This window comes from Cervus elaphus, chromosome 11 (assembly GCF_910594005.1).
Source record: "Cervus elaphus chromosome 11, mCerEla1.1, whole genome shotgun sequence".
NCBI lineage: Eukaryota > Metazoa > Chordata > Mammalia > Artiodactyla > Cervidae > Cervus > Cervus elaphus.
Window position 1 is genome coordinate 95,602,853 of NC_057825.1, and position 72,089 is coordinate 95,674,941.

Here is a 72,089-nt window from a genome sequence, read left to right on the forward strand (position 1 = left end):
GTTCTCTTTATCATCTTGCTCTTGGGAAAGGGAAAGAAAAAAAAAACTCATTCTTTAAAAAAAAAATATTTTCCTTTTCGCTGCAACAGCCTGACCGCTTCCCTCCCCACTCCCCACCCCAAGGAACAACCACCCCAAGCCTGAAGAGACTCCACGGGCCACCTCTGTTAAGAGTGTTTGGTTCATGGAAAGAGCCTATTCCTTCTCCACTCTCCTGGGGGTGGCGGGGGAAGCCCGAGAGAGTTGTCCCTGAGTAAACACACACAACTGAGCAACAGGAACAGGAGATTCTCATTGCTTTGGGTCAAATCAACATTTCAACTCTTCACAGAAACCCTTTGAAATTGAATTTTTAAAAATGCCAGGGCTCCCCCTGCAGGACACTTGGAGCAACCGCAGATGCCTCGAGGGCCGCCTGCATCAACGCCAGGTTTGGCGTGTGGGGGTATTCTCGCAGCTTGTGTGTCGGCTGTTCTGTGCTTAATCACTTCAGGAGTGTCTGACTCTTCAGTCGTGGGACCCCCACGGACTGTAGCCCACCAGGCTCCTCTGTCCATGGGATTCTCCAGGCAAGAACACTGGAGTGGGTTGCCATGTCCTCCTCCAGCGGATCTTCCCCACCCAGGATTCGAACTGGGATCTCCAGCATGGCAGGCAGATTCTTTACCAGCTGAGCTACCAGGAAAGCCCTTGTCTGTCTGCAGGGGTTTTTTAAGTCTGTTCTGGTCCTTGGGGGCAGACAGGCAGCTACCTCCCAAGGGAGGTTCACGGAGAGGCTGTGCCCCAGTGGCCTGCCAACCGTGATTGGGGGCGGGGCAGGGGGCTGGGGGTTGCCCTGGGATGGGGCCAGCAGCCCTGAGGACAAGCCATTCCTTTCCAGATTCTCTGCCATCAGCAAAGCGGAACCTTCCCCGATCAGGGGCCACCACCTCCCTGAATGAGATGGACAGAGCCTGCCTCTCCTCCATTCAGTCGTTTGTGGGGATTTTCCCAGCTGACTGATGTTATTCCAAATGGAAAAGATGGAAACCTCAGAAGGGAATGGTTTTCAAACACGGAGGCCTGGAGTACATGTCCTGCTATTTTCCACCCACCCCAGTAAAGGATTTTGCACTGTTGATTTATTCGAACAAGCAAGTTTTTTAAAATTAATTTTTATTGGAGTAGACTCGCTTTACGACGTTGTATGAGTTTCTACCGTACAGCGAAATGAATCCGTCGCACATATACATCTATGGCCTCCCGTCTGCACTTTCCCATTCAGGCCACCACAGGGCATCAGACAGAGCTTCCTGCGTGGTACAGCATGTTCCTACTAGTCACTCTGTAGGCGCCAAGTCACTTCAGTCGTGTCCGGCTCTGTGTGACCCTCTGGACTGCGGCTCGCCAGGCTTCTCTGTCCGTGGGATTCTCCAGGCAAGAATACTGGAGTGGGTTGCCATGCCCTCTTCCAGGTGATCTTCCAGACCCAGGGATCGAACTCACATCTCCTGAGGCTTCTGCACTGGCAGGCAGATTTTTTTGTTTTTTCTTTTTCTTCACCGCTGAGCCACCTGGGAAGCCCTGTCTATTGTATACACAGTATCAATAGTGAATATGCGTCAGTCCCAATCTCCCAGTTCCTTCTACCCTCTCTTTCCCACTTGGTGTTCATACATTTGCTCTCTACATCTGTGTGTCTATTTCTGCTTTGCAAATAGGATCATCTGCACCATTTGTCTAGATTCCACATCAGTGCGTTAACATACGATTTTTTCTTTCTCTTTCTGACTTCCTTCATTCTGTATGACAGTCTCTAGGTCCAGCCACATTTCTACGAATGACCCAGTTCCCCGACAAGCTGACGTCAATACCTACTCACAAGACCTATAGCCTCCCCAAGCGTCTCTTCTCAGGACTATCCGTGCCTGTCACCTGTGCTATGCACAATTAACTCAGAATCAGTGACTTCGGAGCAGGGCAGGGACATCCTCCAATTGCAAGCCTCCTCTTAATTTTAGGGGCTCACACTCCTCACAGGGGAGCAGCTCTCCACGGCGGCCCATCTGACTCATCTTTGTCCTCTCCTCTTAAAACCAAAGACCTCGGCCTCTTTCAGCTGGGGTGGGGAGGGAAAGGAGAAAACACAACAGAGTTGTGACATCGCTGTTGTGTAAGTAACTTACTCTACCGGAGTGGGAAGCAGGCAGACGCAATGCCTTGATGCCTCTCCGCTTCATTTGTTTGGAGCCCTGTACCTCTCCTCATCCCTATACTGTGGGTTATCAAGGTTTTAGGATGCAACTGGATGCGGCAGCAAGAGAGCCCAGACCTGAGGAGCGGCCCCGCCACCAAGTCAAGGTACTGCTGGAGACCGCGCCCCCCCAGGGCCACCAGCATCATAGCGCACACGGTCTCACCCATGCACACCCCAGGGAGACAGGCCTGGGAATTACACAGCTGCACCCCAGCCCCCAGAAGTGTGTAACCTGGTCCTTCAAGACTCCAAATATCCCACCCCATCTTGTCCATCATCTCTTTTGAAGCATACAAAAATGCATGAAACAAGAAATTTTCCATTGTGATGACCAAAACAACAATTCAAACATGAGCCTGAAATTCTTTATCTATGAATAAATATTTCACTCGCTGGTATCTTCAACCAGTATGGTATGAGTCACAACCACAAGTTTTCTTAAGGGGAATTTGGAAGGATGTTTCAGACGTCTTAACTTGGAAATTCTATTTCCAGTCACCTATCCAAGGCAAATCATCAGATGAATGCACCACATTTGCAAAAGCAACAAATTGGAAAAAACCTAAAGACCCTTTTTTTCCTAATATTTTTTAAAGATTTTTTTATGGACCATTTTTTTAAAGTCTTTCTTGAATGTGTTACAATATTGCTTTGGTTTTATGTTTTGGAATTTTAGCCATGAAGCATGTAGGATCTTAGCTCTCTGAGCAGGGATCGAACCCCCATCCCCTGCACTAGGAGGTTAAGTCTTAACTGCAGGACCACCAGGGAAGTCCCAAGAGATCCTAAAATCAAGGATTAGTTTGAAAATTATAATACTTCTATCCAATGGGATGTTAATGTTAGTTGCTCAGTTGTGTCCAACTGTTTGCAACCCCATGGACTGTATCCCTCCAGGCTCCTCTGTCCATGGTATTCTCAGGCAAGAATACTGGAGTGGGTTGTCATTTCCTTCTCCAGGGGATCTTCCTGACCCAGGGATCGAACCCAGGTCTCCTGAATTGCAGGTAGATTCTTTACTCTCTGAGCAATGAGGGGATTTCCATAGGATGCTGCTGCTGCTAAGTCACTTCAGTCATGTCTGACTCTGTGCGACGCCATAGACAGCAGCCCACCAGGCTCCCCCGTCCCTGGGATTCTCCAGGCAAGAACACTGGAGTGGGGTGCCATTTCCTTCTCCAATAGGATGCTAGGCAGCCATTAAAAATGGTGGGTGGGGAATACACTGGAGTGGGTTGCCATGTCCCTCTCCAATGCATGAAAGTGAAAAGTGAAGGTGAAGTCACCCAGTCATGTCTGACTCTCAGCGACCCCATGGACTGCAGCCTGCCAGGCTCCTCCATCCATGGGATTTTCCAGGCAAGAGTACTGGAGTGGGGTGCCACTGCCTTCTCTGATAGGAAGCTAGGCAACCATTAAAAATGGTGGGTGGGGGATATAGTTAATAATCCTGTGTTGTATGTTTGAAAGGGGCCAAGAAAGGAGATCTTGAACATTCTCATTACAGGAAGAAAAATGGTAACTATGTATGATGAGGGATATCAACCAGACTTATTGTGGGGACCATTTCACAGGACATACAAATATCAAATCATTATGTCATACACCTGAAACTAGTTTAGTTATATGTCAATTATATCTCAACACAAAACATGTAGTTCTATCTTATTGGATTGTAATTATGTCCACGATATGCTGGAATGCTGATATGTTAGTCTGTTATTGGGGAACAATTAGATACAGATTGTGAGATCAGGTCTATGTAAATATTCATATATATACCAAAAGATTAATAAATATTTTAAATAATTTCATGTCTTTACAAATATTGCCAGTGGGCAAATAATCAGGAAAAGGAAAAGCTGTTTATATTTCTGAAAATAAAGAAAACCACATGCCTTTTCCCTTAGCTAGAAAAACAAATCTTTTTCTTTTTTCATAGACAAATTTGCTCAAATGTCTGAGAGTTAGTTGGTTTTTTTTTTTTTTAATCTCCTTTTAACCTACTGGAATGTTCCAACTTATTTTGGAGAAAAGTTTATATATATACAAAAATAGATAAAATAATACCATGGGCCCCCATGAGCATCATTCACAGTCATCTTCTTTCACCCATTCTATAGAGGGTTCCTCCTCTCTCTATGCTGAATTATTTTGAGGCTAATCTCTGACATCCTAGTATTTCATCCATAAATGCTTCATTATATCCCATCCAAAATGCAAAGACTCTTTTGGAAACGTAACAGTGCTATTGTTATCACATCAAGACATTTAAGGGCAAAGCTACAGTACCATTAAACACTTAGTGATGCATTTCCCTGGGGCCATTTCTTGCAACTGCTTACTCCTGGGTGACCTCTTATATCCTTAACGTCTTCATTTTTAAAGCAGAGAAAATATAAGGTCACTGACAGTACTAGATGAGAGAATATATTAAAGAGGTTAGATAGGAGTCCAGCACCTTGTACGTGTCCTAAACTGGCAGGGACAGGCGACTTGCCGTTGTTTTCCACTTCCTCTTCTACTAGGCATTTGTAGGAATTTGCCCTTATTTTATGAATTTCCTATTCATATCTTCTGGCCCCTTTTCTAGTGGGCATTAAGAATAGCAACGCTTATCTTTCTTATGCTTGCTCACATTTTTTTTTCCAGTTTATTCTATGCTTTTCTATTTTACTTACAATTATGTGAGAAAATACATCCTTCCTTTCCTTTGTTTGGACCCAATATAATATATAATCTATATTTTTTCAGTGTTTTGTGTTTTTCTGTTTTTTATTCAGTTCATATAAACTTTGGGAATCACTCACTAAATGAGCCCCACAATCTATTTTCACTAAAAAAGCAAAAATATTGGGTTGGTCAAAAGTTCACTCATGTTTTTCTGTAAGATGTTATGGAAAACATCAAACAAATGTCTTGGCCAACCCAATATAATCACTCTCTGAGCTCAAGAGCTTATTTCATATATGCAAAATCAGGTTTTTCCTAAGATGAAACTACTCTGTAAGCTCAGTTATATACAGTAGTCTTGGGTAAACCATATTCACAGCAATACCGATTAGCAGCTGTGTGTAGGGCTTCCAGTCCTTTCCACATATCACACTTAATATACCACTCCCGATCAAGAAAGTATCACTGTCACCTGGATTCTAGAGACAGCTCACTGGGCTAATGGAACAGAGAGATTAGCCACCTGGAACCCAGGTTCTCTGCTTCCCAAGCCCCTCTAACACCAGACCAAGCTTCCTTCCTCACTTGCAAAGTGGAAATCCTTAGGGTGCCACCTCACAGAGCTGATGATGAACCATTATATACAAAGCATGTAGAAAAATGTCTGAAAAGTTGTGAGTACTCCTTGAACGCTACTTATTGCTGTTATCATTAGTGTGGCAACAAAATTAATAAGTGCAAAATAATAACTATAGTAAAAATGACAGTACAGTAAAAAATAATATGAATTATTATTGTTGTTGTTTAGTCATGGAGTCATGTCCGACTCTCTTGTGACCCCACGGACTGTAGTCCAATAGGCTTCTCTGTCCAGGGGATTTCCAGGCAAGAATACTGGAGTGGGTTGCCATTCCCTCTCCAGGGGATCTTTCTGACCCAGAGATGGAACCTGCGCCTTATGCATTGGCAGGCGGATTCTTTACCGGCTGAGCTACCAGGGAAGCCCATGAATTATTGTAACAATATAAGAATAATAAAAGCCAGTGTTCACTGAGGTCTCACTAGGCACCAAGAAGTATTTTACTGGCTGGTTGTCCTGCAATATTGGTACTTGTATTTTTTTTTTTTTTTTTTTTTTTACAGAGGAAGAAACTAAAACAGAGAATATGTGACTTGCCTTGAGGGGCTAAGAAGTCACAGATTTAGCAAATGCACTCAATTAGTAGGTGGTGGAGTCGCGGTTGGACCCCAGGCAGCACGGCGGCGGGGCAATCTTTTAGGAACCACCGCCTACACCCCTGCCTCGAGGGCATAAAAGTACAGTCTCCTGGTCCCCGTCACAACTCGTGGACAGGCGGCTCAGGCTTGGAAGCCCAAGGGTTAGAAACTCAGTGACAGGCTTAGAAAATGGCGCTCTCTCAACCTTTCCCACAGCCTGAGAAGGAGGAGGCTCTTGGCCTTAAGGTGGAGACCCGGACAGGCTGCGCAGGCCGCTGCGAGGGGAAGGATGCTGCCTTCTCAGTCCGGGATGCTCCAGGCTCCCACACAAGGGGCGCGTTCACTCGGATTCGCCAGCAGAGGGCGCAGTGGCGCCGCGGGGAGACCTTTGATGTCTCCAAGTTGGGGCGTTAACCTCGGTTCCCCCTGTCTCAAGAGAGGAAATGCTTTTCTCTTTCACAAGATCCTTCACCCGCGGGGCTGCTTTCTTTCCTTCTTGATGTCATCCTGTTACACAGGCAGGAAGTTCTGTTGGCTCAAGACTTGGCTGTAGGGAAGACTTCTGCTGCCCTGCGGTCACAGAATAACAAACAAAGCCCTTTGACCCAGAAGTTATGCAACCCAAGAGGAGCCGGAATCACTTGATACAGCCTGTTGATGGGGGCGAAAGAGGAGAGTGAAAAAGCTGCCTTCAAACTCAACATTCAAAGAACGAAGATCATGGCATCCAGTCCCATCACTTCATGGCAAATAGGGGGGAAAGGTGGAAACAGCGACAGATTTTACTTTTTTAGTCCCCAGAATCACTGCGGACAGTGACTGAAAAGTGAATGTTAGTTGCTCCGTCCTGTCTGACTCTTTGTGGCCCCATGAACTGCAGCCTTGCCAGGCTCCTCTGTCCGTAGGATTCCCCAGGCAAGAATACTGGAGTGGGTTGCCATGCCCTGACCCAGGGATCAAACCCGCACCTCCTGCATTGGCAGGCAAATTCTTTACTGTCTGAGCCAGCAGAAAAGCCCTGCGGATGGTGGCTGCAGCCATGAAATTAAAAGTCACTTGCTCCTTGGAAGAAAAGCTATGATAAACCTTGACAGCATATTAGAAAGCAGAGATGTGACTTTGCCAACAAAGGTCCGTATGGTCAAAGCTATGGTGCTTCCGGTAGTCATGTATAGATGTGAGAGTTAGATCATAAAGAAGGCTGAGCACCGAAGAATTGACGCTTTAGAACTGTGATGCTGGAGAAGACTCTTGAGAGTACAGCAAGATCAAACCAGTCCATCCTAAAGGAAATCAACCCTGAATATTCTTTGGAAGGACTGATGTGGAAGCTGAAGCTCCAGTACTTTGGCCACCTGATGCAAAGAGCTAACTCACTGGAAAGGACCCTGATGTTGGGAAGGATTGAGGGCAGGTAGAGAAGGGGATGACAGAGGATGAGATGGTTGGATGGTATCACCGACTCAATGGACATGAGTTTGAGTAAACTCTGGGAGATAGTGAAGGACAGGGAAGCCTGGCATGCTGCCATCCATGGGTTCACAAAGAGTCAGACACAACTGAGTGACCAAACAACAACAACACAGTATTTCATTCTGGACAGAGAGGGGGCAGGGGTACACAGTCTTCAGGCACAGGCTTTGAGTCTGCTAGGACCACTGGCTGTCACCCCATCCAGCTCTCCTCTGTGGCAGAGCTCAGGTGGGTCTAAGAATCCCACCCCTAGCCCTTCCTGCAGTAGGAAAGTGGAGGCAGGCAGAGAAGAGGAGACAGAGCAGAACACAGCATAAGCCATCCCGTGAGACATTTTAGTGCCACCTGTTTCAGCTGACGTGAGTGCACCCCTGTCCCCCAAGGCCCCTTACTGGACCTGCATTCAGAAAAGAAGTGCTTTCTCCCCTTCCCAGGGGCTGGGAGGTGGGGGCTGGGCAGCCTCCTGATAAAGACAAGAAAACCGCCTGAGGTCCAGTCCTCTGATGACATCTCCCCGTGGATTCCATTCTCCTGCTCTCTCTTCTCCTTCAGTAAAGTCGCTGAGGTCCTTGCAGATCGGCATCTGCTGTGCTCCTAGGAACAGTCAGATCAGGGCATCAGAGGTGGGGCATGGCAGTTGTTGTTAATAAGAGAGCCTCTGATCAAGACAGCTTAAACTGCAAACCCTCCCAAAGCAGTCGAGAAAGGCAGGAAAAATCAAACAACCACTTGCCATATTAAAGCAGCTTGTTTATATCCTGCCAAAGTAGCAAAAAAACTAATTTTTGTGTTTTGTCAGACGGTTACTGGAAGGCGTGGGGTGGGTCTGACTGCTCGATGCCCAAAAGCCAATAAACAGGCCAGGTTGGTGGAAAGGAAAGTTTGCTTTATTTCAGATGCCAGCAACTTGGGGGTCAGGGCAGACATCTGTCCAAAAGCCAACTCCCCCCACAGAACTTTTATAGTCCGGGGTTGGGGGAGGGGGGCGGGCTGCATGCAGAACAGCACAGTCAGCGTGATAGTCGTCATCAGATTGGTCACTGGTGGCCTGACCAGTGTCATCTTGATTCTTTTAGGTACAGTTAATCTTCATCTCCAGGGTCCTTTGTTCCCATTTCTTTGAGGCCACTTCTTGGATTTGTGGCAGCTTCTGTCCTCTGTACAATCTTTTCATCATGTAGTTAACTTCTCCCATCTGGTGTGTTAGTATCTATAAGACAGCTCACAGGATACAGCTGAGAATATTATCTATAGCCCTTGACAAGAAACTAAAGGTCCTTGACTGTGCTTAACGACTGCATCATGATTATGTGGTCTCCTTTGACTGTTTTCCTTTGTTTCTGCATTTCTCATTTCTCTGATGAAACTTATTCTTTGACTAAAGTTTTCCACAGACAAAGGGGAGGCAGAGGACCTGCTGGGGGAGGGACCACAGGGTCCTGCTCTGTTTCAGGAGTTTGAGTCAATGGTAGACCAGAACCAACAGATTATTTAAGGAAAAGCAGACACATTCCTGAAAAACCTACCTAAACAGGTTGGCAAATGTGCAGGTTTTGGAATCTACATTTCCCTTTGCAACTCACAGGCAGGAACTGTACTGGCTTTCTTGATTTTGTGGATTTGATTTAAAAAAGAAGAAGAAGAAAAGAGCCTCTGGGGAGAGGTGACTCTTGAGGGCAAGAGCCAGGGCTCAAGGTCTGATTGCCCCTTCCTCTAGGAGGAAGAAGAGGAGGGTGAGGTTTCAGTTTCGCTGCAACAAACATCAGCGTCCCTTAGGAGCTGCCTGGGTTTGGCAGGGGAAGAGGGATAGCTGCACACACTTTCCATCCTCCGTTGCTCAAGGGCCCCAGAAGAATTCCAATTGAGACGTGTGGCCTCCAGGGCTTCGTCCCAACGTCCTACAACTCTGAGCGCTCCCCAACCACCATCATTTATTCCAGATGTTGTGGACTCATCATCTGTAGAGAAGTCTCTAAGAAGGAAACCAAGGAGGAATTTTCCACTTTCTGAACTTGGCACACACACACACCCCTGGATACTGGATAAATGAACCACACACGCGAGCGTGGAAGGAAAGTTTATGACTGTGAAGTGGGATGGAGTGCTGGGAAAAGGTCAGCTGCCTGGGGCCAGCAGGAAGCCTCTGAGTCACTGTGGGGGCAGGGGGATGCAGGGGGTGCCGGGAGGCACTGAGGGACCGGCCCCACCACCCACTCCCTGTTGGTCAGACAGCTCCTCATCCGACCTGGGAGTGTGCCAAGCACTCTCACGCGTGTATCTGCATCTCAGTCTTTTGGGGAAAGACCAGCCCTCTCTGGACCCTTTGTTTGACATGACTCAGCCTTGAGGCTGCCCTTTCTCAGGGACAGATGCATGGTGTTTGAGGGGAGGGACCAAAGGAAGTGGGTTTTGTGGGCAACTCAGTCATTATAGGAATGAAACAGAAGTTAGAGGGGCGTAGCACCTGCATGTCACCTTGACTCTGACCTCTTCACCTCTCACTGTAAGGGAGCAGGACCCCCTGGGGCCTTCCCGTGTCCTCTGCTTGACTTCCCTGCTGAAGCACCTGGATGACAGTATTGAGTGCACATTTCCTGAGGTTTTCTGGTAGATAAAATAAAAACCTCCCTCTTCAACAAATGGAAAATGTTAACTACTTGACAACCGTGAGCACACAGCCCCAGGCCTCTTGGAGCCTAAGGACTGATAACGTTTTGTTTTTAAATATTTATTTTTCTGCTCCAGGTTTTAAGTTGCAGTGGCACATGGAATCCAGTTCCCTGACCATGGATTGAACCCTGGGCCCCCAGCCCTGGGACTGATGATGTTAGTCCCTATGACATCACCTGCTGCCTCAGCATCAGCCAACCAGAGTCATGCTCGAGCTTATCACACGTCTGCGACCCTCCTTTCTCCTCAGGCTTTTAAAAGGGTTTTGTTGAAACCCTCAGGGAGTTCGGGGCTCCTTAGGGCACGAGGCACCCATTCTCCTTGCATGGCCCTGAAATAAACCTTTCTCCGGCCCAACCTCCGAAGTTTCCGTTTGTTTGACCCCACTGTGCACCAGGGACCTGAACTTGTGTTAACATCACCCCTACCTCCAGGCCAGCTTCTGTCCCCCAAGGTTCGCCCAGGCGACATGGGACCCACCCCCAAGGACGGGGCCACAGCTCCCTGCACCTCACCAAGCCCAGCTGCTGAAATGAGCAAACGAACCAGCGGTGGCCTTCAGCTCTCCTACACCCTGCCTTTCCGTCCACTTCCTGGAGACTTAAGCCTTCTGCTCTGTGCACACTGAGCGACACTTAAGCCTTCTGCTCTATGCACACTGAGCGAGAGCCCCTGTCAGCCGAGTTGCTTCTCTGGTGGCTCAGTGTTAAAGAATCCATCTGCAATGCAGGGTTCAATCCCCGAGTCAGGGAGAACCCCTAGAGCAGGAAATGAAAACCCGCTCCAGTATCTTACCAGGGAAATCCCATGGACAGAGGTGCTTGGAGGCTACAGTCCATGGAGTTGCAAAGAGTCGACACGACTGAGCGACTATATACAGCCGCACACACGCCTTGTCAGCTGACAAATGAACGTTCTCAGCCCTTACCGGCCAGCCTACGTTTCAGTGACAAAGCCAGTCTAACTCAATTATTTGTCTTTTCACCTTATTGCTTTCCTACTATTTCATTTAAAAATGAGTGGAAATTAAAAATGAAGGTGCTGCAACTGCTAGTAATAAAATCACGAATGATCTGAGAATTCTTGGGTATTCACAATGGCAAATATGTCACTTGAGGTTTACACTTTGTGATCTTTAGCAGCTTAGAGATGTGTTCAGTTGCTGAGATAAAATAGTAAAGGATGCCCCCAAACCAGTGAAAACACACATGTTAAGGACCGGCCACAGGCCGACCCCCTCCAGCCTCTATGATGCTTCATTAGGGCCACACTCTAGTCTGCTTGGCTGCCGTAAAAAATACTATAGACTGGGAGGCTTAGGAACAACAGACATTCATTTCTCAGTGTTCCAGAGGCTGGGAGTCTGAGACCCAGGGGCCAGCATGGCCAGGTGGGGGTCCCCTTTCCAGATGGCAGATTTCTCACATGGCAGAAGGGGCAAGGGAGCTGTCTGGGGTCTCTTTTATAAGAGCACTGATTCTACCCACCAAGGCTCCTTCCTCAGGACCCAGTCACCTCTCAAAGGCCCCACCTCCTAAAAGTATGATGCCAGGAGTTGTTGCTACTTATCAATCGCTCAGTCGTGTCCGAGTCTTTGCAAGCCCATGGACTGCAACATGCCAGGCTTCCCTGTCCTTCACTATCTCCTAGGGTTTGCTCAAACTCATGTCCATTGAGTCGGTGATGCCATCCAACCATCTCATCCTCTGTCGTCCCCTTCTCCTCCTGCCCTCAGTCTTTCCCAGCATCAGGGTCTTTTCCAAAGAGTCGGCTCTTCACATCAGGTGGCCAAAGTGTCGGAGCTTCAGCTTCAGCATCAGTCCTTCCAATGAATATTCAGGGTTGGTTTCCTTGAGGACTGACTGCTTTGATCTCTTTGCAGTCCAAGGGACTCTCAAGTCTTCTCCAGCACCACAGTTCAAGTGTTAGCATCCAAATATGTGACTTTGGGGGACAGGAACTCTCTGAGCACTGCAGCCACTTTTGAAGGCTGCTGTTGTCAACCACAGAATAAGGGCTGGACTGTATCTAGGCTCCTCCATGTCAGGGTTTGACTGATAAGACTTTATAGCTGATTTTAATGTCAATGATCCCTTCTGAGTTGTTCAGTCATGAATTGACCTGTGAAGAAGGCACACTGGCTGGATGACTCTGTCCGCTCAGAATAGAACTCCGTCATCTTGGTGGGGTGACTGTGTCTACCACGGGTGGCTCAGAATTCTGGCTGCCAGAGGCCAGCTGGGAAAAATAAGGGCGTTATGACTTGTTTTTTGGTTGGACAGGCAAAGCAGGAGGCCCACCAGCAGGGGGGGCTCGTGGGCAACCAGAGTTGGTCCCCATAGGTCTAGGTGACTTCCAAGTTGCTTCCCGTGTCAAGGGGCCCAGACTGCAGTGTCACAAAACTGTTTATTTGCACGAGAGGAGTAAGAGGGGCTGAGAGACAGTCAGTGCTCCCTGAGGACAGGGCCTTTGGCACGCTGGTCAGGCGTGACCTCTGCCAGCCCTTCCCAAGCCCACAGGGCCCTCCCGTGGATCCGACCCCCCACGCTCTTGTCTCCAGCCCCACGGGGGTCACACCATGTGCCAAATGTCCTGACAGCTGAATCATGACTCCCAAACCCTCCATGGCTCCTCCCCAGGGGCTCAGAGGCTAATACTCCACGTTCACAAGTCTTCATGAGTGTTCCGAGCCAGTCAGTTAATGAGGGCCTCTTGAGAGGTGCTGTCTTCCCCTAAAGAAGTAGCTCTGAGCAAAGGCAGCAGATAAACCCAGGTCTTTCCATAAGGACACAACAAGAAACAGTAAGCTTTCAAGCAAGCAGCCCAGATGCAATGCTTCCTTGTCTAACTGTGCACAACGCTCGGGAAGATATTCTTTCCATCAGGGGAGATGAATCCCGCCCGGGCCTCCCACTTGCCAGCTGTGAGGTCAAAGGGCGTGTGCTTCAGCAGCTGGACAGGAGGAGAAGGTGGCCACCTCTTGGGAGGCATGCGATATCTCACTTTTTTCCAGAACTGGGTCTTTGCACACTGGGACTGTTCTGTGAAGTCCCCACTCCACCGGACAGCCCCGTGCTTCTGTTTGATATACTGAATGGACTCCGGCAAGGCCGTGTAGTCGTTGACCTTGCCCAGTTCAATCAGGATGACCTTTATCCCATCCTGGATGAGGGCACTGTAGACTGCAATCTGTTCTTCTGACAGATTCTTTAATAGGTCAAAGCTCAGCTCGTCGGGATCAATAACGATGATCAATCTTCTGCACAGCCTAATATTTTCATCGATGACATTGACCACAGCTGGAAGTTAAGAAAGAAGATGTAAAACAGCTCACAATAAAAACAGCCCCACAGGGACTTCCCTGGTGGCCCTGTGATTAAGAATCTGCTTTGCAATGCAGCAGACACGGGTTCAATCCCTGGTCGGGGAACTAAGATCCCAAATGCCTGGAGCAACTAGGCCCATGAGCCACAACTAGGGAGTCCATGCGCTTTAACAGAAGATCCCACGTGACCAAATGCAGCAAAATAAATAAAATTTTAAAATAATAATAAAATAATAAATGAAAAATAAAACAGCCACTGGTTATGAACTACTCAGAACAAGAATCTTATCATGTCTAACCTTTTTTTTCTTTAAGGTTTCCGTCTTTTTTATTTTCCCAAAACAGCATTCCTATGGGAAGTACAGGACTTCTAGAATTTTCTCCACATGAATAAATAAATTTTTAGTAAAAAGTTTTCTTTATTGACTAAGATCCATAATATCTAGAGTCCACTGTCTGAATTAACTATTCTGGTGAAAAAGTCTATTATTATCTGTTTTATAGTAAACAATTGGGATCTTTAAAATTTTCTGGATTAATGCAAAACTTGTTAAGCTCATAGTATATAATTTACTTGCATATGTAATATTCAGTATTTGTTATAATTCCCATTTTTATCATGTGTAACTTTGTATATCAAAACTTAGCTGAAGGTCTGGTATATATTAGAGGATAAATGCTTTTCATTTTTTAAATAACAGACTTTTAAAGGATAGGACACATGTACTCAGTTCAAATGTACTAATCTTATTTGTGTTTTCCTCTTGTGCTTCATGGGTATTTAAATGACCAGGACTTACAGGACTAACTTGAAACCAAATAATATATTCTGCTGACTTGGGGAAGGGAGATAAACTTGGTGTCTTTTAGAAATAAAGACCAAGTTTTATATCATCCTTATCCTTAGGATATAAGAACAGACTGTAACCTCCCCAAGAGCATGTCCTTCTTCTCTTTGGTTTATTTTAATATTTTAATATTTCTAGTGCCTACAACATTGCCTGGCACATGGCAGGGGCTCAATAAATATTTGTTGAATAAGTGAATGAATGAACTGTTATTGAAACAAGAGCTCTTCTGCATGTTTGTAACAAGCCCTGGATCACACTTTCATTTCTTCATGAAGAAGGATTTCATAACGTGAAAAGACGTGATAAGCTATGGATAGGAGCAGCCTACAAAACCAAGGGTACTTAGAAACCTTTTATTTACTTACTTAAGTTTTATTTGTATATTTTTGGCTGTGCTGGGTCTTTGCTGCTGCACGGGTTTTTCTCTAGCTGCAGCAAGTGGGGGCTACTGTCTGGTTGCAGGGTATGGGCTTCTCTTTTCGGGGCTTCTCATTTCGGGGGCTTCTCTTATTGCGGAGCACGGGCGCCAGGACACAGGCTCCGTGGTTGTGGCACATGGGCATAGTTGCTCAGTGGCACGGGGGTTCTTCCCAGACCAGGGATCCAACTATGTCTCCTACATTGGCAGGTGGGTTCTTTTGCCACTCAGCCAACAGGGCAGCCCTATTAATTTTTTATCAAGTTACTTATTTATTTGGCTCTGCCAGGTCTAAGTTGTGGCACATCGGATATTTGATATTTGTTCTCACGTGCAGGACTTTTAGTTGAGACAAACTATTTGATCCTAGAGGAAATCAACCCTGAATATTCATTGAAAAGACTGTTGCTGAAGCTGAAGCTCCAATACTCTGGCCACCTGATGCGAAGAGCCATCTCACTAGAAAAGACGCTGATGCTGGGAAAGATTGAAGGCAAAAGAAGGGGACAGCAGAGGATGAGAGGGTTAGACAGCATCACCAACTCAATGGACATGAATTTGAGCAAACTCCAAAAGATGGTGGGGACAGAGGAGCCTGGTGTGATGCAGCCCATGGGGTCACAGAGTTGAACACAACCTATTGACTAAATGACAACAAGGGGAAGATTGGAGGTGATTGAAGCTCATAAAAACCAGCTTTAAACATGAATTAATTTACATATTTAAACCAACAGAAAACACTCAGTGATTGGTCTCAAGGATTCCACAGCCAATGACCAGTTGTCTGTTTTGGGTCTCTTGGTCAAGGCTAGGTTTCTGTTCGACCGGCTGGTCATACAAATGGGTCAACCATATCCATACCCAGCCAGGAATCACAGTTATCCTGTTATAGGAATGAACCTAAAGAGAGAAAAGAGATTAATCCTAACCTCCTCAGCCTGGGGGCTGTGGGCAGAGGAGGTGAAGGGCTTCTTGTGGTTCCATGCAGAAGGCAAGCATACTTCCCACCATTTGTGAAGTGAAGGGAAGAAAGAGATCCCTTTCCATTTTCTTTTTTTTTTTTTTTTGATTGAGTCTCAGCATGAGGGATCTTAGTTCCTGGACCGGGGATCGAACCCATGCCCCCTTGCAGTGGAAGTGAGGGATTCTAACCACTGGACCACCATGGAATTCTGGTTCCTTTTCATGTTCTTCATTTCTTATTTTTATACCTCACTGAAAACATACCTCACTGAAGAAAGAGATTGCTTTCCATTTTCTTTTTTTTTTTTTTGATTGAGTCTCAGCATGAGGGATCTTAGTTCCTGGACCAGGGATCGAACCCATGCCCCCTTGCAGTGGAAGTGAGGGATTCTAACCACTGGACCACCAGGGAATTCTGGTTCCTTTTCATTTTCTTCATTTCTTATTTTTATACCTCACTGAAAACATACCTTGTCCAGGAAACTCATCCCTGCCAAATATAAATAACTTGTATCCACACTGCTTCTCCAGCACCTCAGGAAGAATTTTCAACACCAGTGTGTCCACATCATGACTCTGGCTTTCTCTCTGAGGCTTGGGATATAAAACATAAGCATCATACAGCTTCCCATCTGAAAAGGAAATGGGGCAAGCTCGTGAAATTATTCCTACCAAACTGTGTGTGTGTGAGTCACTTGGTTCTGTCCAACTCTTTGCGATCCCATGGACTATAGCCCTCAAGCCTCCTCTGTCCATGGAATTCTCCAGGCAAGAATGCTGGAGTGGGTTGCCATTTCCTCCTCCAGGGGATCTTCCTGACCCAGGGATAAAACTCCTGTCTCCTGCGTCGGCAGGCAGGTTCTTTACCATTGAGCCAGCTGGGACGCCCCCCTAATGCAAGCAGCTCCTCGAAGACATAAAATATTGACAGATAACTAATGAGAGCCTATTGTATGACACAGAGAACTAAACTCATTGCTCTGTGGTGACTTCAACGGGAAGGAAATCCAAAAATCTCCTTTCAGGAGGCCCTTTTGTCCTGTTACTCAGCAAAGCTATATTTCAATTTAACCTTTACATCAGGTGCCTCCAGCCTTAACTCATCTCTGTCTGAAGCACACCTTTCAAATCTTTTGATCACATAATACCTTGCCTAACCTATTGACTCCTTTCTTAGATTAAAGAAGCTAAAATGAAGAATAAGTAATTCAAGATGACCAGATCTCTTCCCCAGCTTCCCCTTCAGTCAGCTCACAAGCTGACTGTGTGAACAAGAGAGCTTCTAAAGAAAGACTCCAAGGAATCAAGGAGCTTGCCTGCAGTGGGAGATGGTAACCAGCCTGGCCCCCATCTCATAATTAACTAAAATTACTTCTCCTTTTCCCTTTAAAAACGTTCATGGCCAAGCAGAATCTTAGGAGGTAGTTCTGGGACCCTGGTCCACCCTCTCCCAGGTTGCCAGCCTCCTGAATAAAGTAGCCTTTTGTTTTCCAACCAATCCCGGTCTCTCGAGTGGTGGCTTTTGAGAGGTGAGCAGTTGGACCTGAGTTTGGTAACATGCATGTTACTAGGGCTTCTCTGGTGGCTGAGACAGTAAAGAATCTGTCTGCAATGCGGGAGACCCAGGTTCAATCCCTGGATTGGGAAGATCCCCTGGAGAAGGGAATGGCTACCCACTCCAGTATTCTTGCTTGGAGAATTCCATGGATAGAAGAGGCTGGCAGGCTATAGTTCATGGGGTCACAAAGAGTCGGACATGACTGAGCAATTAATACAACACAATAACACGCTACCAATCACAAGTCCAGGGTGTCACCTTTGCTCCTGACCACCAAGCTACAAACTGGAGGTTCCCCTGACCCCTGCCTTGGGTTCAGTTATTTGCTAGAATAACTCACAGACTCAGAGAAACATGTTACCATTAATAACTAGATCACTGACTTATTATAAAAGGATTTTTAAAGGATATGAATCAAAAGGCAGATGAGAAGATGCACGGGGCAAAGGATGGGGAAGGATGCAGAGGCTCAATGCCTTCTCCAGGGCCCTGTTCTCCCCAGGAACTACCTGGTCCCAGAAGCTCTCCAAGCCCCATCCTGTAGGGTTTGTATGGAGGCTTTGTTACACAGTCTTGTTTGATGAAATTAAGAAAAGGAAGCTTCACAAAGTTCATCCCTGAGTCACTATGGGCAACTGGGTCAGATCGTATTTTCCAAAAATAGCCCCAGAAATATTTCCAGTCCCACAGGCTCTTTTCAGACTTTGCCACACCCATAAAGAGGAGGATTCTATTTCCCCTCCCTTAGCATTGGGTAAGACTCTGCAGCCGCCTTGATGCATGAACGTGGTAGAACCGACACTAGCAATCCAAGGTCTGAGTCATTTTAAAAAACTATGGGGTGAGAGGGGAGGACTTCCCTGGTGGTCCAGTGGTTGAGAATCCGCCTGCCAATGCAGGAGACACGGGTTCAATCCCTGGTCCGGGAATGTTCCACATGCTGCAGGGCATCTCCACCTGTGTGCCTGTGCCCCACAACTGCTGAGCCCCTGCTCCACAACAAGAGAAGCCGCTGCAGTGAGAAGCCTGTGCACTTCAGTGCCCACTCCAGTATCTTGCTGGGAAAATCCCATGGACAGAGGAGCCTGGTGGGCTAGAGCCCACGGGGTTGCAAAGAATTGGACACAACTGAAGCGATGGAGCAGCATGCATAAAATATTGATCAGTAACTAACAAGAACCTACTGTATAGTATGGGGACCTCTACTCAATGCTCTGTGGTGACCTAATGGGAATGAAATCCAAAATAGCAAGGATGTGTGTATACATAGAGCTGATTCACTTTGCTGTGCAGTAGAAATTAACACAACATTGTTGAGCAACTATACGCCAAAAAAATATTTTTTTTAAACAGACAATACATAGGACGTACGGACTTTAGCCAAGGCCAGCCAGGACTCCTAATAACTGTGAATTAGACACACCTCACTATGAATCACTTCTGCAGCTTGACTAATCTGGTTGGAGTAAACTTATCAGGAGAAGGACACACTTTCTCTTCTTCACTGGTATTTGCTGCCGCTGACTCCGCATGTTCCCAAATAACCAGAGAACGTCCTCAAAGGGCCCAAAGCTGGGTTCACCTCAAGAGTCTCATCACTCACTGACTGTTGAAGTCACGCTCAGAGGGGGATCGGAGACTGGGCTAGAGGGAATGTAGTCACAAAGGACGCATGCACGTTGCTGACTTAAAGAAGAAGGAGAGAAGCCCTGGCTGACTGTCAGTTCCCATCTCAAGTCCTCAGCCCACTGGTTCCGATCGTGGTCAGCAGCCCAGTCTGAGCAGAGGGCAGGGCTCCCTGACTCGCTCGTCTGTCCAGCTTCCACCGCGAGGGATGAGACACCACACAATGCCTTTTCCTCTTCCTGCTACATCTGACTTCACCCGCGGCAGCCTCAGCACACACTCTGCACTCACAGTCCCTGGAATCCCAGTGAGTCAGAGAGACGGAGCTCCGGGGACACCCCAACAGGCCCCTGTCCATCAACGCATGAAGCATCTCTGTGTCAGAAAAGACAAACGGCTTTGCTGCCCTGAAGCCTCTTCTCAAACGGCTGCAGGAGGATCACGGGCAGAGATGGGCTGACACGGAACAGGATCTACAGGGACCACAGCCCAGCTCAGCCCAGCCCACTTCACAGCGCTAAACGAGTTTCAGGGCAGACACAGAGAACAGACTTGTGGACAGAGCCGGGGAAGGAGAGTGTGGGATGAACATGGAAACATACACGTCACCATGTGTAAAGCGGATGGCCAGTGGGAAACTGCGTGTGACACAGGAGGTTCAACGCGTGCTCTGTGACAACCTCGAGGGGTGGGCTGGAGTAAGAGGTGGGAGGGAGGTTTGAGAGGGCGGGGATACATGTCTCCCTATGGCTGAGTCATGCTAACGTATGGCAGAAAACAACACAATACTGTAAAGCAGTTAACCTCAATGAAAAATAAATTTTTAAAGAAATCTTAAGAAAAAAGAGCTTCAGGTTGCACTGGTCACACACAGCCGATTTCCACAAGTGAATTTTGCTATCGAAAAAGAATTCGTTGTTTCCCAGGTTGCTCAATGGCTGCTGATTTTGAATTCTGAAATTTCATTTAAGCCCCAAGTTAGGACACCTGTGCTTTATCAAACCTGTGCACAAGCATGTGTTTTTTTTCTATGCAAAGCAGGCACTTGGTGTGAATATCGCCCTTCTGTGCAACAAGGATTCTTAATAGGTGCTTGGACCCCCGACTCCCCTGAGTTCCCATCAGCATGCAAGTCTGTGGGCCTGACAGTGTGCCTCCGTGGATCTCCGCACAGAAAGTTGCAGACAGACCTCTCTCAGCCATGTATGCCTTTTTCTATCCAATTAAGAGAGATTAAAGCAGATTTAATGATGATGAAGCTGGAGCTCCAATACTTTGGCCACCTGATGGCCCTGATGCTGGGAAAGATTGAAGGCAAAAGGAGAAGCGGGCGGTAGAGGATGAGACGGTTGGATGGCATCACCAACTCAATGGACATGAGTTTGAGCAAACTCTGGGAGATAGTGAAGGACAGGAAGCCTGGCATGCTGCAGTCCATGGGACTGCAAAGAATCAAACTTGACTTGGTGACTGAACAACAGCAAGTACACTCACCTTCTATGGGCCCTGCAGAATGGAAGGAACTTCGATACCAAAGTACAATGTCGATCTTAAAAATGTTGTAGATAAACATGGCAGACACCACTGCACCAGTCAAGATGAGAAGCCCTCCTATCAAGTAAGCTCGAAAATCTGGAACTACAAATGACAGCAAAAATAAATAAATAATAATGCTACAAAGAGTTATACACTTTACTTATATGGATCCCATTACATATGCCAAATAGAAATGTATTAAATGTTAATGAGAATAACACAAAGATTTCTTTACAGTTAAATAATAGGTTTTAGTTGTTGCTGTTTAGTCACTCAGTCATGTCTGACTCTCTGCAACCCATGGGCTTGACTGTAACCCACCAGGCTCCTCTGTCCATGGCATTTCCCAGGCAAGAACACTGGAGTGAGTTGCCATTTCCTCCTCCAGGGGATCTTCCCAAGCGAGGGATCAAGCCCACGTCTCCTGCATTGGCAGAAGGATTCTTTACCACTGAGCCTCCTGGGAAGCCCCAAAATCTCTTCACAGTTAAATAATAGGTGTGGGGAGTAGATTAACTTGGTCTTGGCCATGAATCTGAGGAAGAAGTGTGCTCTTGGGAACTTGGAGAGGGAGACTCTGTAGACCCCTAGCTCCAGATGATAGATGCGATACGGCTCTGACTACAGAAGACTGCTCACCTGTCAAAGCACACCTGGCCAGGTAACTCCTTACTCATCACTAGACTCTCCAGAGGCAGAGCCTGAGCACATTTATTGGCAACGTTCTCTGGGTGATTCTGTTGCACAAATTTTTTTAAAAAAGAAAATGATTTTTTTTTTAATGTGAACTATCTTTAAAGTTGTTATTGAATTTGTTACAGTATTGCTTCTGCTTTATGTGTTGGTTCTTTGGCTGCAAAGCAAGTGAGATTTTAGCTCCCCGACTGGGGTAGAACCCCCACCTCCTGTGTTGGAAGGTGAAGTCTTAACCACTGGACCGATCCGGACATTCCCTGTTGCACATTCTTGATTATTATTATTTTATTATTTTTTTTCTTTCAGTTGCTATTGACAATCTTTACTTACTGTTTTCTAATTTAACTTTTTATTTTATATTGGAGCGTAGTTGATGATTGGGCTTCCCAGGTGAAGAACAGAGAAACTAGGCGTGCTGCTGTTCATGGGGTCAGAAAGAGTCAGACACCGCTTAGCGGCTGAATCACAACAGGTGGCACTAGGGGGAAAGGATCTGCCTGCCAATGCAGGAGACACAGAGACACGGGTTCGATCCTGGCTGGGAAAAATGCCCTGGAGCAGGAAATGGCAGCCCACTCTAGTAACCTTGCCTGGAAAATTCCATGGACAGAAAAGCCTGGTCATCTACAGTCCGTGAGGCAGCAGAGAGTCAGACAGCACTGAGATAATCTACAGCTGATTAACAATGTTGTATTAGCTTCAGGTACACAGCAAAAGGATTCAGTTACACATACACATGTATCTATTCTTCAAATTCTTTTCCCATTTAGGTTGCTACGTAATACTGAGCACAATCTTGATACTGTTATATTACTGTTAAATCACCTTCCCAGTGACTCAGAATTGAGAGCAGGACCCCCATCACGGGGCTTCCCAGGTGGCACTAGTGGTAAAGAACTTGCCCACAATGCAGGAGGCATAAGAGATGCGGGTTCAACCCCTGGGTCGGGAAGATCCCCTGTAGAAGGAAATGGCAATCCACTCCAGTATTCTTGCCTGGAGAATCCCACGGACAGAGGAGCCTGGTCGGCTACGGTCCACAGAGTAGCACAGAGTCGGACATGACTGAAGTGACTTAGCATGCATGCACATGCCCCCATCACAGATAAAGAACCACCAGTTGCCACCCTTGGCAACCATCCCCATGGCTGCACAAGACTGGCCGAGGACCAAACTCCAGCCTCATCCCCTGTTGGCCAGCAGCAGCTGGGGTGGCACCTGTCTGCAAGACACCAGCTCAGGAAGGGCGTTTACACTTGTGAGCACCTTGCTGAGCAATTAAGGCAAAAAGCAATGGGCAGATATCCAAGGAGCAGAACCAGTTTCTCTGGAACTCCAAGTCCCTGAAAACATGCTTCTACATATCTGAGAAGAGGAACAGCCCACAGCTTTCTGCCTTACCGTGGCCCAAAGTTGTGCTGCCAAAGAAGGAGGCTCCAGGAGGGAGAGAATCAGAAAAGAGGAACCAGGAGAGGGGAAGAGAAATTCTCTCCATTCTTAGAATCCACCACATGTCTACCACTTCCTTCATCCTCCCTGGTCCTCTGGTCCCCACTGGAAAGTGTGCGTGTGTAGGGAGTTGGGGAGGGGGCGCGGGGGAGGGGAGCGTATTAAAGAGCCAATCACAAGCTGCCCCAGGCCACACCATGTTGCAAACATTTTGCAAAGAAATCCTTATGCACACTTGTATGTCTTCAAATACACAGCGCAATAAAGCATGATAAATAAAAACACCTTCTGTACCCCTGAAATCAATCCACTGATGAAGTCCCAGCCCTGCCAAGTGGAGCTGCTCTGCACGCTAGTGCCCTTGGTCCTGACCTCTTGTCTGAGCCTCTAGCTCCTAACTATTCAATGGATCCTCCCCCTCCTCCCTCCCACCAACCCCGATTTCTTCACCCTTTACCAGCTCTTGGACCAACTGTACCACCTGTCTTTTTGGGAACACTGTGTCTGGGGACCTTCACTATACACGTCAGGGATATTGGCATTATAAACGATCATGATAAAGAGATCATGCCCACAATATTTATAAGATTCAAAAAGCCCCCAGTAAAGTAGACAGGAGTGATGGCCTGAAATTCTTGGGTTGATCATTCACTGCATTCAGGAGTGTCGATTCCCTCTGCTCTATAAATGAGCTAAAAGACAATGACATTCAAAACAGGAAACTAATGAATAAGTTCAAAGGGAGTATTGGCTTTGAAACTGAAATAAGTGGGAAACTCTCTGTTGAGACATCAGGTATCTGAGTGAAAACTCTATTCAAAGTGGGATTTATCATTTGGGTCCACATGGCCACCACCAGCCTCAAGCTGAGATGGTAAGCTGAGAACAAGCAATTAAAAGAAATTTATAGAAGGGCATACCCAATCCAAACAACTCTCTAGAGATCCTACTTCTGATAAACGAAATCAGATTCACACCTATAGGTGTCTTCAAGAAAAATCAGGAAGTCTAATGGAGAAGCTATGATCTTAGCCCTGGTTTCAAGTAAACCAAGATGAGGCTTGAATTTAAGTTCCTAAGAATTTAGGGGAAACAAAAAACAGGGTGCACCTGTCCAGAAATACATTGCATGTGAGATAAGAAATCAGCGTTAACAGGAACAGTGATGAATTCACTAAGTATAGGTCTCTTAACTAACCTAAAACAAAGCAGCCAAAGGACCCTTTCCCTCTCCTGTATGATCAAGCAGGTGTTCACTGCTAGCACCACTCATTTTGAGCCTCAGAATCCTTCTGAACACAGTGCTTCCATGCAGTCAGGATCTATCAGTCAGCATTGACACAGAAATCTCACTGCTCATCCTCAGGCTAGTTGAGGCAGATTTCAGCCATAGCCATTTCAGGTCTTGTGCGAGCTCCAAGGTTTCCCACAGTCAGATTCCCCTCTTTCCTCTGGGCTGGACTCTGCGGTACTCTGCCAGCAATTCTACTCCTGATGATGAACCACAGAGAAATGCTTCTACAGGAGTACTGCTGGCAAATCAAAGCCTTCTCTCTTGGGTGAAGCGATCCAAAAACTAAAGAGTTGATATGAATAGAATTATTTTTTTAAAAAGCTGTTTGGTAAACCACAGGCCAGTCTGCTACAGGGTACTTTAAACACTTCCTCTGATTTTTCTCCTGACGATTTCACCCTTCACTATCTACTCTCTGGTCCCATTGCCTCCATTAGATAATGAACACACTCTGCACAGAGCTAACTGCACCATCTGCACACACACGTGGAGGCAAAGTCCAGGCTCCAGCAACTAATGATGTTAGCGATTCACCCCTGCTGATGACACAAGAGAAGAGAAGGGTCCTTCCTGCTCGAATACCTGAATTGAGCCGCTATTGATAATATTACAAAGCTACATGACAACAACATACATTGGCATTTTATATCACATGACTTCTAATAAACAATCGAAAAGCTGAAAATCACAAGCACATGATTACAGAAGTTGAGCAAACCAGGCATAATAAAGGGATACCTCTGCTTCCTGGAGTGTCGATGCATAAAATCTCAATATGTTCAGAAGGAGCTTTCTAAGGACACTGCAGCCTGACCCCGAGAGCATATTCAGACAGGGTACCGGTTCTTAATTAGATTTCATGTTGAGTTTCCTTACTCGAAACCACCCTGCTGTCTCACAGCAAGCATTTAGTGCTCCTTGCTGCATGCTTCCTTGCCATCATCTGGAACTCTCTGAGCAGTGCACACCCCAGTAGGACCTTACCTGGGAGCTTCAGGATAAAGTAAGCAGCAGACACTCCAGCATGACACACGAAAGGGCGACCATAATCTTCCATTTTCACTTCTAAGAAGGTTATGTTCACTGTGTAAAAAATATGCTCTGGAAAAATAGTGTAGTTTCTATAAAAGAAAAGAGTCCATCATTAATACGTACATGAGCTGTCTTTACCCAGCAGATTTTTATGAACTTTTGTCTGGAGAATAAAGTTCTTTCTTGGAGTACACTTGGAACCACTATTTTACCCTGAGAATACCCCGCTGGCTCAATGAAGCAATGGATTATGTAGCTCCAGATGTAATGTGCATTTTCTTTGAGACAGTGACACAAAAGTGTGCTCCTTCTCGTTAGAGACCCCGTCCACAGCCCTAAGGGGTCCTCCCCTGTTCCTCTCCACCCATTCTAACTTATTTACACTGCAACATCCGACACACAATCATCTGTCCTCTGACCTCATTCGCCTTGTTTTCTACCACTCAACTTGAACCATCATCAGTTGGGTTTATACCACTCCATTAGCTAATGATCACGCACCATCTCCCCCAAGAATCCCCGTGTCACTGTCCACTTCACTGTTTAAGCCTTGAAGGCCCATGGCTCGTGATATAACTAAGTAGGAATGAGATTGATTCCTAGGCCTAGCTGAGAAGAACTGACTGTGATGCTTGAAGCCATACCTGATTATTTTGCCTCCTTTCTCTAAGATGGAAGCAGCATTGGTAGCATGAGCCGAGAAAAAAAAAAAAACAAACTATTTTTACTACTGATTGAGTGATTGGCAGCACTGCGGGACATGAGGGATCTTAGTTCCCTGAGCAGGGATGGAACCCGTGCCCCCTTCAGTGGAAGCTTGGAGTCTTAACCACTGGACCACCAGCAAAGTCTCTGAGCATCTTCTCTGACCCAGATGCTTGGCTCTCTGAAACATACCACCAAAAAGAGTGAGGGAGAGGCTGTGAGTCACCTAATAAGCAGTACCAGCACCAATGTCATTTAGATGGAGAAACTCTTGCTAGGTTTTAGAGAAGCCAGGAAAGCAAGACACCCACTCAATTCCTTCCTGGATGCGCTTGGAGTCACCGTAGTAGTCATCCACCAGGGTATTGTTTACCCTCCAGCAGCGTGGGTTTGTGTTGTCCCGCGTGTCTGTTATGTTGCAGTTGACGATGAGCATGGAGCCTGTGCAAACAAGTTCAGAAACACTCAGTGAGACCCCAACCAAGGTGACCTGCTTCACAAAGGCACCTTGCTTCTGAACCTTGAATAGCTGTCAATTACCAAAAATATCCTCCCTGAGGTCAACATCCGTCTACTTTATTCTCTCCCTGGACAGAGATGAGGAGGACATGAGACCGTGTAGTATGTGCACTGCAGAGACAAGAATAAGCGGCCAAACATCACCAGGTTGGGGCCAGTGTTTGTCACAACATCAGGGGCACAGACGCTACCTCTGCTCTTAGCAAAGTGAGCAAAGAACATTACAATTTAAAAAGTATTTCACCACCTGCCTTAATAAAAAAAAAAAAGTATTTCACACGTTTTGGTCTTCATATCTAAGACACTCCTACAGAGCAGAAAAGGAGTAGTGCTATTATCCCCGTCTTACAGATGAGAACATTGAGGTCCAGATAGATCAAGTGACTTGCTCAAGGTCACACATCAGAGGAAGGAGCGAGACATGAACTCTGGTTTTCTAATTCCAAATCCAGTCAGATTAAGCACATTCCATTTCATTTCTAATTTTAAAAGATTTTTATTTTTAAATAATGAATTCCTAGTTCAAGTTTTCTAAATGACTTTTTGGTATCTATGCAGTAAGTGTATCATATTTTTTTCTTCTTAAGCTTGTTTATGCAAAAGATGAATTATCTAATATTAAACAAGCTTGCATTGCTTCATGTAACCCCAGTTTTGCCCTTTACGTACATTGTTAAAGTAAATTTACTAGCAATTTGCTTTACATTTTTCATCTGTGTTTATGAATGATTTGGTCTGAAATTTTCCTTTGTAATAATGTCCTTGTTGGGTTTGGGTGTCAAGGTTTTCCTGACCTTATGAAATGAGATAAGGATTATTTCCTCTTTTTCTTCGCTCTTAAACAATTTGTTGAAAATTGGTGTTAATTCTTTATTAAATGTTTTTTAGAATTCACCAGGAAAGCCAAATAAACCCAGATTTCTGTTTGTGGGAAGATTTTAAATTAATTTATATGACTATCTTGCTTTTCCAAGGGCTTATCTTTTCTCTCTTAATTATCTAAGCACAATGACTAGAATTTTCAAAGACAGGAGAGGGGAACAAAGTTAATTGAGAGTTAATAACAGGTATACTTACCTTGTGTAGGTGTTTATGAAATCCACAAGAGTATTCACATGGTGAGTGATTTGTAAACAAATATCCTAATTGTTATTATTATTATTGAACTTCCCTTGAAAAGTCAAAAGAACTAAAGAACTCTCCTTAAAACATGTGGGTCCAGAGACTTTTAAGCAGATGGGCTTCCCTGGTGACTCAGATGGTAAAGAATGTGCCTGCCGTGCCAGAGACCTCGGTTTGACTCCTGGGTCGGGAAGATCCCCTGGAGAAGGGAATGGCAGTATTCTTGCCTGGAGAATCCCATGGACAGAGGAACCTGGTGGGCTATAGTCCATGGGGTCACAAGGAGTCGGACATGACTGAGAGCACACACACATCTGATTTCCTATTTTGCTGTATAAGCTTTCTCATGTCTATCTTTAATGTTTGAGTTTCTCTGAATTTGAGAGACTCAGTTTGCTGGAGCTTCCTCTCCCTTTTTTATTCTGCCCCATTCCTGCCCCAACCCTTCGGCCCTTAGCAACTTCAGAGGCTCCGATAAGTTTACTCACCAGGTTTTACTTCAATTGAATTGTTTTTTGGATAAATGATCTTAGGGATTCTTCCTCCATTTCCCACTTTTTCTGCTAAAAAATCATAACCACATGAGATTGTGTTAGAAACATACTCAGCTACTTGAATGCAATCATACCATAAAACATGGTACCGAGCAGACCTTCAATAAACATTGGTCAAGAAAAAACAAAACTCATGGTGTGACAAAATATCACTCCATAAATGAATATTTTTCAACCAGGTTGTAATTGAATTGCTAAGGGGAAAATCTGAAGGCTGGGATACCAAGAGAAGTCATGTCACTGTTTTACACATATGACATAAATATAAACGGATGAGATCGTGTGATAAATTCTCACTGCCTGGTCATCCAATATGCCACTTCCTAAGCAGTGGCAATAAGTGAAGCTCTGACCCGAGTCCTAGACAGAGAGAAATAGTAACCCTAACGGTCTATCACCAATTCCATTCTTCCATTCTCCAAGTCTGCCCTTCTGTATTCTTCACGCCCTTCGTCTCTTGCTGTCCTTCACCTTTTTCATCCCTCTCCCTCACGTTATAACTGTCTTCCTTGTGTTGACTCCCCAACCCTTTGACTTTCTCCATGTCTTCCCTTCTCCATTTGTCTACCAATATTTAGCAGTTGGGCATCCCAGGTGGCTCGGTGGTAAAGAATTCACCTGCTGAGGCAGGGGATATGGGTTCGGTCCCAGGTCCAGGAAAATCCCACACGCCGTGGAGCAACTAAGGCGGTGCGCCACGACTGCTGAGCCTGTGCCCTAGCGGCCGTAACTACCAAAGCCTGGACGTCCTAGAGCCTGCGCTCCACAACAAGAGAAGCCACTGCAATGAGAAGCCTGCACACCACAACTAGAGAGTGGTCCCTCTCCCCACAGCTGGAGAAAAGCCCACGCAGCAACGAAGCCCCAGCACAGCCAAAATTAGATAAGCGAAAAAATTACCCATCTCATTCGTGAATCACCTGATTCATCTCTGCCTCTTTTCTGCTCAGACTTCAGGGCTCCATCAGAGCAGCGGTCAAGGCTCTTCTCATCATCATGATCTCCCTGCCCAGCACAGGGCCTGACCTTGATGACCTTACGGACCCCAGTAAAGGGTCCATACATGACTGTCTGAAGAACCGTCTCCTCCCACTTGCAGACAAGTGCAGATGATCACACCCAGATGATGCTATGGCAGCTTCCCAAGTGGTCTCTAGATCTCAAGACCCTCTTCAACTCCTCCTCAAACCATCTGAGAATTGATCTCGTCCATCACGAGTGCAGCCTTGGGGCTCTGCCCTTGCATGCATTCAAGGACTCCTCGGTGGCAACTTGGTAAAGCCAGTGTATAATCGGCCCCCTTGACCTTGCCCCTCTTTAACTCCACAACCTCAACTCCCATCACTCCTCAGCTCACGATTCTATATGCCCTAACAAGATTACTCTTAAAGCCAACATGAACTATGATGGTACACATTTCTTTGCATTGTCTGAGGCTCTTATTTCTGCCTTTCCTCCCTCTTCTTTACTTCTGTAAATCCTGCTCATCCTTCAAACTTCAGTTGAGAAGATACGTCCTCTTAGAAGCCTTCCAAGACCATTTATATTTGCCACCCTTGCATCTACTTTTGGTTTTTTCCTGCTCCCCCAGACCCTGTCTATAACTCTCTCTTTGCCACATAATGTTAAGACAATCCATTGATATCTCTAGCTCCACTACAACTGGGCTGATAGCTCCTCAGTAGAAGAAAGAATTTTTAAATTTTTCTTATTATCACATTTTAACAAGTTTTGGCACCATAACAGATTACAAGTAAGCGTTTATTGCAAAGATGTGACATATAGATGATTGGACTCAATGATTCCTTAAGGTATTCTTCATTTTGCCTTTGAAATTTCACCTTATAAAGAATTCCCAATGTAAGACTAAAGCATAAGAGTAGTCAGTCATTCAGTTCATCAACTATCTCTCTGAGTTTGCTCAAACTCATGTTCATTGAGTTGGTGATGCCATCCAACCATCTGATCCTCTGCTGCCCCCTTCTCCTCTTGCCTTCAATCTTTCCTAGCAAGAGGGTCTTTTCTAATGAGTTGGTTCTTCGCATCAGGTGGCCAAAGTATTGGAGCTTCAGCATCAGTCCTTACAATGAATATTTAGGGTTAATTTCCTTAAGGATTGATTGGTTTGATCTTGTTGTCCAAGAGACTCTCATGAGCCTTCTCTAGCACCACAGCTCGAAAGCATCAAATCTTTGGCACTCTGCCTTCTTTACAGTCCAGCTCTCATCTTTACTGAATATCTGTACTTTTTCAGGCACCCCCATGAGCTTCTCTATAGACACAATCTCATTTAATTTTCACACATAAACCAGGAGTTTTGAGTCTTCTATTTTTTCAGATGAGAAAATTAAACTGCTCATGCCCTTTTACCCCACTATTCCTAACCTCTGATCCTAATAAAGACATATTTGAGAGCCTGTTAATCCTCAGGAAAAGCAGGATGGGGAAACCCTTCTGCCCAAAACCACTCATCTCGAGCAAACCCAAGAGCAGTCAAGGTGAAGGGTAAGTGCATACTTACTGACAGTCACAGAGATGCTATTGAAAACAGTGTGCTGTTTCTTTGCATGTGTGAGGCTGGCTTGACATTCATAGTTCCCTCTGTCCTCCAACGAGACATTCTTCACTAAAAGCTTTTTTCCCCGAGAAATAAACCGTTCTCCTTCTATCTCTATACAGTCCTAAGGAAAAAAAAAACCACTTTTTTTCAATTCAAAGAGTATCTTAGGGTATCAGTTACATTCCTAGTTAGCACCAGTCCATGAACCACAGAGAGACAAGAAATCTATGTGATCTCTAGACCATAGGTAATTCATAATCTAATTGAAGACATATATATTTATATAGTGAAGCAGCTCAGTCATGTCCGACTCATTGTGACCCCACGGACTATAGCCCACCAGGATCCTCCATCCATGGGATTTTCCAGGCAAGAGTGCTGGAGTGGGTTGCCATTTCCTTCTCCAGGGGATCTTCCCAACCCAAGGATCGAACCTGGGTCTCCTGCCTTGCAGGCAGACAGAAATTTTATTGTCTGAGCCACCAGAGAAGCATATATTTATATAAGATATATATATATTATCTCCTGAAGAAGGAAATGGCAACCCACTCCAGTATCCTTGCCTGAAAACTTCCATGGACAGAGGAGCCTGGTGGGTTACAGTCCATGAGGTCGCAAAGAGTCAGCCATGACTGAGCACATCAGTATATATATAAATATATAATATATATCCCCAGAAAATTTGACAAAGAGTATTCTACAGGCTAGAGTGGGTGCTATAAATATGAGTTGAGAGAAGAGAAGCCTGTGTAGACAGGAAGGAAGACTTCATGGGGAAGGATTACACCTGCTCCATAAAGGAGTTTGGTAGGAGGATGTGGTCAAGCAAGAATGTCCTCCAACCACAAGAGCCCAAGTCCCCCAATGCACTGCCATCCAATGGCACCAGGTAAGGCTGCAAGCCCAGGTGAATAAGGAATGCCCATTCCATTCATTCTACCTCACATGCTGTCTTGATGATCCCTACCTCCTAACTCAATTTCTCAAATAGCCTAAAGATCAATGTGGCACTGTACTAAAGTCCTTCTGATTGATTCACCAAGTGAGGACTTGACTGAAAAAATGGGTATCAACAAATGAATGGATAAAGGAGATCTGAGGTATGTATCTGCAACTATCTATCTATATTTCAATATTATTCAGTCATAAAAAAGAATGGAATAATGCCATCTGAAGCAACATGGATGGACTTAGAGATTATCATACTGAATGAAGTAAGTCAGACAGAGAAAGACAAATATCATATGATATGACTTATATATGGAATCTAAAACATGATACAACTACTTATTTACAAAAACAGACTCCAGATATATGGTTGTCAAAGGAAGGGATGCAGGAATAAATTAGTAGTTTGGGAGTAGCAGATATAAACTACCATATATAAAACAAACAACAAAGACCTACTATACAGCATTGGGAACTATAGCCAACATTTTGTAAGAAATAATAACGGAAAAGAAAAAATATACATATAAAAGGAAGGGGAAAGGACATTCATTGCCACATTCCTGTGAGAGAAGAAAACAGAAACAAACTAAATGAATGTGAAATATATCACAGAGATGATCAACAAAGGCAAAGATTGGTTCTTTGAAAGGAGTAACATAACTGACAAATCTCTTATGAGACTAATTGAGTGAGAGAGAGATAGAGTGTGTGTGTGAGACAGACACAGATACAGAAAAACACATTGTAGTTGGGATTAAAGGTAAACCTTACTATAGAAGGAGACATTAAAAGCAGATCATTGAAATTGTTTGGCAATTTCGTGCCAGATCATCTGTAACATTTAATGAGAAGAACAATTTCCTAGAAAACAAAATCTTACCAAAACCCATTCAAGAATAAGCAAGAAATTTGTATAATTCTATGACTGTTAAATAAATTGAGTCAGTAGATGAAAACATTCCCACAAAGAGAACTTATGACCCAGATGGTTGTACTGGCAAGTGCTAACAGGCAAAGCTGGGGGAAAACTAGTTCAAATATTAAATACTATACTAGCTTGTGCTCCTGCTTGCCAAGGATTATGCCTTATACATTATTATCTACTGATACAGTCAAGAAAGCAGAAAGTTTGAAGGTAAAAACACAAGGTGTAGAAGGGTGAGTATATGATGCCCCATTTCCATAAAAAAGGAAGGACTAGGACATAGGGCAACCTTCTCCAAAAGGACTTATGCCAGCATGCTGAGCCTCTCAGGACGGCTGCTACCAGTATGCTTGTATGGAATTACACAAGGATGATGCAAAGCCTGCAAGGAATTGATGATAGCAGCCAATGGGCCCAGGAAATATGGATCAGAACTACTGAGCCCACACACCCCAGAGTCCATGCTCTGCAACAAGAGAAGCCACCGCAGTGAGAAGCCTGAGGACCACACTGAGAATGTATACCCCTGTAGCCACAACTAGAGAAAAGCCCACGCAGCAGCAAAGACACAGTACAGCCAACAAATAAAGTTGTTTTTTTTTTTTTTAAAAAAAAGGTAACTTTAACTAAAAAAAGCAAAAACAAAAAATGAGGTTTTAAAGAACAGGAAGGAAAATATCATTAGGAATTTTTTTTTTTTTACCTTATACCACTTTACTGAATCCAAATAAAAATTGTTTGGGAAGTTGAGATGACATATAAGGATGTCATCTCTTCCAACCTGCAGGATCTGCTTGTACTCGTGAGGCATGTTCAGTTGACTGTTTCCGGAAGCACCACACCAAAGTTTTTCAAACACAGTAAGGTTGACTTGCATTCTGGGACAGATGTCTGTATCACTGTAAGAAAACAACAGATTGTAACTTCAGGAACTCAAACAGTCACAGAACCAAATGATTCCGTCCATCTCCAAAAATTTCCCAATCCTCTTCCAGGCTCTGTGCCCAACCCTTTACCTCAACAAGACAACATCCATCTCACAAGTCATTCATTACAAAAGGAAAAAAAAGTATTTGGATTGTGGAAACATGGGAGGACATCTTATCCAAATAATCAAAACGAACATCCCCAAGAACAAGCATGTGAACAAGAGGTACTGTCTGTCTGAAAAGAATGCAAACCACTTCCATAGCGTTCCAGCCAAGGAGGCTCAGCCTGAACCGACTGAGGAAGAAATATCTGGCAAACCCAAATTAAGAGATACAATACAAAATAATTGCCTATACGCCTTAAGAATGTCAATGTCACACACACACACACACACACACACACACACACACACACAAAACAGGCTGAAGATCTGTTCTCAATGAAAAGAGACTAAAAATAAACAAGTCCATTCTATTCATCTGAGTCTCTATTGCTGCTAAGTTGCTGCTAAGTCGCTTCAGTCGAGTCTGACTCTGTGCGACCCCATAGATGGCAGCCCACCAGGCTTCCCCGTCCCTGTGATTCTCCAGGCAAGAACACTGGAATGGGTTGCCATTTCCTTCTCCAATCCATGAAAGTGAAAAGTGAAAGTGAAGTCTCTCAGTCATGTCTGACTCTTAGCGACCCCATGGACAGCAGCCTACCAGGCTCCTCCATCCATGGGATTTTCCAGGCAAGAGTACTGGAGTGGGGTGCCATTGCCTTCTCTATGAGTCTCTATTCCTGCCCTACAAATAGTTTGATCTGTACCATTTTTCTAGATTCCATATGCATGCATTAATATACAATATTTATTTTTCTTTTTCTGACTTCACTTCTGGACATAGGGGAGAAGGAGAGGGTGGGATGAATTGAAAGAGTAACGTGACATATTCACACTACCATGTGTGAAATAGCTAGCACGAAGCAGCTCTGTAGCACCAGGAGCTCAGCTCGGGGCTCCGTGATGACCAAGAGGGGTGGGATGTGGGGTTGTGGGAGCGAGGCTCAGCGGGGAGGGGACACGTGCACACTTATTGCTGATTCACACTGTTGGCAGCAGAAATCAACACAGTGTGTGCTCGCTCAGTTGCTTCAGTCATATCTGACTCCTTGCGACCCCGTGGACTGTAGCCCGCCAGGCTCCTCTGTCCATGGGATTCTACAGGCAAAACTACTGGAGTGGGTTGCCATGCTCTCCTCTTGGGGATTTTCCCCACCCGGGGATTGAACCCGTATCTGCCTGGGTCGTCTCCTGCATTGTGGGTGCATTCTTTACCCACTGAGCCAGCAGGGAAGACCACCAACACAACGCTGTAAACCAGTTATCCTCCAATTTAAAAAAAAAAAGAAAATGACAGCTAAATGCAATGCAATGATCCTGAATTGGATCCTCTACAGGAAAAGGAAGAAAAACATTTATAAAAGTCATCCTTAGAAGATAGATAAAACTAGAATATGAATCAAGGAGTAGATAGAAGTATTGTGTTGGTTAAATTTCCTGAATGTGATAACTATTTGGTGATGGTGTAAGAGAATATTCTTGTTGAGAGAAAATAGATATTGAAATGAGAGAAAAACATCAGGGTCCCTGATGTCTCAGAAGGTAAAGAATCTGCCTGCAATGCAGGAGACCAGGATTTGATCCCCAGGCCAGGAAGATCCCCTCGAAAAGGGAATGGGAACCCACTCCAGTATTCTTGCCAGAGGAACCTGACGGGTTACAGTCCATGGGGTCGCAAAGAGTCAGACAAGACTGAGCAAGTAAAACTTTCACTTCTCATATGTATATGTATACCTGAATCACTTTGCTCTGCACCTGAAACTAACACAACACTGTGAATCATTTATCCTCCAACAAAAATAAAGAAAAATAAAGCCCCAGTTAGAGCAGAAAATGAATAAACCCAGACTGGACAGCCAGACAGATTCATGTGACATGAGATCTCCAACTCCAGTTAATTACTAACCCAAGGAAACAGGAAATCAGACCCCATAAGACATGGGCAGCTGGTCTGCAGAGAGTGAAATTGTGGGGCTGGGCCCACTGGCACTTGGAAGTGTGCCACGGAGTGACAGCGTACCCTGAGTCAGTTCACATGGAAATGAGGAGTCTGGCAGGGACCAGAGAGGCATGCGGTCATCCAGAAACACAGACAGGGACCTAGAGACCCTAGGGGCCATGAGAGAGGAGGGATGCAGCTGCATTTCTGGGGTACTTCACATGGGACCTGGGGTAATTTTTACTTCAATCCTATCTGACCGGCCTGATTTCCACTTTACAGATAAGAAAGCCAAGGCTCGTGGAGGTCAAATAGTTCATGCAGGTCATACCCGTTGGCAAAGGAGGATAACAAAATGGGACCCTCAGCCAAAATTAGGTCCACAGATGTGTTTTAATTAGGACACACACACAAAGCTTATTGGAAAGTTAACCGCATACACATTCATTCTAATTTCCAGGTTACCTTGACAATTTGGAAGATGTCCTTGAACTGAATGAGTGTGTGTGTTAGTTGCTCAGTTGTGTCTGACTCTTTGCAACCCCAAGGACTATAGCCTGCCAGGCTCCTCTGTCATGGGATTCTCCAGGCAAGAATACTGGAGTGGGTTGCCATTCCCTTCTCCAAGGGATCTTCCCAATGCAGGGATCAGACCCGGGTCTCCTGCATTGCAAGTGGATTCTTTACTGCCTGTGCCACCACTGAACTGAATAGATTTTGGTGAGGCATATGTTTTCCTGTTCACTGCAGTCCCCGCCAGACTCAATTACCTCCCACCAGACCTGTGTCACTCACTCACATTACTTTCTAGCACAAGCCTTACCTTGAGGTCTGGAACACACCTGATGCTTGGACACTGTTAAATTCCTACAACTGACTCCTTACAAAAAAGGGCTTGAAGGAGGCATATACCTATCTGGATGAGCTGCTGGTCACAAAAACTTTTATTTCAAGAAAGAAGGCAGCAATCATATTGGGATAAATAGGCTTTGTAAGCTGGGCTGACCTTGGGCAGCATTTCAATGAGAAAAGATGCATTTCCTGTTTCAACAGCTGATTTACAAATCTCTTCTGTTTGAAAACCTGTTCATTGAAACCATCTCCTAACAATCACAAAAACTATATTCTTCTCATTGAGTTTTCTACATTGATTAACAGTTTATCAAGAATTTTTCTAAAAGAATTATACCCATATGTATATACACATATATACACATGGGGTTCCCCAGTGGCTCAGTGGTAAGGAATCTGTCTGCCAATGCAGGAGACATGGGTTCAATCCCTGGGTCAGGAAGATCTCCTAGAGAAGGAGATGGCTACCCACTGCAGTATTCTTGCCTAGGAAATCTCATGGACAGAGGAGTCTTGTGGGCTACAGTTCATGGAGTTGCAAAAGAGTTGTACAAAACTTAGCGACCATACACCAACAACAGCATATATACACATACATATATGAGTAAGAGAGAGTTCTATTTTGAATGAGGAACTTACTTTATAAGACATTGGTAGATCCCAGAGTCCTCCCCTTTCACAGGGAGAAACAAAATCCAATTTTGGTCCTGGTGAATTCTAGACTGTGTGTTTTTGGATATTGGGATTTTGCTAGGATATTTATACCACATTGCATCTACTTTCCCCGATGTTGGCAGAGAGTAGATGCAATTAAAAGCTGTAGGTTGGTCTACTGATGCCGTCTCTTGCAGAGTCAAGTCCTCACAAGCATCTAGGGAAGGAAAGGGAAAAAGTAATCACCCCTGAGAGTGCTGGTGTTGGTTATTATTTGTTTGAACAAACACCTCAATTTTCTCACTGACTTGAAATTTTATTTAAAAGTTATCTCAGCATGAGAGTTTCCTGCAAACAGTCTGCTGATGTGGAAGTATAACCCAAACTCCTTCCATCTGTCCCTAAGAGGGAATTTACTGAGTCCAATCCTCCCCCTATCCCCAAATCATCTTTCCCATTTGGAATGATTTTCTCGTTCCCTTCTATTCCCTTGAGGCTCAGCTGGTAAAGAATCTGCCTGCAATGCGGGAGATCTGGGTTCAATCCCTGGGTTGGGAGGATCCCCTGGAGAAGGGAAAGGCTACCCACCCCAGTATTCTGGCCTGGAGAAGTCCATGGACTATATAGTTCATGGGGTTGCAAAGAGTAGGACAGGACTGAGCAAATTTCACTTTCTTCACACTTTCTTCTATTCTAAGACCCTAATTCCTTCATCCTCCTCCTTCAGAGAAAACATTCCTATTCTGAGCCCCATTTGACCTGTTTTTCTTCAGCACTGCCTTCCAGTTAATTCAATCTGTCCCCAATAAAACCTGTAAATATTTTGTCCCACAAAGGATTGTTAAACAATTCCCTCACATTAAAGTTCGTTTCTAACACATTGCTTAGTTTTTCTTAAATGTAATTTGTTCCATTGCTAGTTTCTTTGCTTTTTACCTTGGTCTAAAACGTCCCTTTGACATATAAAACAGAGGCATCATCATCTCTTTGTGCGTTTTAACTCGAGTCTTGACTTGCAACTTTGCCCAACTCCTCCCCACTTCAAGTCACTTCAAAGCTCAAAAGTGACATTCCGCGCAGGGCATCAGACACTTGGAGCTGAAACCTGCAGTTTCCCCATCCCGCGGGATTCTGCCCGGACCACTGGGGCAAGAGTCACCGCACGCGATGCTCCAGGGCTCGCGCGGGGGCTCTCACAGAGCAGCGGGGAGGCCGGGAGGGAGGACAGCCGCTGAGACCCGAACTAAGCGAACGTACCTGCTCTGATAAAGCGCGGAAGAGCGATGGACACGACGCAGAGGAGCAAGAACAGCATTCCCCTATCAGCTGCGAGAAAGAAAGAGGATGGCGTGGGAAGGGGCGCAGCGGACACGGCGCGCGCTCCTCTGACACAGAGCGTGGGTAGTGAGACCTCTGAATCTCAGAGATCCCAGCCGGGCCACCCACCTTCCCTTCTTCACCAGGAGTCCTCCAACTTTGGCCCCACGTGTACCCGGACGTGTCCCCCAAGACTGCTCCCTCCCCTGCCCCGGTCTCGCTCTGAGCGCCCACCTCCAGAATCCGGCATCAGTGGGAGCCTCCACGCCCCGGGAGGCGCCGTGGGGGCCTCGGGGCGGGTCCTTTCTTCCAGGCTGCCCAGTCCTCCCTTGGGGGCTCAGCGACATCCCCTCTGCCACCCAGCCCTCGGCCCCTGGTCCCCATGGTGGCGCCCGGGTCCCCACCCGCGTGTAGCGCGAAGACTCTCCTGCCGGCGCTTGACCTCGGGATCCTTCTGGGCCCGGCAGTCTACACGGAAACTCCATACACCCACTCACTCCGGAGAAGCCGGCTCAGGCCTGCTTGGCAAAGGCCGGCAGGAACGAAGGTAGGTAGACGCACGGGCAGTGGACCGGTGCTCCACACCTTCGTCCAGAGACGGAGTTGTCTCCCCCAGGGTCGCCCAGCCGGACAGGGGCCGCCCGGGAGTGCAGATCGCCGCCCCCCGCCCCAGTCGAGCGCATTTTCGCCGCCGCCTTCCCTGAGCACCTTTCCAGTGCCGGGCGCCCCGCCCGCGCGCTGCTCACCGCCGACCTCAGCTGGGTGTGTACCTGCCGGACTGGATGGGCGCGCAGGATCGCAGAGATCGCAGACCGACAGCCCGGGACTGAGCCCCGTGGTGGCATTTCCATACCAGGCTCGCTCCTCACCACCGTGGGCGGGGCAGGCCTGCCTTCCCAGTGGGAGTTTAGGGAGGAAACTGCCATCGCACTAGGAAGTGGCTTTGAAGGGTTTTGGCCAGATTGTCTGGCAGCGAAGAAGTCCTTCATACCCAGTAGTGTTAGTCGCTCAGTCGTGTCTGACTCTCTGTGACCCCATGGACTGTAGCCCACCAGGTTCCTCTGTCCCTGGGATTCTCCAGGCAAGAACACTGAAGTGGGTAGCCATTCTCTTCTCCAGGGGAATCTTCCTGACCCAGGGACCAAACCCAGGTCTCTAGCATTACAGGTGGATTCTTCACCGTCTGAGACATCAGGTAGCAATCCCCATCCCCAGTAATGTCTGCTGAAATCTATTCTAAATTATCCCAGCAAATGAACTATTCCTTCCTTTCCGAGCTCCATTTGAGCAATTGTTACGTGCATTGGCCTGTATAGGATGCTCCCAAAGTGGAAGCCAACTCAGATGGCTTTTAAGGAGTATCATTTATTAATATCTGCCTGAGTCATGTTGGTCAACCTCTGTAAAGCAGACATCCCACTGTTGCCTAGTTCAAGCTGATCTGATAGGTGCAGGACAGGTGAATGAATCTGAGACACAAGGTGTTGAGACAAGGAATATGACTTTATTTGGAAAGCTGACTGGCTGAGAAAATGGCAGACTAATGTCTTGAAATAATCATCTTATTCGGGGTCTGGATGCCAGGTTCTTTCATGACTCAGAAATGGGCAGAGGAGGTCAGGAAACAAAGTAAAGAGGACATTGATTTTGCATATACCTCCTAGAATGACCTGCCTCAGGCAGGGGTTGGGGGGGTGTTTATTTCTTCTTTCCTGCCATCTATAGGTGGACAGAATCCTGAACAAAGGCACTTTTACACTCAGAGAGATGGGCAGGGGAAGAGCCAACTCATTGGAAAAGATCTTGATGCTAGGAAAGATTGAGGGCAGGAGGAAAACTGGGCAACAGAGGACAAAATGGTTGGATGGCATCGTCGACTCAATGGACATGAGTTTGAGCAAACTCTGGGAGGCAGTGAAGGATGGGGAAGCCTGGTGTGCTGCAGTCCATGGGATCACAAAGAGTCGGAAGCGACTTATACATGCAACAACAAAGAGAGGTAGAAATCTCTGAGGCAGTCCATTATGTGTAATTATAATAATAAAAGCAATGGAAAGCAAGTCAAAGAAACAGTTCCAAGGTGGAGTCAGAACTGGCTTTTCCCTGCAACACCTCCGAAATTTTAGATACCCCAAGCAAGTAGACTGCTCCAGTCTGAAATTTCTAACTATGATGATATAAGGATGAGATGGTTAGATAGCATCCTCGACTCAATGGACATGAGTTTGAGCAAACTCCAGGAGATAGTGAAGGAGAGAAGTGCCTGGTGTGCTGCCGTCCATGGGGTTGCAAAGAGTCGGATACAACTTAGTGACTGAACAACAGCAAATAATGATATCCACAGGCACTTGTTGCCCTGATCATCAGGAGATACTCAGACACATCCATGAGGGCTCTGAGACTTAGAAAAAATATATAAAATGTAATCTCCTTTCAGAACTGGCCAAGCCAGTTCTGGTGGTCCTTTTGGCATTCCAGTGAAACAGATGCCATAGTAGCAAGGGGAGATGCCAGCAAAGCTTTCTGTGATAAACTGGGAGCCAGCAGTTTACAAATGTCTACATTCTTTAAAAACGATTGAGGATTCCAAAGTGCTTTTGTTTATGTCTGTTACGTCTGTTGATATTTACTATGTTAGAAATTAAGATGGTGAGTGTTTTAAATATTTATTTTCTTGTTTATTTTATTGCTAAAGATTTCGTGGACCATTTTTTAAAAGTCTATTGAACCTGTTATAATATTGTTTCTGTTTATTTTTTGTTATTTTGACTGCAAGTCAGCTGGGATACCAGCCCCTCCCCACCCCACCCCTGCCACAACCAGGGATCTAACTCGTGGCTCCCTGACTTGGAAGGAGAAGTGTCCCTTCTTATTTTAAATAATAACAATAAACTATGTATTAATACAAATACCATATATTTCATGGAAAATAACTGTACTTTCCAAAACAAACAGACTTGAGAACAGTGGTATTCTACATAACACTACATACTCATACTTAGAGTTTGGAAATGTCTAACTTAAGAGAGTTGAATTCTCATAGCCAGTCTCTTATGATGTGACATGTCATATAGCCTCTGAGAAAGCCCACTGTCCACAAGTCAGAGAACAAGTATAAAAAGACACAGAAAGACTTAATATTACAATGCAAATGACTTTGACTTCTGAGATCTTTTTAAAGGCTCTTGGGGATGCCCTAGGGCTCTCTACTCTGAGATCCCCTAGGTAAGCCAGAAGTGGAGATCTTTATTACTTTTCCCCTGGCATCAGCATTGAGTTTCCTCTGTATTAAGAGCAAAGAGTCGGACACAACTTAGCGACTAAACAACAAACAACAACACGTTATCATTTTAAGCAGCTGACAACAAAATTATATACTCTCCTCTCCCCTCACTCTCCCAAACCTCAGAATTTGAAAAAGATTCATTCTTGATTAAATAAATTTGTTCTTTCATTTGTACAGATCAAGGCATATAATTAAGAACATATATTTTGAGATTCCATCTCAGATAGACAAAAACTTTCTGTAGTAGGGAAAACCTTTGAATTCTGTTACAAGTTAATCACTAAAGGGATGTTGCCTGTAAGCTTTAATTCGACATAATGGCCCATCTCTGAGAACCCTGCCTCCCAGATAATGATCATTAAGCCAAAAAGACTGCTGATTAGCTCCCAGGAGAGAGCCAGATGAGGTTCACCTGTGACTGGCTGCAGAGAGGAAGAAATTCACAGGTCCCCTCCAGAGGCTGAGGTGAACCAGGAAGTGTTTGACTTATTTCCGCCCTCCCCACCCCCCTCCCTGCCCCGCCCCCTGCTTAGTATAAAAGAAGCCAGAATTCAAACTCAGGCAAGATGGCTCCCTGAGGAGTGGCAGTGTGTCATATTTTTGGTCTGCTGGCTTTCTCAATAAAGTCCTTATTCCTTGCCCCAGCAACTCACCTCTGGACTTACTGGTCTATTATGTGGCGAGGAATATAAAATTAGACTTGGTAACAAGTTTTGATGAAACCTGCCAGGAGCCTTGTGGCTCATGCCAGCCGACCCTGGTTGGGGAATATTCGGGAAAGGCACTGACGGTTGTCAGGACCACTTGGCCAAGGAGCTTCCTTTCAGAGTTCTGGCTGCCGCAGCACCAGACAACTGAAGCAAAGTATCAACATTTAGGAGCTGAGGTGCTGCCCCATAGATAAGGTAGTCCCTCTGGTGTGTGCAGCCAGAAACTTTATTTCCTCTTGTTCGGGGCTTTTTTGTTTTTTCTTCTGTGGAATAAGCCAGTTTGTTTTGTGTTTGTTTTGTGAGTGGGGCACCCTGTTAGAGGAAAGAATTGCTAGGTTGTTTTTTTTTAACCCAATTTCTATGTCTATCCAGCCCCAATTCCTGATGTGCTTAGGACTACCCCTCCTTTTTAAAAATTTGTTTATTTGGCTATGCTGGGTCTTTGTTGCATCAAGGGCTTTCTCTAGCAGTGAGCAGGGGCTACCCTCTTGTTGTGGTGTGCAGGCTTCTCCTTGCAGCTTCTCCTGTTGCAGAGCGTGGGCACTAGGGTACACAGGCTTCAGTAATTATGAAGAAGGAAAGGAGAAGTTTGCCCTGACTGGAGTGACTCCATCTTACACTCTCGGTGAACTTTGGACTGTATATCTGGGAGGCGACGGAGATAAAACAGCAACAACCAGTAAGCCTCCTGGGCACCTGGAAACCAGACCAGGCTGACCCCATCCTGAGACTTCCCAGAGCCAAAAGGAATGCAATGACCACTGTGTAATCAATTACTATCTGTAATCTTAATAATACCTATTGATGTAAGTTAGACTGCATGACCAAGAATGTAAATTTATGTCTGTTACCTAATTGTATCTCATACTAACATTGACCAGACTGGGCTTTAGAGAATTTGGGGGTTGTGGGCTTGGGCGTGTATGCTTTAGGTATAAAAGGTTGTCACAAAAATCAGTTGGGGTCCCTGACTAAATAGGAAACTCTGCCTTGGACCCACCGGTGTAATAAACTGCACTCCACTATCCACACTGTCCTTCTGAGTGAGTTTGCTTCCTGAGGCATTTGACTATAAAAGTTGTGGCTCTCAGGCTCTAGAGAACAGGCTCAGTCATTGTCCTGCATGGGCTTAGTTGTGCCACATCATGTGGAATCTTCCAGGACCAGAGATCGAACCTGTGTCTCCTGCATTGGTAGGTGGATTCTGAACCCACTGAGCCAGCAGGGAAGCCCAGGACTATCCCTCCTCATAGGAATCAATTAGAAAATCCAGTATTAGTTTCTTCGGCACAGGAACTTGGCCTGGTATTGCCATCTAAGATCCAACAGGGCCCCCAGGTTGAGTCAGAAGCCCCTCCCAAGGCAGACAATTCCTCTTATATAATCAGCTTGTGCTCCTTATGTACTGAGTTGCTTCAGTCATGCCTGATTTTCTGTGACCCTGTGGACTGTAGCCCATGAGGCTCCTCTGTCCGTGGGATTCTCCAGGTGAGAGTACTTGCATGGGTTGCCATGCCCTCCTCCAGGGGATCTTCTTAACCCAGGGATCGAACCTGCATCTCTTATTTTTCCTTCATTGGCAGGTAGGTTCTTTACCACTAGCCCAACAGTCAGCTTTTAGGGGGCCTAAATGCAAACAACCAGCCAGGTGGGTTTCTCAGACACCTTTAATTGGAAAGATTGCAACCCTCCTTGTAGAGAGGATCTGTTCCACCAGAAACCCTCTTAGCAGCACCCACAGCTGAACCACACTGTGACCCTGGTGAGGGAGGGATACCCTTATCAGAGCATTCCCAAAAGTGCATGTTGACGGGGGTCTTTGAAAAAGGGAATGAAAGCAAAGCAACTTGAACAAAATTCAAGAAATTCAGCATAATAAATACTCCTTTGAATTCTTGACAAAGCTTTATTGGGCCTACAGACATACTAATGCAGGTCCCAAGGCCCCTGAAAATATTAGAATGGTAAATTTGGCCTTTTTTGAAGGGACAGGGTGCAAAGCACCTCATATTAGGAGAAAAATTGCCAAAATAAGTGCATTTGGAATGAACTTAATGCACTTTCTGAATTGGTAGATGCTGCTGTTAAAGTGTTCAGTTTTGAAAACCAAACACAGAAGGTAAATATGCAAAACAAAATGCCGTTTTTTTTTTTTTTGCAATGGCATTGGATTCCCGGAAGGCAAGTAACCCGAAGGTATCAGCCTGCAGATGGTGCTCATGAAAGCCCCAGCCAAGGAGACACAGCTCCATCCCCTCTGGAGGGCCATGAAAAGACCAGAAGTGTGTAGAGGCTTGTGTGCAGTCTTCTCCATGTCTGGTGATCTTTTTTCTTTAGATACTGTCTTGTTAACACAGTTTGTTCATGAGATTACTGAATGGGGATCTAGAAGTAATACAGCTGTTAATAGCAGTATTAGTAAGGTCATATGTGTGTTCACTTATTTGCTCAGTCATGTCCGATGAGACCCCATGGATAGTAGCCTGCCAGGCTCCTCTATCGGTGGGATTTTCCAGGAAAGAAAACTGGAATGAGTTGTCTTTTCCTTCTCTGGGGGATCTTCCCAGCCCAGGAATTGAACTTGTACCTCCTGCATTGACAGGCGGGTTCTTTTCCACTGAGCCACTTGGGAAGCCCCAGTAAGATCATAAGTAACAATTTAAGTTATGAAGTTCAACTAGGTACAGCCCAGTATACCCCAGGTCATCTGACTTAGTCTATACCAATTCTTATCTTCAAGAGAAATTATCTATTGGCATTGTCTGTAAGGCCCCCAGCCCAACTTCCTAGTGTTACTAGGCTTAGTATTTAATTGTTCCCAACAAAAGGGAGTTTTTAAGCTTAAATGATGTTAATCACAAGAATCCATCCCATAAAATTTTGGCTAAATTTTTTCTTGTTGCCTTGATTGAGCTTGAGTAACTTTAGAGGAAAATTCATATTTATGGTCAAGGTCAGAACACGTATTACTAATTGGCCAGATGAGGGAAACCCACCTAGTAATGTCAGTAGTATCTGAAACAGACCATAATTTCTTTCCTCTAGAATAAATGTCCTAAGAGCCAACCAATAAGAGCCGTGAAGTGGAGAAATCCACTGAAGTAACCCAAGAATATCGGGTATAGGTGTGTGTATTAGTGGCTCAGTTGTGTCCAACTCTTTGTGATCCCATGGACTGTAGCCCGCCAGTCTCTTCTATCCATGGAATTCTCCAGGCAAGAATCCTGGAGTGGGTAGCCATTCCCTTCTCCAGGAGATCTTCCCAACCCAGGGATTGAACCCAGGTCTCTCACATTGCAAGGAGATTCTTTACCATCTGAGCCATCAGGGAAGCCCACTGTGTAGGTAATTGACCATGAACCAAGCAATTGAGTTAACTTAACTCTGCATAAGAGCATGAAATGCAGTTGGTTCCTAAGCAAATGTGTAAGGAATTATCAAAGCAATTGGTATGCAGGTCTGGTCCAGCATCTTGGGTCAGCTCTCCACTTCAGATGTCATCTTCTCCTTAACCTGATCTGGTAGCGTTTTCTCTGAGCAGTGTTTTAAGATGATTTTGAGCTCAATAGCCCTCTATATAGACAAGTGCAGTGTCCTTTCTAAGTGGAAATATTAATCCAAGGGTCAATTCCAGTTGCTTTTGCTGTAGAGGAGATAGTTCAGAGTATCTAATAAAGGTCCTTCCATCTTAATTGGAGATAGGCCTTTTAATTACGCATGATCTTCTGGTTATAGGTCATGCGGCATCTGATCTCGATCCAATGATTACTGAAATAAGCATCAGAAACAAACTCAGAGTATCCTTTTAATAAATTAATTAAACATTGAAACAATATAACATAACAGCAAGGAACTATCTGGGAACTGAGCCTTAGCCCATACACCTCAATTAACAAAACTAGAATTTAATATCTTCTGAAACATTCTTTTTGTCTCTAAAATTACACTCATTTCTACCAAATACAGCCAAATAAAGATTAAGGTTTTGTTTGTTTGTTTTTTCCAAAATGAGCTCTGGTTCTTTATCACATAGGCTCTTTTTTTGTTTATTTTTCTAAACGTACTCTTTCTTAGTTACTGTATTTTAAACAACAAAGCACTATTTGGGGAAATCACATGAGCCCTCCTTGATTCAGCCAATGCTAGTTTCAGATGTTTAAAGTGGTCACCTACCAGAAATGGGAAAAAAAGGCAAAGAAGTTTGACAGGGATTTAGTAATTATTCTGGGGGTTATGACCTCATCGTTATCATGTAGGCTCCTTTAATCTGGTCCTGCCAGAAATTTCCATAAAGAACCTTGATATTAAACCATTTATTTTTTATTGCAGTATAGTTTATTTACAATGCTGTGTTAGTTTCAGATGTACAGCAAAGTGACTCAGTTACACACTTCTATATCAACTCTTTTTCAGGTTCTTTTCCCTTACAGGTTATTACAGAGTAGTAGAGTTCCCTGTGCTATACGTGAGATCCTTGTAATCTATTTTATATATAGTAGTGTGTACTTGTTAAGCCCAAATTCTTAATTTACCCCTCCTCACTTTCCCCTTTGTTAACTGAAAGTTTGTTTTCTATGTCTGTGAGTATATTTCTGCTTTGTACATAGCTTCATTTGCATCATTTCTTTTAGATTCCACATATAAATGATATCATATGATATTTTTCTTTATCTGGCCTCGCTTCTCTAGGTCCATCCACGTTGCTGCAAATGGCATTGTTTCATTCTTTTCTATGGCTGAGTGGTATTCTGTTGTATCTATGTACCACATCTTTATCCATTTGTCTGTCGATGGACATTTAGGTTGCTCCCATGCCTTGGCTATTGTAAACAGTGGTGCTGTGAACACTGAGGTGCATGTATCTTTTCAAGTTAGAATTTTTGTCTTTCCTGGCTGGATATATGCCCAGGAGTAGGATTGTAGGATCGAATGGTAGCTCTAATTTTTTAAAGGAATTTTCATACTGTTCTCCATACGGGTGTACCATTTCTCCAGGCCTTTCTCTCTTCTTCCAGAACCCCATTATTGCACCAGTAATGCAAACATTGGTGTATTTGATATTATTCCATAGGTCTCTTAAACTGTCCTCATTTTCTTTCATTCTTTTTTTTTTTTTTTCATTCCATGGCAGTGATTTCCACCACTCTGTCTTCTCACTTAACCATTTTTTCTGCCTAGTTTTTCTGCTACTGATTTCTTCTCATGTATTTTCATTTCAGTAATTGTAGCCTTCAGCTCTGCTGGGTGGTTCTTTATATTTTCTAGCTCTTTTTTAAAAGCTCCTATAATTCCTCTTGCTGTGTCTCCATCCTATTCCTGAGTTCTTGGATCATCTTTACAATCATTACTCTGAACCTTTTCTCAGGTAAATTGCCTTCTCCACTATTCTTCTGGGGTTTTATTTTGTTCCATCTTGTAAAACATTGGGTTTTCCTGGTGGCTTAGTCAGTAAACAATTCCCCTGTAATGCAGGAGACTTGGGTTTGATGCCTGGGTCAGAAAGATCCCCTCAAGAATGGAATAGTAACCCACTCTGGTATTCTTGCCTGGAGAATCCCATGGACAGAGGAGCCTGGGGGGCTACAGTCCATGGGGTCACAAGAGTTGGACATGACTTAGTGACTAAACCACCTCTGAAATGTATTCCTTTGCTGTCTCATTTTGTGTAAATTTCTGTGTGTATTTTTATGCATGTGGAAGATTAGTTATGTTTCTTGACCTTGGAGAAGTGGCCTCTGTAGGGAATGTCCTATTGTCCCATCAGTAACACCTCCCTCTCATCACCCAGGTGCCAGCTGGTCCCAGGGTAGGCTCTGATCTGTGTCAGAAGACACCTCTGCAGGCTGTGGGGTGGTAATTTTCTTGCTTCTGGTGTCTGCACCCTAGTGCATGAGACTGTCTAGAGGCTTCTTTGGGTGTCCTGGCGGGAGGGTGCTGGTACTAGCCCACCCGTGGGTAGAGCTGGGTCTTGGCGCTCTGGTGGGTAGGATCCTGTTAAGTGGTGCATCTAGAGCCTTCAGGCCTGTCTGCCGATGGGTAGGACTGGGTTCCCTCCCTGCTGGTTGCTTGGCCTGAGGCATTGCGTCACTGACACCTACAGGATGTTGGTGGGATCAGGTCTTGGTGCCAAAACGCAGGTGTCCAGGAGATCTCGTGCTGATGAGTATTCCCTGATACTTCTGCCCCCAGTATCCTTTCCCCAGAATGAGCCACAGTCACACCCCACCCCCCACATCCTCAGGAGACCCTGAAAACCAGCAGGTAGGCATGGCCCAGCCCTCTAGGAAATCACTACTTCTGCCTTGGGTTGTGGGCACCCTCCATGGGTGTAGTGTCTGTTTTCCCCAGTTCCATGGAGCACCCGCTGTCAAGCCCTGCTGGCCTTCAAATCAAATGCTCTGGGGGCTTCTCCTCCCTATGCCAGACCCCCAGGCTGATGTGGGATGCAGAGCTCTCACTTGTGTGGGAGAACCTCTGCAAAATAATTCTTCTCCAGTTTGTGAGTCACTGACCCATGTGGTATGACATTTGATTACCTAGTCAGTGTACTACCTCCTACCATCTCACTGTGGTTTCTTCTTTGTCTTTGGGAGTAGAATATCTTGTTTGCAGCAGAGGATGACAGAGGATGAGATGGCTAGATAGCATCACTGATTCAATGGACATGAACTTGAGCAAACTCCAGAAGATAGTGAAGGACAGGGAAGCTTAGCATGCTGCCATCCATGGTGTCGCAAAGAGTGTGACTTGACTTAAGTGATTGAATAACAGCAACGTGTTCACTAGGTTCCAATTTATTGATGCTTGAGCAGTTGTGGTTTTGCTGTGCTTGTGAGAGGAGGTGAGCTCAAGGTCTTCTACATTATCATCTTTCCAGAATTCTCGTGTGAACCCACTGGAGAGCTTGTCTAGTGAGGGGAAAAGGCTGGATCACTGGGTAGACATATCTTCAACTGTATTAGGTGATCCCTAGCTTTCTCCACGTTAGTATCCTTTAGAGCAGGGGTTCCCAACCTCCAGAGTCTAATGCCTGATGATCTGAGGTGGGGCTGATGTGATAATAAGAGAGATAAAGTGCACAATAAATGTAATGTGCTTGAAACATCCTGAAACCATCTCTCCCACCCCAGTCCATGGAAAATTTGTCTTCCATGAAACCGGTCTCTGCTGCCAAAAAAAGGTTAGGGACGACTGCTTTACAGGGTAAGAATTTCCTGCTTCATGTTCCTACCAACATTTGGTAATTTTGGTAGGAATATCTGGCACATTTTACATTGTGCCAGTTTTTGCTAGTCCAGTGACATAAAGGCTATCATGTTTTATTTTACATTCTCTAATTACTAGGAAGGTGGGATATCCTTGCCCGTGTTCATCCTGTGTCCTCTGTGTGAAATTCCTTGTTTCTCATATTTTTTTTTTGTTGTTGCTCCATTTTACCCACCTGGTTGTTTGTCTTCCTCTCACTGATTTGTAGTGAGTGAGTGAGTGAAGTTGCTCAGTCGTGTCCGACTCTTTTGCAATACCATGGACCAATACCATGCACTATAGCCCACCAGGCTCCTCTGTCCATGAGATTCTCCAGGCAAGAATACTGGTGTGGGTTGCCACTTCCTTCTCCAGGGGATCTTCTGACCCAGGGATTGAACACATGTCTCCTGCACTGGCAGGCAGATTCTTTACCACTGAGCCACCTGAGAAGTCCTCCTTGACTTTTACTCTGAGTAAATGAACCTCAGGCTTCCCTTGTGGCTCAGTTGGTAAAGAATCTGCCTGCAATGCAGGAGACCTGGGTTTGATCCCTGGGTTGGGAAGATCCCCTGGAGAAGGGACAGGCTACCCACTCCAATATTCCATCCTGGAGATTTCCATGGACTGTATAGTATATAGGGTCACAAAGAGTTGGATGCAGCTGAGAAGCTCCAGCAAGACGATAGGTGCTGGAGCGATGGTGAGGAGATACCCCACATCCAAGGGCAAAGGAGAAGCCCCAGCAAGATGGTAAGAGGGGCGAATTCACGTTTAGAATCAAACCCCATTCCTGCCAGAGATCCTCAGAGGGCTCAAACAAAACTTGTGCACACCAGGTCCCAGGATCCCACAGAGACTGAGCCAGAACTGTGTTAGAGTGTCTCCTGGGGAGGTACAGGTCAGCAGTGGCCTGCTGCAGGGACAGGGGCTCTGGGTGCAGCAGACTTGGGTGTGGCATAAGCCTTCTTGGAGGAGGTCGCTATTAACCCCACCATAGAGATGCGGAACTTACACAGGACTGGGAAACAGACTCTTGGAGGGCACAAACAGGACCTGTGCACACCAGGACTCAGGAGAAAGGAGCAGTGACCCCACAGGAAGACTGACCCAGACTTGCCCGGGAGTGTCCAGGAGTCTCCGGTGGAGGCGTGGGTCAGCAGTGGCCTGCTGCAGGGTGGGGGCACTGAGTGCAGCAGTGCATGCTGGGACCTTCTGAAGGAGGGCGCCATTATCTTCATTGCCTCCACCATGGTTTGGTCCCAGGTAAACAACTGGGAGGGAACACGGCTCCAGCCATCAACAGAAAATTGGATTAAAGATTTACTGAGCATGGCCCCACCCAGCAGAACAAGACCCAGTTTCCCCCTCAGTCAGTCTCTCCCATCAGGAAGCCTCCATAAGCCTCTGAGCCTTCTCCATCAGAGGGCAGACAGACTGAAAGCCACAATCACAGAAAACTATCCAATCTGATCACATGGAACACAGACTTGTCTAACTCAGTGAAACTACGAACCATGCCATGTAGCACCACCCAAGACGGATGGGTCATGGTGGAGAGTTCTGACAAAATGTGGTCCACTGGAGAAGGGAATGGCAAACCACTTCAGTATTCTTGCCTTGAGAACCCCATGAACAGTATGAAAAGGCAAAAAGATAAGACACTGAAAGATGAACTCCCCAGGTCGGTAGGTGCCCAATATGCTACTGGAGATCAGTGGAGAAATAAGTCCAGAAAGAATAAAGAGACAGAGCCAAAGGAAAAACAACACCAGTTGTAGAGGTGACTGGTGATGGAAGTAAAGTCTGACATAAAGAGCAATATTGCATAGGAACCTGGAATGTTAGGTCCATGAATCAGGGCAAATTGGAAGTGGTCAAACAGGAGATGGCAACAGTGAACATAGACATTTTAGGAATCAGAGAATTAGGACTGGAATGGGTGAATTTAATTACATTACATCTACTACTGTGGGAAAGAATCCCTTAGAAGAAATGGAGTAGCCATGAGTCAACAAAAGAGTCTGAAATACAGTACTTGGATGCAATCTCAAAAATGACAGAATAATTTCTGTTCATTTCCAAGGCAAACCATTCAATAACACAGTAATCCAAATCTATGCCCCAATCAGTAATGCTGAAGAAGCTGGATTTGAACAGTTCTATGAAAACCTATAAGACTTTCTAGAACTAACACCCAAAAAGATGTCCTTTTCATTATAGGGGACTGGAATGCAAAAGTAGGAAGTGAAGAAACACCTGGAGTAAAAGGAAAATTTGGTCTTGGAGTACAGAATGAAGCAGGGCAAAGGCTCATAGAGTTTTGCCAAGAGAATGCACTGGTCATAGCAAATACCCTCTTCTAACACAAGAGAACACTCTACACATGGACGTCACCAGATGGTCAACACCAAAATCAGATTGACTATATTCTTTGCAGCTGAAGATGGAGAAGCTCTATACAGTCATCAAAAACAACACTGGGAGCTGACTGTGGCTCAGATCATGAGCTCCTTATTGCCAAATTCAGACTTATATTGAAGAAAGTAGGGAAAACCACCAGACCATCAGGCATGACCTCAATCAAATCCCTTATAATTATACAGTGGAAGTGACAAATAGATTCAGGGGATTAGATCTGATAGAGTGCCTGAACAAGTATGAACAGAGGTTTGTGACATTGTACAGGAGACTGGGATCAAGACCATCCCCAAGAAAAAGAAGTGCAAAAAAGCAAAATGGCTATCTGAGGAGGACTTACAAATAGCTGTGAAATGAAGACAAGTGAAAAGCAAAGGAGAAAAGGGAAGATATACCCATCTGAATGCAGGGTTCCATAGAATAGCAGGGAGAGATAAGAAAGCCTTCCCCAGCAATCAATGCAAAGAAATAGAGGAAAGCAAGAGAATGGGAAAGACTAGAGATCTCTACAAGAAAATTAGAGATACCAAGGGAACATTTCATGCAAAGATGGGCACAATAAAGGGCAGAAATGGCATGGACCTCACAGAAGCAGAAGATATTAAGAAGAGGTGGCAGGAATACACAGAAGAACTATACAAAAAAGATCGTCTTGACCCAGATAATCACGATGGTGTGATCACTCACCTAGAGCCAGACATCCTGAAATGTGAAGTCAAGTGGGCCTTAGGAAGCATCACTATGAGCAAAGCTAGCAGAGATGATGGAATTCCAGTTGAGTTATTTCAAATCCTAAAAGATGATGCTGTGAAAGTGCTGCCCTCAATATGTCAGCAAATTTGGAAAACTCAGCACTGGCCACGGGACAGGAAAGTCAGTTTTCATTGCAATCCCAAAGAAAGGCAATGCCAAAGAATGCTCAAACTACCACACATTTGCACGCATCTCACACACTATTAAAGTAATGCTCAAAATTCACCAGGCCAGTCTTCAGCAATAGGTGAGCTGTGAGCTTCCAGATGCTCAAGCTGCATTTAGAAAAGGCAGAGGAACCAGAGATCAAATTGCCAACATCTGTTGGATCACCGAAAAAGCAAGAGAGTTCCAGAAAAATATCTACTTCTGCTTTATTGACTACATCAAAGCCTTTGACTGTGTGAATCACAACAAACTGTGGAAAATTCTGAAAGAGATGGGAATACAAGACTACCTGACCTGCCTCTTGAGAAATCTGTATGCAGATCAAGAAGCAACAGAACTGGACATGGAACAACAGACTGGTTCCATATCGGGAAAGGAGTATTTCAAGGCTGTGTATCGTCACCCTGCTTACTTAACTTATATGCAGAATACATCTGGAGAAGGCAATGGCACCCCACTCCAGTACTCTTGCCTGGAAAATCTCATGGGTGGAGGAGCCTGGTGGGCTGCAGTCTATGGGGTCACTGGGAGTTGGACACGACTGAGCGACTTCACTTTCACTTTTCATTTTCATGCATTGGAGAAGGAAATGGCAACTCACTCCAGTGTTCTTGCCTAGAGAATCCCAGGGACGGTGGAGCCTGGTGGGCGGCCGTCTCTGGGATCACACAGAGTCGGACACGACTGAGGCGACTTAGCAGCAGCAGCAGAAGAAGAATAATACATCATACAAAACACTGGGCTGAATGAAGCACAAGCTGGAATCAAGATTGCCGGGAGAAATATCAATAACCTCAGATATGCAGATGACACCACTCTTATGGCAGAAAGTGAAGAAGAACTAAAGAACTTCTTGATGAAACTAAAAGAGGAGAGTGCAAAAGTTGGCTTAAAGCTCAACATTCAGAAAACTAAGATCATGGCATCTGGTCCCATCACTTCATAGGAAATAGATGGGGAAACAGTGGAAACAGTGGCAGACTTTATTTTGGGGGGCTCCAAAATCACTGCAGTTAATGATTGCAGCCATGAAATTACAAGACGCTTACTCCTTGGAAGGAAAGTTATGACCAACCTAGATAGCATATTAAAAAGCAGAGACATTACTTTGCCAACAAAGATCCATCTAGTTTAGGCTATGGGTCTTCCAGTGGTCATGTATGGATGTTAGAGTTGGACTGTGAAGAAAGCTGAGCACTGAAAAATTGATGCTTTTGAACTGTGGTGTTGGAGAAGACTCTTGAGAGTCCCTTGGACTGCAAGGAGATCCAAACAGTCCATCCTAAAGGAGATCAGTCCTAGGTGTTCATTGGAAGGACTGATGCTGAAGCTGAAACTCCAATACTTTGGCCACCTGATGCGAAGAGTTGACTCATTGGAAAAGACCCTGATGCTGGGAGAGATTGGAGGCAGGAGGAGAAGGGAATGCCAGAGGATGAGATGGCTGGATGGCATCACCGACTCGATGGACATGAGTTTGAGTAAAGTCTGGGAGTTTGTGATGGACAGGGAGCCCTGGTGTGCTGCGATTCATGGGGTCACAAAGAGTCAGACATGATTGAGTGACTGAACTGAACTGATCCTATTTTCAGAGTCTTTTCCCATATAGGCTATACAGTATATTTAGTGGAGTTCAACAAGTACAGTAGGTACTTGTTGAGTACTTGTTGAATATATATTGTGTATATAGTAGTGTGTGTATGTTAATCCCCAACTCCTAATTCATCCCTGCCCACCACCAGTCCCCCTTTCTAGGAATAAGTTTGTCTTCTCAGGCTCTGAGATTGTCTCTTTCTGTTTTGTAAGTAACATCATTTAATTTTTTCAGGAATCTCCTTACTGTTCTCCATTGTAGCTGTACCACTTTACATCCCACCAACAGTGTAGAAGGGTTCCTTTTCACCACACCCTTTCCAGCATTTTTTGTTGGCAGACATTTTAATTCTGGAAATTCTGATCCTTGTTGTGATACTTCTTTGTGGCTTAGATTTGCATTTTGTTAAAACTTTATTAATGTTGAGCATCTATTCCTGTGCTTTTTTGGCCATTCATAGGTCTACTCTGGAGAACTGTGTAGATTTTCTGCCTGTTTTTTTATTGAGTTGCTAGTGTTTTGATAGTGAGGTGAATGAGCTGTTTGTATCTTTTTGATGTCAGTGTCTTGTGGGTCACATAATTTGCAACTATTTTCTCCTGTTCAGTGGGTTGACTTTTCATTTGGTTTATGGTTTCCTTTTGTGTGCAAATGTCAAAAGCTGGATTAGGTCCCATACCTTTGGTTTATTTTCTATTGCCTTGGGAGACTGGCTTAAGAAGATTCTGGTTTTTGTGAGAGAATGTTTTGCCTACATTTTTCTCTGGGAGTTCATGGTGTGATGTCTCTTATTTCAGTCCCTAAAACATTTTTTGTTCCTTTTTGTTGAATGGTGGGCACATGGATCCTAATTTCAGTGATTTGCCTCTATCTGTATGAGTTCCCCAAACACCGCTTGCTGAGGACAATGTCTTCTTCCCCTTGGGTTGGCTAAAATGTTCCTTCATGTTTTACCATAATATCTTACAGAAAAATACTAAAGAAATTTTGGCCAACCGATGTATTCTTGCTTCCATGGTGGAAGATTAATTGACTGTAGATGTGTGGGTTTGTGCCTGGGGTCTCTCTGCTTTTCCATTGTCTCCTAAGTCTGTTTCTGTGTCAGGATCCCCTTGTTTTGAATATTGTAGCTCTGTAGTATTGTGTGAAGTCTGGGAGGTTTATGCCTCCAGCTTTGTTCTTGGTCCTCAGGATTTCTTTGGAAATTCTTGTCATGTATGGTTCCATGCAAGTTTTAGGATCATTGGTTCTAATTCTGTGAACATGTCACAGGGAATTTGATAGGGGTTGCATTAAATCTGTAGATTGCTTTGGGTAGTATGGTCATTTCAACAGTATTATGTCTATCAATCCAAAAGCATAGGATACCTTTCTATTTCTTTGAGTCACCTTCAATTTTATTTTTAGTGTTAATATTTCACCTCCTTAGGTTAACACCTCAGTACTGTATTCATTTTGATGGGACTTTTATCTCTATTACCATACCATGCCTTTTCAGCTATACACATGAACATCACCAGATGGTGAACACTGAAATCAGACTGATTATATTTTTTGCAGCCAAAGATGGAAACGCTCTATACGGTCAGCAAAAACAAGACCTGGAGCTGACTGTGACTCAGATCATGAACTCCTTATTGCCAAATTAAGACTTAAATTGAAGGAACTAGGGAAAACCAGTAGACCATTCAGGTATGACCTAAATCAAATCCCTTATGACTATACAGTGGAAGTGAGAAATAGATTTAAGGGGCTAGATCCGACAGACAGAGTACCTGAAGAACTATGGACAGAGGTTCATGACATTGAACAGGAGACTGGGATCAAGACCATCCCCAAGAAAAAGAAGTGCAAAAAATCCAAATGGTTGTCTGAGGAGGACTTACAGACAGCTGTGAAATGAAGAGCAGTGAAAAGCAAAGGAGAAAAGGGAAGATATTCCCATCTGAATGCAGAGTTCCAAAGAAGAGCAAGGAGAGATAAGAAAGCCTTCCTCAGTGACCAGTGCAAAGAAATAGAGGAGAGCAATAGAATGGTAAAGACTATAGAGATCTCTTCAAGAAAATTAGAGATACCAAGAGAACATTTCATGCAAAGATGGGCACAATAAAGGACAGAAATGGCATGGACCTCACAGAAGCAGAAGATATTAAGAAGAGGTGGCAGGAATACACAGAAGAACTATACAAAAAAGATCATCATGACCCACATAATCACGATGGTGTGGTCACTCACCTAGAGCCAGACATCCTGAAATGTGAAGTCAAGTGGGCCTTAGGAAGCATCACTATGAGCAAAGCTTGTGGAGATGACGGAATTCCAGTTAAGCTATTTCAAATCCTAAAAGATGATGCTGTGAAAGTGCTGCCCTCAATATGTCAGCAAATTTGGAAAACTCAGCAGTGGCCACAGGACAGGAAAAAGTCGGTTTTCATTGCAATCCCAAAGAAAGGCAATGCCAAAGAATGCTCAAACTACCACACAATTGCACTCATCTCACACGCTAGTAAAGCAATGCTCAAAATTCTCCAAGACAAGCTTCAACACTACATGAACTGAGAACTTCCAGATGTTCAAGGTGGATTTGGAAAAGGCAGAGGGACCAGAGATCAAATTGCCAACGTCCATTGGATCATCGAAAAAGCAAGAGAGTTCCAGAAAAACGTCAACTTCTGCTTTATCGACTATGCCAAAGCCTTTGACTCTGTGGATCACAATAAGTTGTGGAAAATTCTGAAAGAGATGGGAATGCCAGACCACCTGACCTGCTTCTTGAGAAATCTGTATGCAGGTCAGGAAGCAACAGTTAGAACTGGACATGGAACAACAGACTGGTTCCGGATAGGAAAAGTACATCAAGGCTAAAATCATCACCCTGCTTATTTAACTTATATACATGGTACATCATGAGAAACACTGGGCTGGATGAAGCACAAGGTGAAATCAAGATTGCCGTGAGAAATATCAATAACCTCATATATGCAGATGACACCACCTTTATGGCAGAAAGTGAAGAAGAACTAAAGAGCCTCTTGATGAAAGTGAAAGAGGAGAGTGAAAAAGTTGGCTTGAAACTCAACATTCACCTTGCTTATAGTTTCCTTTGTTGTGCAAAAGCTTTTAAGTTTCATTAGGTCCCATTTGTTTAGTTTTGCTTTTATTTCCAATATTCTGGGAGGTGGGTCATAGAGGATCTTGCTGTGATTTATGTCAGAGAGTGTTTTGCCTATGTTCTCCTCTAGGAGTTTTATAGTTTCTGGTCTTACATTTAGATCTTTAATCCATTTTGAGTTTATTTTTGTGTATGGTGTTAGAAAGTGTTCTAGTTTCATTCTTTTACAAGTGGTTGACCAGTTTTCCCAGCACCACTTGTTAAAGAGGTTGTCTTTTTTCCATTGTATATCCTTGCCTCCTTTGTCGAAGATAAGGTGTCCATAGGTTTGTGGATTTATCTCTGGGCTTTCTATTCTGTTGCATTGATCTATATTTCTGTCTTTGTGCCAGTACCATACTGTCTTGATGACTGTGGCTTTGTAGTAGAGTCTGAAGTCAGGCAGGTTGATTTCTCCAGTTCCATTCTTCTTTCTCAAGATTACTTTGGCTATTTGAGGTTTTTTGTATAATTAGAATTAGAACTGCCATATGACCCAGCAATCCCACTTCTGGGCATACACACTGAGGAAACCAGAGCTGAAAGAGACACATGCACCCCAGTGTTCATCACAGCACTATTTATAATAGCCAGGACATGGAAGCAACCTAGATGCCCATCAGCAGATGAATGGATAAGGAAGCTGTGGTACATATACACCATGGAATATTACTCAGCCATTAAAAAGAATTCATTTGAATCAGTTCTAATGAGATGGATGAAACTGGAGCCCATTATACAGAGTGAAGTAAGCCAGAAAGATAAAGACCAATACAGTATACTAATGCATATATATGGAATTTAGAAAGATGGTAATGATAACCCTATATGCAAAACAGAAAAAGAGACACAAATGTACAGAACAGAATTTTGGACTCTGTGGGAGAAGGTGAGGGTGGGATGTTTCGAGAGAACAGCATCGAAACATGTATATTATCTATGGTGAAACAGATCACCAGCCCTGGCTGGATGCATGAGACAAATGTTCGGGCCTGGTGCACTGGGAAGACCCAGAGGAATTGGGTGGAGAAGGAGGTGGGAGGGGGGATTGGGATGGGGAATAATGTAAATCCATGGCTGATTCATGTCAATGTATGACAAAACCCACTACAATATTGTCAAGTAATTAGCCTCCAACTAATAAAAATAAATGAAAAAAAAAAACCACTCAACATTCAGAAAACTAAGATTATGGCATCTGGTCCCATCACTTCATGGAAAATAGATGGGGAAACAGTGGGAACAGTGGCAAACTTTATTTTTTTGGGCTCCAAAATCACTGCAGATGGTGACTGCAGCCATGAAATTAAAAGACGCTTACTCCTTGGAAGGAAAGTTATGACCAACCTAGACAGCATATTAAAAAGCAGAGACATTAGTTTGCCAACAAAAGTCCATCTCGTCAAGGCTTTGGTTTTTCCAGTGGTCATGTATGGATGTGAGATTTGAACTATAAAGAAAGCTCAGTGCCGAAGAATTGATGCTTTTGAACTGTGGTGTTGGAGAAGACTCTTTTTTTTTTTTTTTTTTTTAATTAGTTGGAGGCTAATTACTTCACAACATTTCAGTGGGTTTTGTCATACATTGATATGAATCAGCCATAGCTTTACACGTATTCCCCATCCCGATCCCCCCTCCCACCTCCCTCTCCACCCGATTCCTCTGGGTCTTCCCAGTGCACCAGGCCCGAGCACTTGTCTCATGCATCCCACCTGGGCTGGTGATCTGTTTCACCATAGATAATATACATGCTGTTCTTTTGAAATATCCCACCCTCACCTTCTCCCACAGAGTTCAAAAGTCTGTTCTGTATTTCTGTGTCTCTTTTTCTGTTTTGCATATAGGGTTATCGTTACCATCTTTCTAAATTCCATATATATGTGTTAGTATGCTGTAATGTTCTTTATCTTTCTGGCTTACTTCACTCTGTATAAGGGGCTCCAGTTTCATCCATCTCATTAGGACTGATTCAAATGAATTCTTTTTAACGGCTGAGTAATATTCCATGGTGTATATGTACCACAGCTTCCTTATCCATTCATCTGCTGATGGGCATCTAGGTTGCTTCCATGTCCTGGCTATTATAAACAGTGCCGCGATAAACACTGGGGTGCATGTGTCTCTTTCAGCTCTGGTTTCCTCAGTGTGTATGCCCAGAAGTGGGATTGCTGGGTCATATGGCAGTTCTATTTCCAGTTTTTTAAGGAATCTCCACACTGTTTTCCATAGTGGCTGTACTAGTTTGCATTCCCACCAACAGTGTAAGAGAGTTCCCTTTTCTCCGCACCCTCTCCAGCATTTATTGCTTGTAGACTTTTGGATAGCAGCCATCCTGACTGGCATGTAATGGTACCTCATTGTGGTTTTGATTTGCATTTCTCTAATAATGAGTGATGTTGAGCATCTTTTCATATGTTTGTTAGCCATCTGTATGTCTTCTTTGGAGAAATGTCTGTTTAGTTCTTTGGCCCATTTTTTACTGGGTCATTTATTTTTCTGGAATTGAGCTTCAGGAGTTGCTTGTATATTTTTGAGATTAATCCTTTGTCTGTTTCTTCATTTGCTATTATTTTCTCCCAATCTGAGGGCTGTCTTTTCACCTTACTTATAGTTTCCTTTGTAGTGCAAAAGCTTTTAAGTTTCATTAGGTCCCATTTGTTTAGTTTTGCTTTTATTTCCAATATTCTGGGAGGTGGGTCATAGAGGATCTTGCTGTGATTTATGTCAGAGAGTGTTTTGCCTATGTTCTCCTCTAGGAGTTTTATAGTTTCTGGTCTTACATTTAGATCTTTAATCCATTTTGAGTTTATTTTTGTGTATGGTGTTAGAAAGTGTTCTAGTTTCATTCTTTTACAAGTGGTTGACCAGTTTTCCCAGCACCACTTGTTAAAGAGGTTGTCTTTTTTCCATTGTATATCCTTGCCTCCTTTGTCAAAGATAAGGTGTCCGTAGGTTTGTGGATTTATCGCTGGGCTTTCTATTCTGTTCCATTGATCTATATTTCTGTCTTTGTGCCAGTACCATACTGTCTTGATGACTGTGGCTTTGTAGTAGAGTCTGAAGTCAGGCAGGTTGATTCCTCCAGTTCCATTCTTCTTTCTCAAGATTACCTTGGCTATTCGAGGTTTTTTGTATTTCCATACAAATTGTGAAATTCTTTGGTCTAGTTCTGTGAAAAATACCGTTGGTAGCTTGATAGGGATTGCATTGAATCTATAGATTGCTTTGGGTAGAATAGCCATTTTGACAATATTGATTCTTCCAATCCATGAACACGGTATGTTTCTCCATCTGTTTGTGTCCTCTTTGATTTCTTTCATCAGTGTTTTATAGTTTTCTATGTATAGGTCTTTTGTTTCTTTAGGTAGATATACTCCTAAGTATTTTATTCTTTTTGTTGCAATGGTGAATGGTATTGTTTCTTTAATTTCTCTTTCTGTTTTTTCATTGTTAGTATATAGGAATGCAAGGGATTTCAGTGTGTTAATTTTATATCCTGCAACTTTACTATATTCATTGATTAGCTCTAGTAATTTTCTGGTAGAGTCTTTAGGGTTTTCTATGGAGAGGATCATGTCATCTGCAAACAGTGAGAGTTTCACTTCTTCTTTTCCTATCTGGATTCCTTTTACTTTTTTTTTCTGCTCTGATTGCTGTGGTGAAAACTTCCAACACTATGTTGAATAGTAGTGGTGAGAGTGGGCACCCTTGTCTTGTTCCTGATTTCAGGGGAAATGCTTTCAATTTTCATATGATTATCTCAATAGATGCAGAGAAAGCCTTTGACAAAATTCAACACTCATTTATGATTAAAACTCTCCAAAAAGCAGGAACAGAAGGAACATACCTCAACATAATAAAAGCTATATATGACAAACCCATAGCAAGCATCACCCTCAATGGTGAAAAATTGGAGAAGACTCTTGAGAGTCCCTTGGACTGCAAGGAGATCAAACCAGTCTATCCTAAAGGAGATCAGTCCTGAGTGTTCATTGGAAGGACTGATGCTGAAGCTGAAACTCCAATACTTCGGCCACCTGATGCAAAGAACTGACTCATTGGAAAAGACCCTGATGCTGGGAGAGATTGAAGGCAGGAGGAGAAGGGGACGACAGAAGATGAGATGGTTGGGTGGCATCACCGACTCAATGGACATGAGTCTGAGTAAACTCTGGGAGTTGGTGATGGACAGGGAGGCCTGGCATGCTTTGTTCCACGGGGTCGCAAAGAGTCGGACACGACTGAACGACTGAACTGAACTGACCTCAACTGTTCCTTTTCAAAATTCTGAAATGTGGTTTAATATGTATAACATAATTTTATGTTATGATCTTAATTTTAGAAACTTCAACTTTATATTGGAATCAAGTTGATTGACAATGCTATGTTAGATTTAGTTGTAACAGCACAGTAATTTATTTATATCTGTCTTCTTTTCAGATATTCTCCCCTATATGCTATACAGTACATTTAGCTGAGTTCCCTCTTTGTACATTAATACACAAATATGTATTTTGTGCTTACTGTGTATATGTTAACCTCAAACTCCTAAGTTATCCCTGCCCCCACAAGTCCCTCTTCCCAAGCACAAGTTTTTCCTCAATCTCTGAGTTTGTAAGTCTCTTTCGGTGTTATAAAGAAGATCATTTAATTGTTAAGGAACCTCCTTACTGTTCTCCATGGGGCTGCCCAGGTGGCTTGATGGTAAAGAATCCACCTGCAATTCAGGAGATACAGGAGGTTCAGATTTGATCCCTGGGTCAGGAAGATCCCCTGGAGACATAAATGGCAACATACTCCAGTATTCTTGCTGGAGAATCCCTTGGACAGAAGAGCCTGGTGGGCCACAGTCCATAGGGTTGCAAAGTGTCAGACACAACTGAAACGACTTTGCATGCGCTGTTCTCCATATTAGCTGTACCAGTTTAAATTCCCACCAACAGTATAGGAGAGTTCCTTTTTTCTTTCACACCCTATCCAGCATTTTCATTTGTACATATTTTAATTCTGGAAATTCTGATCATAGAGGTGATACCTCATTGTGGTTTTCATGTGCATTTCACTAAAGAATTATTCGTGTTGAACATCTATTCCTTTGCTTTTAGCTGTCAGTAGGTCTACTCTGGAGAAATGCCATTGTAAATCTCTTAGTTTTTTTGAGTTGTCCGTGTTTTGATATTGACGTGAACAAGCTGTTTTTATCTTTTCCAGATCAGTGTCTTGTGGATCACATCATTTGCAACTACTTTGTCTCATTCAGTGCCTTGTCTTTTTATTTTGTTACTGGTTTCCTTGCTGTGCAAAAGGTCATAAGTTTGATTAGGTCTCATTTTTATATCATTGAATCCTTTTCTATTGCCTTGGGAGAGTAACCTAAGGCAAGAACTGTACGGTTTCTGTCTGCTAATCTTTGCCTACTTTTTTCTCTAGGGGTTTATGGTGTGATGTCTCTTATTTAAGGCTTCAAGTCATTTTGAGTCACTTTCTGTTGAATGGTATACCGGTGGGTTTTAATTTCAATGATTGGGATGTGGCCCTATAACTTTCCCAACACTGCTTGCTGAGGAAATTGTCTTCTTCCCCTTTCATTGGGTTGTCTAAAATGTTCCTTGAAGTTTTTCCATAACATCTCATAGAAAAATCAGAGTGAAATTTGTGGCTAGCTTCCACTGTGGAAGATTAATTGACTGCAGGTGTGTGGGTCTGTTCCCAGGGCGCCTTTGCTGTCTCGTTGTCCCAGAGGTCTGTTTTGGGGCCAGCACCCCCTTGTTTGGTACACTGTTTCTCTGTAGTTTTGTGTGCAGTCTGGGAGGGTTATGTCTCCTGCTTTGTCCTTGGTTCTCAGGATTGGTTAGGGAATTCTGAGTCATGTATGCCTCCACATAATATAAGGATCAGTGGTTATAATTCTGTGAATAATGTCATAGGGAATCTGATATTTATTGTCTTTTTTACGCTCAGTCATATCCAACTCTTCGAGACCCTGTGGACTGTAGCTTGCCAGGCTCCTCTGTCCATGTGATTTCCCAGGCAAGCATACTGGAGTGGGTTGCCATTTCCTACTCCAGGGGATCTTCCCAACCCAGGAGTTGAAACTGTCTCTTGTGTCTCCTGCATTGGCAGGCAAGTTCTTTACCACTAGCACCACTTGGGACTCCATGAATGTGTAGATTGCTTTGGGTCCTTTGGCCATTTTAAAAATATTACTGCTCTCAATCCAAAGGTATGTGATAGCTTTCCATTTATTTGAGTCATCTTCAATTTTATTTGTAGTATTTTATGATTCTCAGCATATAAATCTTTGACCTCCTTACTCTGGTTAATTCCTCATTACTGCATTCATTTTGATGCAACTTTTTTGTCTTTACTGTACTTCTTCAAGTTTCTATATAGTGGTAAAATATACATAACATCACCTTTATGATCTTAATTTTTACAAACTTTTATTTCTTATTGAGAAAGTGTTGATTTACAGTGCTGTGTTGGATTCAGCTTTAATGCACAAAATTTTCTTTTCCCATACAGTTTGTACAGTATATTTGTTTGAGTTCCCTAGCGTACACATTAGGTATTTGTTGAATATGTATTGTGTATATAGTAAATGTGTATATGCTAATCTCAAACTCCTAATTTAACCTGCCCACCACCATTTCCCTTCCTGCATAACTTTGTTTTCTCAGTCTCTGAATTTGTAAGTCTTTTTCTGTTTTGTAAACGAGATCATTTAATTGTTAAAGAACCTCCTTTCTGCTCTCCATAGATGCTATACCACTTTACGTTACCACCAACAGTGTGGGAGAGTTCATTTTTCTCCTCACCCTGTCCAGCATTTCTTATTAAGACATTTTAATTATGGAAACTCTGATAGTTGTGGTGATACCATATTTTGGTTTTAATTTGCATTTCATTAAAATATTGTTGATGTTGAGCATTTATTCCTATGCTTCCTGGCCATCTATCTTTGTAGATCAAATAGATCTTTGTAGATCTATGTAGCTCTTCTGCCCATTTTTTGACTGGGTTGCTAGTGTTTTGATGCTGAGGAAATGAGCTGCTTGTATATTTTTGAGATGAGTGTTGTGTGGATCACAATGTTAGCAACTATTTTCTCCCATTCAATGGATTGTCTTTTCATTATGATTTCCTTTGCTGTGCAAAAGATCATAAGCGTGATTAGGTCCCATTTGTATACCTTTGATTCTTTCTCCATTGCCTTGGGAGATGGACCTAAGAAAAGAGCAGTATGATTTCTGTCAGAGAATGATTTCCTTTTTTCTCTAGAAGCCCATGGTGTGTTGTCTCTTGTTTAAGACCTCAAGCCATTTTGAGTTCTTTTTTGTTGAATGTTGTACATGTGGGTTCTAACTGCAGTGATTGAAATGTGGCTCTATGACTTTCCCAGCACGACTTGATGAGGAGATTATCTTCGTCCCCTTATATTGGGTTGGCCAAAAGGTTCCTTCAAGTTTTTCCATAGCATTGTACAGAAAAATCCAAATGAAATTTGTGGCAAACTCAATATATTCTCGCTCCCACTGTGGAAGATTAATTGACAGTAGGACTGTGGGTTTGTTCCTGGGGTCTCTGGTCTTTTGCAATGTCCCCCAGGTCTCTCTTTGTACCAGGACCTCCTTGTATTGAATACCATAGCTCTGTGGTGTTGTGTAAAGTCTGGGAGGGTTATGCCTCCTGCTTTGTCCTTGGTCCTCACTGTTGCTTCAGCAATTCTGAGTCATGTATGGTTTCATGTAAATTTTAGAATTACTGGTTTGAATTCTGTGCAAGAATCATGAGTATTTGATAGGGATTGCATTAAATATGTAGACAGCTTTTGTAGTATGACCATTTTAACAACATTAATGTTTCCAATTTAAGAGCATGGGATGTCTTTCCAAATTTTTTGAATCATCTGCAGTTTCCTATCTTAACATTTTATGCTTCTTAGCATATAAGTCTTTCACCTCTTTGATCAGCTTTATTCCTAAGTATTTTATTCATTTTGGTGTGATTTTATTTCATATATTTTCCAAATTTCTTATGTGGTAAAATATGCATAACAGAACATTTATCATCTTATTTATTTTCTAAGCTTTTCTTTTATATTGGAGTAGAGTTAATTTACAGTGTTGTGTTAGGTTTATTTGTATAGCCTAGTGTGTGCTTATACATAAATCTATTTTTTTCACATTCTTTTCCCGTATAGGTTAAACAGATTATCCACCAGATTACCCTGTGCTATGCTATGCATTAGGTCCTTGTGATCATCTATTTTGTATAAAGTAGTGTGCATATGGACTTCCCTGGTGGCTCAGACGGTAAAGCATCTGCCTTCAATGCAGGAAACCTGGGTTCGAATCCCTAGGTTGGGAAGATCCCCTGGAGAATGAAATGGTGACCCACTTCAGTACTCTTGCCTGGAAACTCCCATGGATGGAGGAACCTGGTAGGCTGCAGTCCATGGGGTCACAAAGAGTTGGACACCACTGAGCGATTTCACTTTCACTTGCAGTGTGCATATGCTAATCCCTAATTATGGCAAATCCCTAATTTGGCATATGCCAAACTCCTAATTCACCCCTCCCCACCGCCTTTCCCCTTTGGTAAGGATAAGTTTGTTTCCTCAGTCTCTGAGTCCGTGTGTGCTTCTGTTTTGTATTAATTTTTAAATATATAACCGTGTATATTCTTTGCTACGCTGGGTCTCCGTTGCTGCGCGAGCCTTTGTCTAGTTGCAGCAAGCAGAGACTGCTCTCTAGCTGCATGTGCAGGCTTCTCATCTCTATGATCTCTCTTGTGGCTGAGCGCGGGCTGTGGGGCATGTGGGCTCCAGCAGCTGCAGAACGCGCGCTCAGTCTTGCAGTTCCTGGGCACCAGAGCACAGGCTCAATAGTTGTGGCTCATGGGCTTTGCTGTACCTTGACATGTGGTATCTTCCAGGACCAGGGATTGAACCCGTGTCTCCTGCATTGGCAGGTGATTTTTATCTCTGAGCCACCAGGGAAGCCTAAATAAATTAGTTTTTAAGGAACCTCCATACTGTTTCCATAGTAGCTCAAATATTCATTCCAATACACTGTGTAGAAGGATTCCTTTTTCTCCACGATCTTCTTAGGATTTGTCATTTGTAGACATTTTAATTATGGAAATTCTGGTACTTGTGTGCTGATCACTGATTGTAGATTTCATTAACATTTCTCTAATAATTATCAGTGTTGAGCAGATTTGTACGTGCCTTTTGGCCATATATGTTTTTGGAGAAATGTCTATGTAGATCTGCCTTTATTTTTAATTTTTTTTTAATATTGAGAAGGATGAGCTGTTTGTATATTTTGCAGATTAGTTCCTAGTCTGCTCCATTGTTTGCAGATATTTTCTCCCATTCTGTAGGTGGTCTTTTCATTTTGTTTATGGTTACCCGGCAGCGCAAAAGCTCATGAATTAGATTAGGTAGCATTCATTTCTTTTTTATTTTATTGTTATTGTTTTGGGAGACTGACCTAAGGAAACACTAGTACAATTTTTATCAGAGAATGTTTTGTTGATGATTTCTTCTCAAACTTATATGGTGTGATGCCTGGAATAAGTCCTTAAGCATTTTGAGTTCATTGTTGTGTATGGCGTGAGGGTGTGTTCTAATTTCATTGATTTCCATGGAGCAGTCCAGCTTTCCCAAAGCCACTTCCCGAGGAGACTGTCTTTTCCCATTGTATATTCTTGTTTCCTTTATGCCAGATTAACTGACTGTAAGTCTGTGATTTACTACTGAACTCTCTTCTTTTCCATTGATCCGTAGGTCTGTTTTTGTGGCAGCACCACATTGTCTTGATGACTGTTCCTCTGTAGTATTGTTTAAAGTCTCAGGAGGGTTATGCCTCCTGCTTTGTTCTTTGTCCTCAGGATTGCTTTGCTATACTGGGTCATTTATGATTTCATATAAATTTCAGCATTATTGGTTCTAGTTTTATGAAAATAAAGTGTCCCCGGATATTTTGATAGAGATTGCATTAAATCTAAATTGCTTGGGGCCATATGGGTATTTTACAGTTTAATGATTCCACTAAAAGGGCATGTGATATTCCTACATTTATTTAAACCTTTTTCAAATTCCTTTATTTTATAGTTTAAGTATTTTATAGTTCTCAGGATATGAAGTATTTCACTTCTTTTGTCAGGTTGATTTCTAAGTATTTTATTTAATATTTTGCCACCATTTACTCAGATTTATTGTGGTACAATATGCATAATATAAAATTTCCCATCTTAATTATTTTTAAGGTTTGCATTGATAATAGTGCTAATTTACAATGCCCTATTGGTTTCACTTGTAGAGCCTAGGGATTTATTTATACATATATCTATTATTTTTCCTATTTTTTAAAATACCATATAGAGAGTATTCAGTAAAGTTCCCTGTGGTCATGTTGATTATATATTTTGTGTAGTGGTATGTATGTTAGTTGTGTCCAACTCTTTGTGACCCCATGGACTACAGTACACCAGGCTTCTTTATTCTTCACTATCTCCCAGAGTTCACTCAAAACTCATGTCCATTGAGTCAGTGATGCCATCCAAACATCTCATCTTCCATCATATTTTTCTCCTCCTGTCCTCAGTCTTTCCCAGCATCACGGTCTTTTCCAAAGAGTCGGCTCTTTGTGGCAGGTGGCCAAAGTATTGGAACTTCAGCTTCAGCATCAGTCCTTCCAATGAATTTTCAGGGTTGACTTCCTTTAGGATTGATTTCTTTGATCTCCTTGCAGTCCAAGGGACTTTCAAGAGTCTTCTCCAGCACCACAGTTGAAAAGGATCAATTCTTTGGCGCTCAGGCTTTATGGTCCAACTCTCGCATCTATACATGACCACTGGGAAAACCATAACTTTGAATATACGGACCTTTGTTGGCAAAGTGCTGTCTCTGCTTTTTCATACTCTACATGTGTCACAGCTTTTCTTCCAAGAAGCCAGTGTCTTTTAATTTAAGGGCTGTAATCACCATCCACAGTGATTTTGGAGCCCAAGAAAATGTCTGTCACTGTTTCTATTTCACCCCCATCTATTTGCCATGAAGTGAAGGGACCAGTTATAGCGAAACTTCTAAATCATTCCTATCCATTTGTTTTGCTTCTGGTAACCATAAGTCTCTGTACTCTGTGAGTCTGTGTGCTTGTTTCTCTCTTTTATTTTTTCTTTCTCTCTTCTTTTTTGAAGTAAGTTCACTTAATTTTTAAGGCGCCTCCTTACTGTTCTCCATAGTGGTGATGCCACTTCACATTTTCACCAACAGTGTAGAAGGGCTCCTTTTTCTCCACACTCAGTGCAACATTTCTTATTTGTAAACATTTTAATTAAGGAAATTCTAATTATTATGGTGGTACCTCATTGTGGTTTTGATTTCCACTTCATTAGTAATAAAGAATGTTGAGCATCTTGTCGTATACTTTTTGGCCATCTGTATGCCTTCTTTGAGGAAATGTCTGTGTAGATCTTCTGCCCATTTTCTGACTGGCTTGTAGTGGTTTTTATATTGAGCTGAATGAGCTGTTTCTATATTTTGGAGATCAGAGTCTTGATTTCAAAGTTTGCAACTATTTCTCCCATGGGTTGTTTTTATCATTTTCTTTCTTGATCTCCTTTGCTGTGCAAAAGATCATAAGCTTGATTAAGTGCCATTTTTATATTTTGGGTTCATTTTCTATTGCCTTGGGAGACTAACCTACAAAAAGAACAGTAATGATTTCTGTCAGAAAATGCTTGGCTTACTTTTTTCTCTAGGAGTTCATGGTGTGATGTCTCTTTAAGTCTCCAAGCCATTTTGAGTTCCTTTTTGGTGGATAGTGTGCATGTGGGTTCTAATTTCAGTGATGGTCCTATGGCTGTACCGCATTCCCAACAGCCCTTGCTGAGAAGACTGTCTTCTTCCCCTTGTATTGACCAAATGCTTACTTGAAGTTATTCCACAGCATCATACAGAAAACTCCAAATGAAATTTGTGGACAACTCAATAAATTCTTGTTTCCATGTGGAAGATTAGTTGGCCATGGGAGTGTGGATTTGTTCCTGGGGCGTCTGTTCTTTTCCATTCTCCCATAGGTCTCCTTTGGGCCAGGACCTCCTTATTTTGAGTTTGTATATCTGTAGTGCTGTGTGAAGTATGGGAGGGTTATGCCTCCTTGGTCCTCAGGATTGTTTTGGCAATTCTGGGTCATGTATGGTTCCATATAAATTTTAGGATTACTGGTCCTAGTTCTGTGAAAAATGTCCTGGGGAACTTGATAGGGATTGCATGAAATATGTAGATTTCTTTAGGTAGTATGGCTGTTTCAAAACTATTACTCCTATCAGTCCAAAAGCATGGGGTATCTTGCCATTTCTTTGGGTCATCTTCAGTTTTCTATTAGTGTTTTATCATTCTCAGCATATAAATCTTTTCATCTCCTTAGTCAGGTTTATTTCTAAGTATTTTGTTTATTTTGATCTGATTTTATTTTTCTATTTTAAGAAATTTCTTTATTGTGATATATGCATAACATTTATTATATTAATCATGGAAAAAATTTTTCTTTTATGTTGAAGTGAAAGTGAAAGTCGCTCAGTTGTGTCTGACTCTTTGCGACCCCATGGAATTCTCTATACAGTCCATGGAATTCTCCAGGCCAGAATACTGGAGTGGGAACCCTTTCCCTTCTCCAGGGGATCTTCCCAACCCAGGAATCAAACCAGGGTCTCCTGCATTGCAGGTGGCTTCTTTACCAACTGAGCTATGAGGGAAGCCCCATGTTGGAATACAGTTAACTTACAAAGTCACCTCCCATTTTGCAGCTGGTTTTAGAGAGGAATCAGGGCTGTGTTTGACATGCAATGATCTTGGTAATAAACTGAGAAGCAAGTGATCTAACTGGGACCGAAATTCCTAAAAAAGAGGGTATATGTATACATATGCCTGATTCACTTTGCTGTTCAATGTTGTGTTAATTTCATTTGTACAACCTAGTGATGTGCTCACACAGAAATCTTTTTTTTTTTTAGATTCTTTCCCCATGTAAGTTATACAGGGTATTGATTAGCAGTCCCTGTGCTATGCAGTCAGTCCTGTTGATTATCTGTTTTGTATGTAGTAATGTGTATATGTTAATCCCAAACTGCTAATTCATCCCTCCCCAATCCTTTCCTCTTGTTAAGGATAAGTTTTCTCAGTCTCTGAATCTTTAATTTGTAAGGAAACTCCATTCTGTTCTCCATACTGGCTGAACCAATATACATTCTGAACAGTAGAGCAGAAGGGTTCCTTTTTCTCCACCGTCTCCCCAGAATTTGTTATTTGTAGACATTTTCATTATGGAAATCCTGATGCTCGGCGTGCTGATCACTGATTGTAGATGTGATTTGCATTTCTCTAATAATTGTCAATGTTGAGCATATTTATATGTGCTTTGGGTCATCTATGTGTCTTTGGAGAAATGTCTATGTAGATCTGCCCATTTTTTCAGTGGGTTCTTTGTTTTCTTAATATTGAGTTGAATGAGCTGTTTGTGTATTTTGGAGATTAGTCCCTAGTCGTCCCACTGTTTGCAAATATTTTCTTCCATTCCATGTGTTGTCTTGTTGTTTATGGTACCTTGCTGTGCAAAAGCCCATGAGTTACATTTGTTTTTTTCTTATATAGTTTTCTTTCTTTACTTATGGCTGTATTGGGTCTTCTGGCTGAGTGGGCTTTCTCTAGTTGCAGCGCATGGGCTTCTCATTGCAGTGGCTTCTCTCATTGCAGAGCATAGGCTTTAGGGCTCGAGCTCCTCAGGAGTTTGGTTACTGGGCTCTGGAGCACAGGCTTAGTAGTTTTGGCACAGGGGCTTTGTTGCTCTGCCCCATGTGGGATCTTCCTGAACCAAGGATTGAACCTGTGTCTACTCTATTGGTAGGTGTATTCTTTACCACTGAACCACCAGGGAAACCCTGTTTCTTTCTATTGTTTTGGGAAATTGGCCTAAGGGAACACTGGTATGATTTATGGTCCAGAATGATTTGCCTATGATTCCCTCTAAAACTTATATGGTGTGATGTTTGGATTTAAGTCCTTAAGTATTTTGAGTTCATTGTTGTGTATGGTGTGAGAGTGTGTTCTAATTTCGTTGATTTCCATGTGGTGGTCCAACTTTCCCAACACCACTTGCAGAGGAGACTGTCTTTCCCCCATTGTATATTCATGTTTCCTTTGTGCAAAATTAGTTGACTATAGGTGTGTGGGTTTGCTACTGGACTCTCTTTTGTCCCATTGATCCATAGGTCTGTTTTTGTGTCAGTACCACATTGTCTGATGACTGTTGCTCTGAAGTATTGCCTGAAGTCTGGAGAGGGTTATGCCTCCTTATTTATTCTCTGTCCTATAGATTTCTTTGGCAATACTGGGCCATTTATGGTTCCTTATAAATTTCATTATTACTGGTTCTAGCTCTGTAAAAACATGTTCATGGGTATTTTGATAGAGATTGCATTAACTATGTAGTTTTCATGGGGTAGTATGGTCACTTTAACAATTTAATGGTTCCAATAAAAAAAGCAAGTGATATTCTTTCATTTGTTTGAAATTTTTTTCTAATTTCTTTATTAATATTTTG

The 72,089-nt window shown here is 43.7% G+C and overlaps 1 protein-coding gene across 9 annotated transcripts; it reads right to left on the bottom strand.

Annotated features, from left to right (window-relative positions):
* Positions 1–12,073: 12,073 nt before the first annotated feature.
* Positions 12,074–39,014, bottom strand: IL1RL2 (interleukin 1 receptor like 2). 9 transcript variants are annotated; one of them, XM_043916314.1, is made up of 11 exons: positions 38,920–39,014; positions 38,090–38,158; positions 36,818–37,049; positions 33,058–33,253; positions 30,440–30,599; positions 27,853–27,927; positions 26,035–26,164; positions 24,971–25,107; positions 20,506–20,649; positions 16,298–16,459; positions 12,074–13,569 (listed from the first exon to the last, which is right to left on the bottom strand). In XM_043916314.1, the coding sequence occupies exons 2-11, from the start codon at positions 38,145–38,147 to the stop codon at positions 13,115–13,117; spliced, it is 1,749 nt and encodes a 582-aa protein (XP_043772249.1). In that variant the 5' UTR covers positions 38,148–38,158; positions 38,920–39,014; the 3' UTR covers positions 12,074–13,114. The 9 variants fall into 9 exon arrangements, with proteins under 9 accessions (XP_043772249.1, XP_043772251.1, XP_043772250.1 ...); XM_043916316.1 differs by lacking the exon at positions 38,920–39,014 and adding an exon at positions 38,858–38,914; XM_043916315.1 differs by lacking the exon at positions 38,920–39,014 and adding an exon at positions 38,647–38,849.
* Between the last annotated feature and the right edge of the window lie 33,075 nt (positions 39,015–72,089).

Excerpts from the sequence above, each read along its gene's own strand:
- IL1RL2 (XM_043916312.1), bottom strand. Across the intron at positions 33,254-36,817 it reads ATCTACCAATGTCTTATAAA|TGATACAGACATCTGTCCCA; the intron begins GTAAGTTCCTCA and ends GTTTTCTTACAG. Across the intron at positions 25,108-26,034 it reads CGCATCCAGGAAGGAATTGA|AAACTACACTATTTTTCCAG; the intron begins GTGGGTGTCTTG and ends TTTCTTTTATAG.